Source organism: Urocitellus parryii, chromosome 9 (genome assembly GCF_045843805.1).
Source record: "Urocitellus parryii isolate mUroPar1 chromosome 9, mUroPar1.hap1, whole genome shotgun sequence".
NCBI lineage: Eukaryota > Metazoa > Chordata > Mammalia > Rodentia > Sciuridae > Urocitellus > Urocitellus parryii.
In genome coordinates, this window is record NC_135539.1 from 30,407,291 (window position 1) to 30,479,379 (window position 72,089).

Sequence of the window (72,089 nt, forward strand, 5' to 3'; positions counted from 1 at the left end):
GAATATGGATTTCAGGACAGGGAGTAGCTCAAGCAGTGTGCCTAAGATCAATAGGAACTTCTTAAGGGTTTATAGCAATTTCAATTTCATCATCTATTTTGATCTTCCAAACAATTAAGGCAAACAGGAACCTGATTAAGCCACCAACTCCAGGATTCTGGTGGATAAAAGGCTGGACAGTGACTCACAGATAAAGAAGCATAAGGCTGATAGCCAGGAGGACCTGGGTCTCTACAGAAGAATTCAGGGTCAGGTTCTTCATCACTTTCTTTCATCTGTTTTGAATTATGTATTTTTCTTTCAGCTATGTGGGCTGCCCTTTGCAGAACTGTGCCTGCAGAGTGTCCCTTCTGTGACAAGCTATGATTCAGTGAGGCCAGCTTTTGTGCTGGGGAAGAAGGTTGCACCAGGGACAAAGCCAGTGGAAAGGCAACTTTTGCATCTCCTGGAATTGGAGGGGTCAGGTGTCCTATTTGCAGTTGGCAAAGAATCATACACTCTCCTACTTTGACCTTTGTTTGAAAACAGGGACTTAAACAGGCTTCCTTGGGTAAAGACAAATGACTCTGAGGCCTGCAGCTGTACAATGAGTAACTAAAAGCAGGATAAAGCTTAGCATTCTACCTTCATTCAGTATCCTTTACTAACTTAACATTTGTGACTGCTCAGCTCTGCACATAGACACGTTAATAATTTAAGGAGTGCTCATATAAAACCTAGCAATAGATTACAAATTTATCTAATCTATCTTATCCTCCTTGAAGACTGAGGAAATTTTGAAGGGACATTCAACTATCAGCTTTTATAAAAACATTCTTTTTAGTTGTAGATGAACAAAACACCTTTGTTTAATTTATTTATTTTAATGTAGTGCTGAGAGTCAGGCCCATTGCCTCACACATACCAGTCAAGTTATCTACCATTGAGCCACAACTCCAGCCCCTCAAGTGTCAGCTTTTACAGTATCCTGTTTCAGAACCCCAGGGTGGTTCCCGGAAGTCTTCAGTCATTATTCATTTCCTTCCAGGAAAGGCAGAGCATTTAGACAGATAAACACACAAATTTATTCCCTCAACAGGAGCAATCATCTCATGGGACCTACCCTGCCCCTTTTAGGATTCCAGATCTGGTAGATAAACATCTGGAAGAATAAATAAAATGTATTCCTTTCAAGTGATAAGGACTTCTCAGGAGCTACTTTACAGTGCTAGAAGTGAGATAGTAATCCTCAGACCTCAGTTTGGACAAGACTGCTCAACAATGCATACCTCTTCCCCACTGTCCCAATTCTGCTTCTATTTAAACCTTTGGGTCATGATAGCACCCGGAAGACATGACTTAAAACCTGATACCCCTGGTCTTTCTGGTGTGGCTGCACTGACTAAAGTTCTTTTCTTGATTTTTGCAATTACTTTTTGGATTTTTGGTGTGTGTGTGGGGGTGTGGTGAGTGGCCAGATCTGGATTTTGTACCTGGCATGGGACTCCTGTAATTCTTTCAATTATTATGTTGTGGTAAATCAATAAATCACTGCATAATCAATAATGCCAAAAGTTATGTGATATTATGAGAAACTCAAGTGTAGTCACAGGCGTTAGTCTCCTGCTGCTGTCTTTTTGTTTTTGTTGTTGTTGTTTAAGTGGACACAATATTATTATTTTATTTTTCTGTGATGCTGAGGATCAAACCCAATGTCTCACACGTGGTAGATGAGCATTCTACCTCTGAGCAAACCCAGTCCCATAGCTGCTGTATGTACAAATCATAAGACCTTTGTCAACACAAGCTCCATCCATATATCTTTGCCCACACAGGTTCCTCTGCCTAGAATACTTTTGTGCCTCATAAAAGACTCCTGCTGAGCCTCCAAAAGCCAGCTCTTATAGCACCTATTTTGGTAGAGTCTTTCCTTACTAATCTCAAAGAGTAGGACAACTTATTCCTTGGCTGTAATGTAGAGAATCAGATGTGACTGCGTTACTATTAGTGTCCTTGATGGAGTTTGCCTGCAAACAGGATACTCTGTCGAGATATAGAAAGGCAACAGCGGACATGCTTGCAAACGAGGTGTCTGCTGTCCTTGGGAGGGCTTGCTCGCAAACGAGGGGCCCCTTCAAGGTTTAGATAAAGTAACAGCTGACATGCTTGAAAACGAGATGTTTACTGTCCCTGGGAGAGTCTGCTCGCAAACAAGAGGCTTCTTCAAGGTTTAGATAGGTAACAACAGACATGCTTGAAAGCAAGGTGTCTACTGACCTTGGGAGAACTTGCCTGCAAACGGGATGTTTTGCCAAATGGGCTAGGAGGGCGCTGAGAAAAATTTTTTATCTGTTCTAAACAAAGAGCAGAGCTCAGCATACTCCAGGCAGAAAGTAGATTAGCCATGAGAAGCGGGTCACTTCTGATTAGAAAGTAAAACTTCTATGCGCTATGTTTAATTAGCTGAAAGACCTGATTTATTGATGTTGGAAGGCTGCCTTCTTTGTTCACAATACTATAAAAAGAATGCTTATACACAATAAAGGACTTTTTTTCTGCTGCTGCTTTGCTTGCTCTGCTTCTTCTTTTTCTTTGTTTTCCCATGCTGACCTGCAAGTGAATTACTGCAACACTGTAATCCTCAAGATTCTGTAGGCTGAGGCAGGAGGATCATGAGTTCAAAACCAGGCTCAGAAACTCAGTAAGACCCTGAGCATCCTAGCTAAAACTTGTATCAAAAGATATATATCATATAACATGTATAATACATAATATATAATATATATATATGGAAGGATAGTAGAAAGAATTGGTCATTACCCTATGTGCATATATGGTTACATGACTGGTATATGTCTACATCATGTACAAGCAGAAGAATAAGAAGTTTTACTCTATTTTTGTATAATGTGTCAAAATGCATTCTACTGTCATGTATAAATAATTAGAACAAATAGTAAAGTATTGGAGATGTGGCTCTGGATTCAATCCCCAGTACTTGAATAAATAAATAATAAAATATATGGATAAGGGCTGCACCATTAGGAGTTGAAGATGGACTACAACTATGTTTCTTGCTTTCCAGAATCAACAAGGGAGATAAAATGGGAGTATTAAATCTAAGCTAGAGATATAGTAATAACTACACCTCAGTAAATTGTCACAAATTTTTTACTTCAAAAATGGCAGAAGGACACTATGAATATACTTTTCCAGTAATGGGAAAATTCACAGTGGGTTAACTTTATCTACCTTACTATTTAATTTGAATTGCTGAAAAAGCTCCATGTATTCACTGATTGTGATGATCAAAAGATTTAGTTTTGACTCTCACTGATTCAGTACTATATATACCCTTAAATGGGCATAGAGGCTTCAGATAAACTTCTACAAGGACATGTTTATTGACTTTCTCATTATAAAACTTATCACAGCATATTTCAAAGAACACATCATATATCAATGTCACTACAAAAGCCACCACAACCACCCTCATTTTTATTAAAAATTGTTGACAAATTTGCTGATAATTGTTGATTCTCTGATCAGAGCTCAGGAGGAGCTGCCAGGACTAACTGTCGGTGAGAGGAGAGAGCCCATTAGACCCAGAAAAGGTGAGTCTTCACGTCTGGCACTGAGGTGCTCACCTCCTTACCATCAGAAAATAGATAATACTCTGGACAGACCCTGAGAAAGCTTAGGAAAGGTCCAGCATCTCTTATCATTCATCAATTGAGGAATATAGAGTCTATCTTCATTTTGAGTTTTCTTCACAAAATAAATTTTTGTTCTCTGATGTTCTGTGTCCCAGGCTCTAAGGACAACAATGCACAAATCCTTAGGGAATTTCAGGCTCCACTTATTATCCCATCTCTGCACACAGCCTTCAGAATAATGGGCTTTTCAGATTGAAGAATTACTTGATCAGCTAATTTCAGGGGAATCTGAAACATTTCGACAAGCACATGGAGAAGCACTGAATGAAACACCAAGAACCAAAGCAGCAAAGTTGAGAAGATATATTAAGCACAGTGATGCTTCACAAACATAAAACTACTTTTAGTATCATGTACTTTGAATTCATCCTACTCATTCTCTAAGGTGGGTCATGATTAAATAGTAAAATTATTCACTTATCTGAAAAATTATTTCATAACATTTATCCTATACAAGGCCTGAGATGGGGAGGTTCTGTAAGTTCTGGTGAGGAGAGCTTCTCTCAAACATCAGAACCCTGTGGTCACCACACCTCACGACTGTGCACAGGGTCTCTCCAGGAGACTTAAAGCTGAATTTACACTGTGCTCAAGTTCACAGTCCACACATACACATGGCACACTAATCTGCATTGAGTCCATACATTTTTTACACTTTGTTCTTCATAAAGCCATAGATTTAGAGCCCCCACAGTGAAGAACTCTAAAATCTCAAAGATGGTGAAGAAGAGATTCACTGGACTATACATCTACGAATTAAATGATGAATGAGCATATATTTTTCTGTGACTAGGCCCCTCTGTTTGGAAAAACATCTTCAAATAAACATTATTTATATGAAAATCTACTGACCTGTGTTTCCTTACAAGGTTGGAAGGAGAAGTTCTGCATTACTTTGACAAGAGCAAGTTTCATGTTCATGAGAGCAAACCTCATACCAATGCAGTTTCGGGGTCCATTTCCAAAGGGCATGTACACATAAGGATCGATGCTGTCCTTGTTCTGCTTACTGAACCTGGTCAACAAAGATGACAAGTCAACAAAACATTAAAACTACAACAGTTACTTATTTCAGTTTGTGCCTTAGACATCCCCAAGCAATGGTGTAAAAGATTATTTCTGGGCTGGTTATTGAAATACAGCTGTGGTTTTGCTATAAGAATTGTTAAGGTATCGAGTTTTTCCATGTTTCTCCCCCTTAGCCTATAGGAGTTATTCCACCTTTCTCCCCCTTAGTCTATAGGATCTTTCAGTCTTTTTGAGATGAGATAAATTTTGTTTCAAAGGAAATCATGATAAGTTGAGACAGTAAAGGAAACAACACACATAAAAAATATAAGGAGTATTAGAGTGAATACATAAAATGAAATGAGATAGTGGTTATGTCAGTTATGGGACATGCTATGAAATTTGAAAACACAGACACACACACACTCACACACACACACACACACATACACAGAGTTATGGTGCCATATCTGAGGAGAATTAGTTTTAGCATCAGAATAAACAAGATCCTGGGTGTTGAAGTCTCTTACTAAATAATGAGAAAATACTGGTATAACCTAGGCACATCCTGAAATATATTTTAAATCATCTCTGGATTGCTTATATTAACTAATAATATGTAAATAGTATATAAATACTTACTGTATTAGACTGTTTAGGGGAAACTGATAAGAAAAAAACGTTTATTTAGTTAGTTGAAATTATAGATCCAAAAACCATACGTACAGGCTGAGCACAGTGGCACACGGCTGTAATCCCAGCGACTTGGGAGGAGGAGATAGTAGGATCCCAAGTTCAAAGGCAACTTCAGCAATTTAGTGAGGCACTAAGCAACTCAGTGAGACCCTGTCTCTAATAAAATACAAAATAGGTCTATGAATGTGGCTCAGTGGTCCACCGCCCCTGAGTTCAATTCCTGATACCTCCCCAAAAAAAACCACATACATGCAAGAGGTTGAATGCAAAAATTATCAAGTGCTAGCAAAAATCATATAAAATGTGATACAATCTAGTTTTGCAAAAATATCTATATATGCATAATAAAGTTTATGAGAACATGGTCATATTATTAATTCATAATTATTTAGAGAATTTAACAAACTAAAAAGTTTATTCTCAGCATAAGAAATAATTTGTGAGGTGAATAAGGAGCCTATAGCTTGGGAGAAAAATTTTACCCCTCACACATTAGATAGAACACCACTCTCTAGAGTATATAAAGAACTCAAAAGCAAAGCACCACAAAACCAAATAACCCAATCAATAAATGGGCCAAGGACCTGAACAGACACTTCTCAGATGAGGACATACAATCAATCAACAAATATATGAAAAAATGCTCATCATCTCTAGCAATTCAAGAAATGTAAATCAAAACTACTCTAAGATATCATCTCACTCCAGTTAGAATGGCAGCTATTATTAGGACAACAATAAGTGTTGGTGAGAATGTAGGGAAAAAAAGTACACTCATACATTGCTGGTGGGACTGTAAATTGGAGCAGCCAATATGGAAAGGAGTGTGGAGATTCCTTGGAAATCTGGGAATGCAACTACCATTTGACCCAGCTATCCCTCTCCTTGGTTTATAGCCAAAAGACTTAAAAAACAGCATGCTACAGGAACACAGCCACATTAGTGTTTATAGCAGCACAATTCACAATAGATAAACTGTGGAGCCAACCTTAGATGCCCTTCATTAGATGAATGGGTTTTAAAAATGTGGCATATATACACAATGGAATTTTACTCATCATTAAAACAGAATAAAATCATGGCATTTGCAGGTAAATGGATGGCATTGGAGAAGATGAAGTTAGCTAATTCGAAAAAAAACCCAAATGCTGAATGTTTCTCTAATATAAGGAGGCTGACTCATAGTGGGGTAGGGAGAGGGAGCATGGGAGGAATAGATGAACTCTAGATAGGACAGAGGGGTGGAAGGGAAAGGGAGGGGGCAGGGGGTTAGCAAGGATGATGGAATGTAATGAATATCATTATCCAAAGTACATGTATGAAGACAAGAATTGGTGTCAACATACATTATATACAGAGACATGAGAAATTGTGTTGCATATGTGTAATAAGAATTATAATGCATTCTGTTGTCATTTTTTAAATTAATTTAAAAAACTTTAAAAAGAATTTAGGATAGTGAATGGACATAGCATTCGTTTTGTTCCTTGTCATAAATTCATATCATTTTGCAAGAAAATGTTATATTTATAACAGGAAAACTGCTTAAAATACAAAGACATATATGAAAATGATTACATAGGGAGAACCAACATGGTGGCAGGCATGGAGAGATCAAGTCTCTGACCTCTTCAGCTGTCAATGCTGAGCTGACATGGATCTGGGGCAAACAGTCTGGGCCTCTCAGAACACACACTGAGCCCGGATTGGCTGAATTTAAGCTCCCATTCGCCTGCTTCCCGCAGATAAACAGCTGTGACTCAGCACTAATCCATCAAGCTGAAACAACTGGTCAGCCCTTCTAATCCTATGGAGATAAATGCCAACCGAACCTTCATAGGTAGTGGCCACAGGATTGAAACGGGGCTTGGGAGAGACAGTAAGGACCCACCCGTTGCATTGGTCACCCGGCAAAGGGAAACAAACTGTCGCCATTTGCAAGAGATACCACCATGGCAGAGAACTGACGTCATCAGACTGCGGTGGAGGAGATAACTTCATTGAAACCTGTGGCTACAGGTGTGTAATCCCCTAGCCTTCCCTCTCCACACATTGGGGAAAACTTAAGGGCCCCTCCCAGCTCTCCCATGAGTGCCATAGCCAGACCCAGGGAATCAGAAGTGGCTCGGGACCCACGGTGCGGAACCCCAGGCTACTGCTCCCACCAGTGCTGACAACTGAGTTCTCTTGCACCAGCTACTGGGGGCATGGCTACCGGAGGGCAAGTAAAATTCGCTGAGGATTCTCAGCCCCAAGCTCTAAAAACTTAGGGTCTGAGGGAATGGCAAACAGAAAGAGTGTGCCAAGTCGTTCATGAAAACAGGGCTCCCAGGAGCAGCAGACCTGGCGTGTTGCCAGTATTGTGGTGAGCGTCACCAGTGAGGGGGGCCTGGCTAGAGGAAAAGTGGGGAAGTGACTAGACACAAGAGGAGGCCGTAGGCACTCAGGATTGGAGACTCGCCCAGTCTGAGAGGAGGGGCTTCTGCACAGTGATTGGTTCCCGCGTATTGACAGGAGAAGCTTGGCCTGGTGGGCAGAGCTCCACCTACTGGAAGAGAAGTTAATCAAACTCTAAGACTGCATTTATTAGTTTTTTTTCCTCTTTTTTTGATTTTTTTTCATTTTCATTTTTCTTTCTTGTTGATTTTTAAATTTTTTGAAAATTTTTTTTTAATTTTTTTCTTCTAAATTTAATTTTAATTTTTTATTATTGTTTTTTAAAAAATTTTTTATTTCCTATTTTTTTCTTCTTTTGTCTTTTCATTTCTTTTCAATTTTCTTATTCCCCATTCCTTGAATTCTACCTGCTTACTCTCATTCTCTTTAGTGACTTCTTCCCTTCCCTTCTAATACCTTTCCTCCCAAGCATCAAATAAATTTATAGGAGTAAACAGTAACTCAGCAGTAAAATAGAACAAGAAGTAACATGAGCAACATGAAAAAGCAAGAAAGAAAAGGAGTACAAAAAATGCAGGACAGCCTAAATATTCAGGAGGACCTAGAGTCATCAGAAAAATGGTCATATAAAGAACTCAAGGAACACCTTAGACAGATGGAATGGAACCTTAAAGAGGATATGAGACTGCAAATTCAAACAGTGAAAGAACACATTGAAAACGAATTACATAAACAGATCAAAGAAGAAGTTAAGCATCTTTATCAGGAGATAGAGATTATAAAAAAATCAAACAATAATTCTAGAAATGAAAGAAACTATAAACCAAATTAAAAACTCAAATGAGAGTATCACTAACAGAGTGGAGCAAGTAGAAGCCAGAACGTCAGATAATGAAGACAAAATATATCATCTTGAAAAGAGTCTAGCCAACTCAGATAGGCTGGTTAAAAATCATGAGAGAAACATCCAAGAGATATGGGATAACATAAAAAAAACAAACTTAAGAGTCATCGGGATAAAGGAAGGTATAGAGATTCAAACCAAGGGAATGAGTAACCTGCTGAATGAAATAATTACAGAAAACTTTCCAGAAATAAAAAAGGAAATGGATATGCAAATTGTAGATGCATACAGGACACCGAGCATACAAAATCACAGTAGACCAACGCCAAGACACATTGTTATGAAGATATCCAATATACAGAACAAAGAGAAAATATTAAAAGCTACAAGAGAAAGAGGGCAGATTACATTCAGGGGTAAATCAATAAGGTTAACAACGGAGTTTTCATCACAGACGCTGAAAGCAAGAAGGTCATAGAACAATGTATTTCAAACACTGAAAGACAATGGATGCCAACCAAGAATTCTGTATCCAGCAAAATTAAGCTTCAGGTATGACAACGAAATAAAAATCTTTCATGATAAACAAAAGTTAAAAGAATTTGCAGCCAGTAAACCAGCATTGCAAAGCATCTTGAGCAAAACACTACATGAGGAAGAAATGAAAAACAATAATCAAAACCATCAGGGGGAAGTGTCTCTGTAAAGACAGAGGGCGGGGGGGAAGCTAATCATGGAGAAACAAACTAAATTAAAAAAAAGGATAAATAATCAAACATGGCTGGAAGTACAAACCATATGTCAATAGTAACTCTAAATGTTAATGGCTTAAACTCTCCAATAAAGTGACATAGGCGGTATCATGGATTAAAAAAGCAAATCCAACAATATGCTGCCTTCAGGAGACACATCTGATTGGAAAAGACATACACAGGCTGAAGGTGAAAGGATGGGAAAAAATATACCACTCACACGGTCCTTGTAAGCAAGCAGGGTTGGCCATCCTCATATCGAATAAAATCGACTTCAAGACTAAGTTAATCAAAAGGGATAAGGAAGGACGTTATATACTGTTAAAAGGAACCATTCACCAACAAGACATAACAATTATCAATATTTATGCTCCAAATAATGGTGCTGTGACATTCATAAAACAAATTCTCCTCAAGTTCAAGAATCAAATAGACCACAACACAATAATTATAGGTGACTTCAGCACACCTCTCTCACCATTGGACAGATCCTCCAAACAAAAGTTGAGTAAAGAAAATATAGAACTCAATACCACAATCAATAACCTAGACTTAACTATCATATATAGAATATATCAACCATCATCAAATGGATATACTTTTTTCTCAGCAGCATATGGATCCTTCTCAAAAATAGACCATATATTATGCCATAGGGCAACCCTCAGTAAATATAAAGGGGTGGAGATAATACCATGCATTTTATCTGATCATAATGGAATGAAACTGGAAATCAATGATAAAAGAAGAAAGGAAAAATCATACATCACATGGAAAATGAACAATATGTTACTGAATGATCAGTGGGTTACAGAAGACATAAAGGAGGAAATCAAAAAATTCTTAGAGATAAACGAAAATACAGACACAACGTATTGGAATCTATGGGACACAATGAAAGCAGTTTCAAGAGGGAAATTCATCGCCTGGAGGTCATTCCTCAAAAAAAGAAAAAACCAACAAACAAATGAGCTGACACATCATCTCAAAGCCCAAGAAAAGGAAGAGCAAAACAACAGCAAATGTAGCAGAAGGCAAGAAATAATTAAAATCAGAGTGGAAATCAATGAAATTGAAACAAAAGAAACTATTGAAAAAATTAACAAAACTAAAAGTTGGTTCTTCAAAAAAATAAATAAGATTGACAGACCCTTAGCCATGCTAACAAAGAGAAGAAGAGAGAGAACTCAAATTACTAACATACGGGATGCAAAAGGCAATATCACAACAGATGCTACAGAAATACAGAAGACAATTAGAAATTATTTTGAAAACCTATATTCCAATAAAATAGAAGATAGTGAAGACATCGATAAATTTCTTAAGTCATGTGACTTGCCCAGACTGAGTCAGGAGGACACATACGATTTGAACAGACCAATATCAATGGATGAAATTGAAGAAGCAATCAAAAGACTACCAACCAAGAAGAGCCCAGGACTGGATGGGTATACAGCGGAGTTTTACAAAACCTTTAAAGAAGAATTAATACCAATACTTTTCAAGTTATTTCAGGAAATAGAAAAAGAGGGAGCTCTTCCAAATTCATTCTATGAGGCCAACATCACCCTCATTCTGAAACCAGACAAAGACACCTCAAAGAAAGAAAACTACAGACCAATATCTCTAATGAACCTATACGCAAAAATCCTCAATAAAATTCTGGCGAATCGAATCCAATAACACATCAAAAAAATTGTGCACCATGATCAAGTAGGATTCATCCCTGGGATGCAAGGATGGTTCAATATACGGAAATCAATAAATGTTATTCACCACATCAATAGACTTAAAGGTAAGAACTATATGATCATCTTGATAGATGCAGAAAAAGCATTCGACAAAGTACAGTATCCCTTTATGTTCAAAACATTAGAAAAACTAGGGATAACAGGAACTTACCTCAACATTGTAAAAGCTATCTATGCTAAGCCTCAGGCTAGCTTCATTCTGAATGGAGAAAAATTGAAGGCATTCCCTCTAAAATCTGGAACAAGACAGGGATGCCCTCTATCACCACTTCTATTCAATATAGTTCTCGAAACACTGGCCAGAGCAATTAGACAGACAAAAGAAATTAAAGGCATAAAAATAGGAAAAGAAGAACTTAAATTATCACTATTTTCAGAAGACATGATTCTATACCTAGAAGACCCAAAAGGGTCTACAAAAAAACTACTAGAACTAATAAATGAATTCAGCAAAGTGGCAGGATATAAAATCAACATGCATAAATCAATGGCATTTCTGTATATCAGTGACAAAACTTCTGAAACGGAAATGAGGAAAAACACTCCATTCACAATATCCTCAAAAAAAAAAATAAATACTTGGGAATCAACCTAACAAAAGAGGTGAAAGATTTATACAATAAAAACTACAGAACCCTAAAGAGAGGAGTAGAAGAAGATCTTAGAAGATGGAAAAATATTCCCTGTTCATGGATAGGCAGAACTAACATTATCAAAATGGCGATATTACCAAAAGTTCTCTATAGTTTTAATGCAATGCCAATCAAAATCCCAATGGCATTTCTTGTAGAAATAGACAAAGTAATCAGGAAATTCATATGGAAAAATAAAAGACCCAGAATAGCAAAAGCAATTCTAAGCAGGAAGTGTGAATCAGGCGGTATAGCGATACCAGATTTCAAACTATATTACAGAGCAATAGTGACAAAAACAGCATGGTACTGGTACCAAAACAGGCGGGTGGACCAATGGTATAGAATAGAGGACACAGAGACTAATCCACAAAGTTACAAGTATCTTATATTTGATAAAGGGGCTAAAAGCATGCAATGGAGGAAGAACAGCATCTTCAACAAATGGTGCTGGGAAAACTGGAAATCCATATGCAACAAAATGAAACTGAATCCCTTTCTCTCGCCATGCCTAAAAGTTAACTCAAAATGGATCAAGGAGCTTGATATCAAATGGGAGACTCTGCGTCTGATTGAAGAAAAAGTTGGCTCCAATCTACATATTGTGGGGTCGGGCTCCAAATTCCTTAATAGGACACCCATGGCACTAGAGTTAACAACAAGATTCAACAAATGGGACTTACTTAAACTAAACAGTTTTTTTCTCAGCAAGAAAAACAATAAGAGAGGTAAATAGGGAGCCTACATCATGGGAACAAATTTTTACCCCTCACACTTCAGATAGAGCCCTAATATCCAGAGTATACAAAGAACTCAAAAAATTAGACAATAAGATAACAAATCACTCAATCAACAAATGGGCCAAAGACCTGAACAGACACTTCTCAGAGGAGGATATACAATCAATCAAGAAGTACATGAAAAAATGCTCACCATCTCTAGCAGTCAGAGAAATGCAAATCAAAACCACTCTAAGATACCATCTCTAGTATCTCACTCCAGTAAGATTTGCAGCCACTATGAAGTCAAACAACAAGTGCTGGTGAGGATGTGGAGAAAAGGGTACACTTGTACATTGTTGGTGGGACTGCAAATTGTTGCAGCCAATTTGGAAAGCTGTATGTAGATTCCTGGGAAAGCTGGGAATGGAACCACCATTTGACCCAGCTATTGCCCTTCTCAGACTATTCCCTGAAGACCTTAAAAGAGCATACTACAGGGATACTGCCACATCGATGTTCATAGCAGCACAATTCACAATAGCTAGACTGTGGAAACAACCCAGATGCCCTTCAATAGATGAATGGATAAAAAAGTGTGGCATTTATACACCATGGAGTATTATGCAGCATTAAAAAATGACAAAATCATGGAATTTCAGGGAAATGTATGGCACTAGAGCAGATTATGCTTAGTGAAGCTAGCGAATCCCTAAAAAACAAATACCAAATGTCTTCTTTGATATAATGAGAGCAACTTTGAACAGAGCAGGGAGGAAGAGCAGGAAGAAAAGATTAACATTAAACAGAGACATGAGATGGGAGGGAAAGGGAGAGAAAAGGGAAATTGCATGGAAATGAAGGGAGACCCTCATTGCTATACAAAATTACATATAAGAGATTGTGAGGGGAATGGGAAAATAAACAAGAAGAGAAATGAGTTACAGTAGATGGGGTAAAGAGAGAAGATGGGAGGGAAGGGGAGGGGGGATAGTAGGGGATAGGAAATGTAGCAGAATACAACAGTTACTAATAGGGCATTATGTAAATTTGTGGATGTGTAACCGACATGATTCTGCAATCTGCATTTGGGGTAAAACGTGGGAGTTCATAACCCACTTCAATCTAATGTATGAAATATAATATGTCAAGAGCTTTGTAATGTTGTGAACAACCAATAAAAAAATGATTACATAGCTACCTGTATGTCATCTGTGATAAGAAATACAAGGACATGCTTGGACAACCCTAGCCCAGAGCAGTTCCCTTTCCCAGAGGCCCTGTACCTTTCAGGGCGGAACTCCTCAGGCTCTGGCCAGTGCAGTGGGTCTCGATGAAGAACAAAGCTTGGTATCATCACCACTGTCCCCTTCCTAATGGGCACTCCATTGATTTCAATATCTTTCTTACAGACCCTCTCAAGTCTGCCAGCAATTGGGTACAACCTGAGAGTTTCATTCACCACCATGTCCAGGTACTCCATCTGTAACACGGTATCATAGGTAGCAGGTGCCTGAAGAGAAAAAATAAGATTTTTTGGAAATGCATGTTTGGAACTAAATTTAAACTCAATCTACATAGTTTTATTAAAGTGTTACACTGTCCCAAGAATAAAAGGATGGTGAAGGAGAATAGTGCTTACAATTGACTAAGCATTATAATAACAATCATGTCCATTTGACAACCATATACATACGAGATCTTTGGGACAATCCCAAGTTCAGTGTATAATATCCTCAGAATCATCATGTACTACTTTTTCTCATACTTTTTTTCAAGTAACTAATAGAATATGACAATTACACTCAGGCAAAATAATGTAAAAGTCACTGTTACCTTTCTCTAGAAAAGTCACATGCCTATTTCAGGGAAACAGAACATAGAAAAGAGAAAATAACCCATTATACATCTGTTTTTTCTTGAATAATCCTGCTTTGAATATATATATATATATATATATATATATATATATATATATATTTTTTTTTTTTTTTTTAGAGATAACACTACATCATGTAAAAAATGAATGTTGGGAGAAACTGGTAACTTCCACCCTAATACCACCAAAAGAAGGCTAAGATTCGATGGCACCATGTCACACAATTTCAGTTTCAGAGGACATTCTAAGGAGAACAGAAAACCACTCTCAGCCCCACCCTCTGTTTCTGGACCATTCTCCTGATTGTTCTCCAGGGCTTCATTGTGAGCTCTGAAGAAGAGGCTTTGTGCCCACTTCACTGCCAAACCAGCCATGCCAGCCCCAGAAACCATGTGTCTTCAGATATGATAGACTCCCTGTTTAGGAAGAGGTGTGAGGACAGCAGGCACAACACGTGGATAATGCCTGATGTGACATTGGAGAGGACACAAGGTAGAAGTAAAGTGTTTGCCTTGGGAGCCAGAAAACCTGACTCATCCCTTGGCTGCTTCTCTCTAATACATGACTAGAGTGTGAAGATGTGTGGAGCAGAGCATAGTAAGCCTGCCCACCAAGCCAAGGATCACTCAGCAGACAGCCAGGCAGGAGCTCTTGCCATAGTTCATCAGATCCAATGATCTGGACACTTGAGTGACACATGCTTACACTTGCTAGGTATCATCATGGTAACTGGTAATGGATATTACTGAAATTACACTCTTCAAAATTCCTTGTAGTTTTGAGAAATTACACTCTTTTCAAAATTCCTTGTATTTTCCCCTCAATACTGTGTTTTACCTTTCATTTCTCTCTTCAAAACCTTTCCAAAAGAGCTGGTGAAAAGAATCAGTGACTATATTTTGGATAAAGCCTCCTAGGAAGTGATGAGGAGGCAGTCTTGTTGAGGCTCCACCTCTCTCCTCCCTCTCCAGGTACCATCTTCTCACCTTATTGGGCAAAGCCGCATCAATCTCCTGCTGCAGTTTGGTCTGGGCATCAGGATGGGTGGCCAGTTCATACAAAATGAAGGAAAGAGCACTGCTAGTGGCCTCATAGCCAGCAAAAATGAAGATAATTGATTGAGCCACAAGCTCCAGATCAGACAGGACTAACGGAAGAGGAAACACAATTTAGATAAATCCAGCAAATCACAACATCAGGGTTTAGATGAAGAGAAATCCCATTAAAACCCACCGATCACTAGGCAGGACCGTGGAAAAGCAATTCAGGGTCATTCTCAGAGTGGTTTTCACTCTCATGTCTATCCAATAGGGGAAACAAAGGAAAACTTTTTTAAATCCAGTTTTCTTGAGGTCTACACCACTCTTGGACTTAGCTACTAACTGTGCCATTCTCAGCACCACCAAAGATAGGTAATTTCAAGAGATACAATTTCTATCTAAGATACACAGTATGATCAATATGAACTTTTAGGTACCTGGGCCCTGAAATAAACATGGTCTCTGTGCCAAACATGCAATTCAAGATAAAAAAGTATACATAAAACAAGTGTTTGAATGGTCTACAGAGTTCAGATTTACTGATTATGATTTTCTATGATGATGTCATGAGAGCATTTAATTATCAAATCTTTTATCCCAGTGAGTATGGACCCCATGAAATAGGACTATAAAGTCAAGGTTTAGGCCAGGTGCAGCGGCACACACCAGTAATCCCTGCAGGAGGCTGAGGCAAGAGGATCATGAGTTCAAACCAACCTCAGCAACAGCAGGGCACTGTGCAACTCAGTGAAACCCTGTCTCTAAATAAAATACAAAGTGGTTGAGTGCCCCTGAGTTCAATTCCTGGTAACCCTCTCTACTACACCAAATAAAAGTCAAGATTTGGAGCTCAAATGTTGGCATTCATAGCTACCAGCCACCTGTGGGGGTTTAGATTTTAATTAATTAAAAATCAATATACTTCAGTGGCACTAGCCACATGTCAAGTGCTAAGTAGGCACATGTGTTTGGTGGCTATTTTATTGAAGAGTTAAACTATAGACTGTTTCCTTTATCTTAGAAACCTGAATAGAACTGGGTAGATACATTCAGGATAGATGGATGAATGGATGGATGGATGGATAGACAAATAGATAGATAGATAGTTAGATATATAGATAGATATATAGAGAGATAGATGATAGATAGATATATGATATGTAAATGTGAACATAAAAATATGTACACTGGGTCTGGGGTTGTAGCTCAGTGGTAGAACACTCACCTAGCACATGCGAGGCACTGGGTTTGGTCCTCAGCACCACATAAAAATAAAATAAAAGCATTGTGTGCACCTACAACTAAAAAATAAAAATATCTTTTTAAAAAATATGTATACTGTCAGGCTGTAGTAAGTCAAATGTTCATCTTTAGAATTAATTGCTCAACATTCAGGAGTTTTTTCAGATGGTTGTCAAGGCACTAGGTACCTCAAATTAGAACTGCAATGGGAGTATTTGTGTATTACAGAAATAAGCAATAAACTAGGAAAAATTTTTTGAAGGAGAGAGAAAAATAGTTTATATTACTGGATGTGAGTAGATACAGAAATATTTCTTTCCTCTGTTCCATGTAGAAGTATTTCAATTTAATAATGTTGTCTACTGAGAGTATCTAAAAGCAAAAATTCACAAGATGATCACAGATTTTGATTTCTAAATTCAATTAATTGGAAAAACAAGAAAACAAACCTGTCAGGGGAAACAGAGCAGAAACCTAGAATATCTTAAATTAGAAAGCAAGAAAATACTTAGAAAATAAATGAAAAGAGCACCGAATACACTGTGTGCTACTATAATGTGGATACATGTCATAGAATGTACAAGACCAAGAGCAAACCCTAAGGAAATCTGTGGACTGTGAATGATAGAAGTGTGTCAACACAGGTTCCTGAACTGTAATAAATATAACTCTCTGGTGGTGGATATTAGGAGTGAAGCAGTGTATTCAAGACTACATGAAGAACCTCTGTGTTTTCAGCTCAATATTGCTATGGCCAGAATAAACAGAAGCTACTTTTAAAACAATCATTTAAAAGGTGACAATAATAATAGAAGACTCAGGAGCCTACATGAAAGGGATTCCAGTGGACAAATATTGGAGAATTGAGCATCAAAATAAAAACAGTAAGAAAATATGTTGAATGAAAATACCATGCTGGTAAAAGAAATACTTGTTTAAATCAGCTTCAACATTGAACATGGCTCTAGGTGTGCTTCTCTAGAAAGTTCCTCAGGCTACTGTATATGATATCCAAGCATGCACTTTATGCAACTTGGTAGAAATACTCTTCTTCCTGGAAAATCTCCTGCACATTTCCAGAACAATTCTTCCCTCTGAGTTTCCCCATCAGTAGACGAGATAGCAACCTTGTTTACCTTTATGAGACTCCACATCTTTGGAATTCTGAGAATTTATCAAAAGCTGAAGAAAATCCACCCGATGCTAGAAACAGAGAGATTTCAAAGATAGAAGATCAATTATGAAGTCAGAAAAAAATTAAGTGTGCAGAACTTATCTTCCCTTCTGAGGCTATGACTTCTTCAAGTACAAAAGTCCAGCTGGAGTTTTCTAAGTCATCTTTGAAGAAAAGCATCCATCTATAAACTTTGGACAGTAGGACGTTTCCCTGAGTGAAAACAGGCTATGGTGTCCAATAGCTACTGGCCTTTGCTCTCCCTGCTTGTGAGCTCCTGTGGATTCTGAACACAGCCTCCTGGCCAGAGAGTGGCTGGCTTTGTCTCCTGTTACATTTATTTGCTCAGGGAGAAGTCCTGGACTGCACTACTCTTCACCAAAGACATCACAAATTAATCTCCTGCCATTTTTAGAGTTCACCATCAGATTTTGAGCAAGCTTCTTGAAAGATCCCACCATGCTTGAAGCTATGAACTTTGTACTGACACCTGGAGGGCCCATCCTGGTCCCTGGCCTGCACACATCCTTGTGCTGGGCTTTGTACATGAGGCAAAACCTTCACCTAAAGAACCCCATGCCTGCTCCATGAGGGGCCAAACAGTGCCAGCTAGCCTGAGGATGCCTTCTGTGGAGAGTTTGTAAAGTGAGAGGTTTGGAAATGCAATGATTCTTGACCATATAAATCTGATAAAATTAAAGCACCAGGAAAAAAAATTATGTTGAAATTGTATCTTTTGAGGAGAAGAAATATGATAAAACTTTTTTCCTCTATTTAAAAAAATTATTTCAAAGAGCAAACCCTAAGGTTTATAAAAAAATTAAGTTCTACATATGAACAAGGTACCCTATTACTTTGATATATGTATATGCTGTTTGATGTTTATGTCAGTTTAGACACATCTTTAACTGCATTTATCATTTCCTGATGATGAATATTTTCAAAATAGATTTGGCTCAATTAATAAGAACAATTTTAACATAGTGTTGCAATAAACATGGGAGTGCAGATTTCATTTCCTGTGATTATACACTTAGTAGTGAGATTGCTGGATTATACCGTGGGTCTGTATTTGATTTCTGAAGGCCCTCCAGACAGTTTTCCATAAAGGCTATCCTAATTTACAGATCTATTCAACAATGTACAAGAACTCCTTTTTAGAGCATTTGGGACTTTTCCTATCAGCAATATTTATGCCTTGACAGAATAATTACCATGCCCATTATTTAATTGTAAATGATTTCTCTCTGGTTCATTATTTTTTCAGTATTTGGAATATATAATTTTATTTATTTAAGTCTTTTTTATTAGTTCTTTTTAGTTATATGAAAGTAGAGTCCATTTTGACATAATTATAAAAGCATGGAATATATCTTACTCTAATTCAGTTCCCTCTCTGATTCATTCTTGTTTCTCAATTACCAGATGCTAAATTCTTTATTCTCCCCAAATGGAAAGCTTCTACTACTCTCAACCAAGAGTTCTTCTTCATCTACCTTTTAAGAATATACAAAGAAGTATGGAAGTCATACACCCATAGGCAAATAAATTATCAAAAATGAACCTCTGTGACCACAACCAGAATTTTACCTGTTGTTTCTCTTGAAGGCGACTTTCTTTCATTCTGTTTATAGCTTTCTTTAAAAAATTTGTGACATCCTTTGGAAACAGAGAGATATTCATTGCCTCATAAACTGGAGTAAGGAATGGAAAGATTGCTGCAGGGAAAAGAAAAAACAAAGGACACTTCAGTGAAAAATGTAAAATTTACCTGAAGCAATTACATCTTTTCTACCAATCAGAAAAGTGGAAGTCACAAGGGTTCCTAAAGAGGAACTGTTCCTGCTGGGACCACCGATTGGGCTCCAGTACACTGGCTGAGCAAGAGGATGTCATATATAGGGCCAGCACCATACCACTGAAATCAGTGGCCCCTTCTATCTCTGTGGAGTGACCAAAGGAGCAAGATGGAAACCCTGACCCCTTTCCCCTTCGTGTACTGGAATAGCGTGTCTTTGGATAAAACTAGGCTTTAGACTGATGCTGCAGTTAATCATGCTCTTCAAGAAAGAGCAGTCAGGATGGGACCAACAGAGCATGTGTTTCTCAAGCACCATGGGAGGAATCCAGAAGGCATTATTAAAAAGAAAATTATGAAACTCAAATATGGGCAAATTGATCAATATTCACCTAAATAAACACTGGATGAAAGAATAAATATAAAGTGAAATAGATAGTGTTGAAAGGAAAAAAGGAGGCATAATATGTAAAATTTGTGTAATGGAGAAAAAGCCATCACTGTACAGAGGGAAATTATTATCTATTACATAAAACAAAGATCAGAAATGAATGATCAAACTTTACACAATAAATCATAAAAAAAGGAAGAGCAAATTAAACTTAAAGGAAACAGAAGAAAAAAATATTAAGGATCAAAGTGGAAACTAAGCAAATAAAAAATAAAATAAATAGAAGTAATTAATGAAAACAAATACAATTCTTTCAATAAAACCAACAAAATTGGCAAACTAATAGCTACACTGACCAAGAAATAAAAAGGCTACAATTAGTAGCATTCAAAATAAAAACTGGGGAAATACTGAAATTATAAATATAGAAAGAAATATAAAGATATTGTAACAATCAGATTATCAGAATAATTATATAAATTACATAAATGAAATAGACAAATTCATAAAGAGACACAAACAACAGAAACTGACACAAAAAGTAATATAAAATATATATTGACATACATCATGTGATGAGACTAAGTTAGAAATTAAGAACTTTTCTACAAAGTGAAGCTCAGGTCCAGATGTTTCATGGACAATTCTACCAAAGACTAAAAGAACTAATACCAATTCTTTACCTCTTTCCAAACATTCATAGAAATATCTATTGTTTTCTAAATATAGAATACAGTGAACACTGTATTAGATCCTAAAATGCCAGTGTTAACCTAATTCTAAGAATTAACACAAAGATAACACAGGAGAACTACAAAATGATATATCTTATAATTATGGATGCAAAATCTCAACAGAATATTGGCAAAATAATTTGTTGTTCTAGCCTCTTCCTCCCTCCCTCCCTCTCTCTCCCCTTCCAACTTATCTATCTCCCCAAAGTCTCTTTTCTCCTGCTACTATCCAACATCTTTTGATTCCTCCTTTATGTTTCCTAAGATCTAATAACTCTATATCCTCATCTCCTACCTCCTTAACATCTCATCCTAAACCTGCCCCCACTTCTCTCTTTGTCCATCATTATAAACTGTAGGTCCTTTTGCAACCTACTGTTTATATTGTTAATAATAATCAAACTCACCATTTCTGTCTATTTTGACAAAACAGGAAACATCTCAATGAAAGCTATTTGGTTTAATTAAGCCTGCATATTGTTTTCATTGGTATATGTTAATATTGATCTCCTCCTGAAAAGAGAGGTCATGGAATTCTGCAGGGACACTATAAATCTATTGGTAAAAACTGTAATACCTTGGATCTACACTGCTAAAGGGAAAGACAAACAATATGAAAAATACAAGGGAATAAAGTGCCCCAAACAAACCAAGATACATTACTAGAACCAATGGCCAGCACAGCAGAAGAGATGTCCAAGAGGAGTTCAGGATGTATGTAATTAAAATGTTCTGTGAATTAAAGAAAGCAAACATAGGCAACAAAAGGTCAATTAAATAAAGAGCTACACGGTCAAATACAGGAAGCAAAAGATTACTTCAATAAGGAGATAGAGATTCTACCAAAAAAGGAAAAGAAATCTTTGAAATGAAGGAAACAATAAACCAAATTAAAATACTCAATAGAAATTATCACCAACAGACTGGATCACTTGAAAGATAGGACCTCAGACAATGAAGACAAAATATACAAAATTGAAAGTAAAGTTGACCACACAGTGAAGATGGTAAGAAACCATGAGCAGAACATTCATGAATTATGGGATAACACGAAAAGGCCAAATGTAAGAATTATTGGGAGAGAAGAAGATATAGAGTTCCAAAACATAGGAATGAATAATTTATCCATGAAATAATATCAGTAACTTTTCCAAACCTGAATAATAAATTGGAAAATCAAATACAAAAGGCTTATAGGATACCAAGTGTACAAAATCATGACAGATCTACACTAAGGCAATAACAATAAAAATGCCTAACATACAGAATAAAGAAAGAAATTTAAAAGCCACAAGACAAAGGAATCAGATTACATATAGGAGGAAATCAATTGGGATCTCTCAGATTTCTAAACCCAGAGCTTCATCAACAAGAAATAACAATTATAAATACTTATGCCCCAAACAATTAATTACGGGATAACATGAAAAGGCCAAATGTAAAGGCCATCTACATTCATCAAACTCTTCTTAATTTCAAGAGTCAAATAGACCACAACACAATAATACTGGGTGACTTTAACACACCTCATTCACCACTGGATATATCTCCCAAACAAAAGCTAAACCAAGAAAATATAGAACTCAATAATACAATCAATAACTTAGACTTAAGAGATATAGAGAATATTTCATCCATCAATGAGTGAATACACTTTCTTCTTTGACAGTACATGGATCCTTCTCTAAAATAGACCATATATTATGCCACAAAGAAACTCTTGGCAAATACAAACAAATACTACCGTGAATGCCATCAGATTATAATGGAAAGAAATTAGAAATTAATGATAAAATGAAAAAGAAGCTACTCCAACACTTGGAGACTAAATAATATGCTACTGAATGAGCAAGGGATAGCAGAAAACATCAGAGAGGAGATTTAAAAATTCTTAGAGGTAAATGAGAATACTGATACAACATATTGAAATCTCTGGGATTCATTGCATGGAGTTCATTCCTTAAAAGAAGAAAAAATCAATAAATAAAGGACCTAACATTACATCTCAAAGCCCCCCCCAAAAAAAAAGAACAATCAACATCAAAAGTAGTACAAGACAGAAAATAATTAAAATCAGAGCTGAAATCAATGAAACTGAAACAAAAGAAACAATTGAAAAAAATGACAAATCAAAAAGTTGGTTCTTTGAAAAAAATAAATAAAATTCATAAACCTTAGTCACACAAATAAAGAGAGAGAAAACTTAAATTACTAACATCTGTGATAATAAAAGAAATATTATGATGGACACATCTAAGATACATAAGATAATTAGAAACTATTTTGAAAATTTGTACTCCAATTAAATAGAAAATATCAAAGACATTGACAAATTTCTGGAGTCATGACCTACCCAAACTCAATAGAGGTAATATACACAAGTTAAACAGATCAATTACCAGCAAGGAAACAGAAGACACCATGTAAAGCCTACATACAAAGAAGAGACCCAGCCAGACAGATTCTAACAAGACCTTCAAAGAAGACCTAATACTAATACTCTTCAAATTATTTCATGAAATAGCAAAAGAGGGAATACTTCCAAACTCATTCTATGAGGCCAGTACACCCTGATTTCAAAACCAGCCAAAGACACATCAACAAAAGAAAATTTCAGACCAATATCTTTAATGAACATACATGCAAAAAGTCTCAATTATGTTCTGGCAAATCCATACTACCAAAAGTGTTTTACAGATTTAATGCAACCCTATTAAAATCCCAATGGCATTCTTCACAGAAATAGAAAAGGCAATCATAAAGTTTATTTGGAAAAATAAGAGACCCAGAATAGCTAGCAATCCTTAACAAGAAAGTGAAGCAGGAAGCATCACTATACCAGACCTTAAACAATACTACAGAGCAATAGTAACAAAAACAGCATAATAGCTGCACCAAAATAGACTTGTAGACTAATGGTACAGAATAGAGGACACAGAGACAAGCCCACATTAATATGGTTATATTATACTATACAAAGGTGCCAAAAACATTCACTGGAGAAAAGAGCCTATTCAATAAATGGTGCTGGCAACACTGGAAATCCATATTGGCACCAAAACAGACATGTAGACCAATGGTACGGACAGAAGATACAGAGACAAACCTACACAAATACAGTTATCTCATACTAGGCAAAGGTGGCAAAAACATTCACTGGAAAAAAGCCTCTTCAACAAATGATTCTGCAAAAACTAGAAATCCATATGTAGCAAAATGAAATTAAGTCTCTCTCACCATGCACAAAATTTAACTCACAGTGAATCAAGGACCTAGAAATTAGGCTAGGGATCCTGAACCTAATAGAAGAAAAAGTAGGCTCAAGCTTTCCTTAAGACTCCTAAAGTGTAAGAAATAAAAACAAGAAACAATAAATGGAATGGATTCAAACTAAATAGCTTCTTATCAACAACAACAACAACAACAACAACAAAAACAATCAATAAGGTGAAGATAGAGCCTAACGAATAGGAGCAAATTTTTACAACATGCACATCATATAGAGCACTAATCTCCAGGATATATAAGGAACTCAAAAAAACTTAACACCAAAAACCCCACAATAACAACAAATAACCCTATCCATAAATGGGCTAAGGAATTGAACAGACATTTCTCAGAAGAAGATTTACAACTGATGAACAAATATATGAAAAAATATTCAACATCTCTAGTAATTACAGAAATGCAAATCAAAACTATTCTAGGATTTCATCTCACTCCAATAAGAATGGCAGTTATGAAGAAAACAAGCAAAAATATATGTTGGTGAGAATGTGGGGGGAAAGACACTTATATTGCTGGTGGGACTGCAAATTGGTGCAACAACTTTGGAAAGCAATATGGAGATTCCTCAGACAAGTTGGAATGGAACCACCATTTGACCCAGCATCTCTCTTCTTGGTTTATACCCAAAGGACTTAAAATCAGCATACTACATTGATGCAGCCACATCAATGTTTATAGCAACTCAATTCACAATAGCTAAACTGTAGAACCAACCTAGATGCCCATCAACAGATGAATGGATAAAGAAAATATGGTACATATACACAATGGAATATTATTCAGCATTAAAAGAGAATAAAATCATGGAATTTTCAGATAAATGGATGAAGTTGAGAATATCATGCTAAGTGAAGTAAGCCAATACCAAAATACAAAAAGCCAAATGTTTTCTCTAATAAGTGGATGCTGATTCATAATAGGTGGGACAGTCATCAGAGAAATGAAAGAACTTTGGATAGGGCAAGGGAAATGGAGGGGGGATGGGTGTAGGAGTGATGGTGGAATGAGATGAATATCATTGCCCTAGGAAAATATATGATGACACAAATGTTGTGAATCTACTTCATGAAAAGTTCATAAGTGAAAAGTTGTGCTCCATTTGTGTATTATTTAGTGAAACGCATTCTGATGTCATATATAATTCATTAGAACAAATAAATAAACAATTTCTTTTAAAAAAGAAATGAAGGGCTGGGACTGTACGTAGTTCAAGCAGCAGTGCACTCGCCTGGCATGCGCAGGGCGCTGTGTTTGATCCTCAGCACCACATAAAATAAAGATGTTATGTCCATCGAAAATTAAAAAAAATACATATTAAAAATTCTCTCTCTCTCTTTCCCTCTCTCTAAAAAAAGAAATGAAGTACTCACACATGCTTAGGATGGAAGAATTTGAAAATACAATGATAAATGAAAGAAGTCAGACATGCAAAGCCACATATTGTAGGATTCATTAATAGAAAACTCACAGTATCATCAAATCTATAGTCAGAAAATAGATTCATGGTTGCTTAGAGTTGGAAAATTGAGAGTTGATAATGAAATGGTAGCCTGCTTCTGAGTTGACAAATGGTCACTAGTGATGGTTGCATATATCTTTGTACTGAAACCCATTTAGTTGTATAAATTAAGTGTATAAATTAAAAGACATGTTAATTACATAACAATAATGATCTTATTTAAATGGAGAGAAGGAACTAATAGCATGGTAGGCCACATACTTATTGAGAGGGGCAAAGGGTCAAAGAAATCAAATTTTAAGAACTTCTTGACTTTCTCCACAAAGGGATCTTGTGGGTTGTTCAGGGAATCGATGCTCACTCCAAATGATGTTGCAATGATCACATCCATGCTGTATGCCCCAAAGATGCTGAATAGAGAAAGACACGGAAAAGTAAAATCAGTGCCTTTTCCCAATCCTTCCACTACACATGCAGCAAGAAGTAGGAGTAAGTCCACATACTCAGACAAGACAAGCAGAGAGCCACACACACTCAGTTATCTGATGGACTATCAGATGAGTCCATGATCCCTTCAAACTTACTATGAGGCCTTTATGAGTTGCAAATGAAATGCTGACCTTGTGCCAAGAGTGATGGGGACAGTGAGTTGAGTTAGACTCACTTCTGAACTCAAGAAGTTCACCCACACAGGGATAAGTTCCATAATCAGACACACTACAGTAGCAGAAGTAGAATGAGGATGATGGATAGTTGTGTACAAACTGAGCTTCAGCAGGACAATCGTGGAGGTACTGACTCAAAAAAGGTGACCTTGACCTTGACAGTATTTTTTCTTCTAGTATATTCAAAGTCATAAATAGCAGGGAAATAAACCTTGGCAGATAGGAAGAGATCCTTTCTCCCCCAGCTGCCCTGTCTCCTCCTGGGAGCAGCTCCTTCTTGGATGAATAGTTGGAGTTGTGACTCCAAACTCTTGCTTTGTTTGCTCATTGCACTAGCTCAGCAGTTGGAATTCAGTTCTGTGTCAGGCAGTTGGAGGGGCTCCTGGTGGAGCTTGGAATGCCCGAGCTGCCCTGCTACTTACTCTTTCAAGTTGATCAACTTGCCCTTCTCTGATTCCAGTCTCATGTTTTTCACCAACACAGCTCCATACTGGTTAATGATGGGGAACATCTATGCACAAAACACAAGATTGTCCATAGTTAAGTGAGGAGACTCAGTCCCCAAGGCTATGGTTTTCCCAGGATGAAGAAGTATGAGACATTTATAATGAATCTTTCTATATATCTTCTAAAACATAAAGACAAAAGAACATTTTTAGGAAGTTCAAATTCAGAGGGCTATCCCTTGGAAAGGGACTACTATGTATCTCGCTTTCTACCCATCCCCAAATTTATTCTTCAAGTTTCCAGTGAAAAGCCCTCCTATTTTATTACCTCCTTGAGTTTTCCACTGGTGAAGGTCGGAGACAGAAGTGTTCTTATTCTCTTCCACTCTTCATCCTCAGACAAAGAGATGGCTTTTTTCATAAATCCCACTGGAACAAAATTCTAGAGTCCAAAGGAAAAGAGATTTTGTCCTATATAAATGAGGAGGTCTCCACAGTTGCAAAAGTTTGTAAAAACAAGCATCATTTACTTAAAAAAATGTTTAGTGACTGCCTACTAGGTAGCTAGCCCTATGTCAGTCACTCAATAGTATTTATTCCAAGTGCCTAACCTCCTGTGAGGTTGGAAGAGACACCCAGGGACCTCACACTGTTTTTGGACTTTATATTCCAACCTTTGTTTAGATGAAAAATTTTCACTCTGTTGAAAGCTTTTTCTAGGGGAATAGACATAAAGAAGACCTAAGAAAACCTAGTACAACCCCCAGGGCTGTGCAGAGCAGAAATCAGTTGGTTACAGATACCAGGTGTTCTTGGTCAACTGTATGTTACCTAAGAACAGTTCTGTCTTTATATGCATTTACAGCATAAGCATCTTGAAAAAGGGGTGGTTAGATATGATAATTTTAAAAATACAAATATTTGAAATTTAAAGGATTGGAATATAAGTGTAATACAGAAAAAAACAAGTTATTAATGGAAGTTCTTCCAATATTTTCTACAAGGGCAGAAGGAGAAAGGAAGATAATTCTTATTTTCACCTAGGTGCTAGCCCATCAAAGCAAAACCCTTGAAATTTACTTCTATGATCTAAAATATATTTTTTAATTAAAATGTATGCTTCCAGCTGGGCACAGTGGTGCATATCTGTAATCCCAGCAGCTCAGGAGTATAAGACAGGATGATCACAAATTGAAAGCCAGCCTCAGCAACAGTGAGGTGCTAAGCAATTCAGTGAGACTCTGTCTCTAAATAAAATACAGCATAGGACCAGGGATGTGGCTCAATGGTCAAATGCCTCTAAGTCCAATCCCCAGCACACCAACCCCAAAATGTGTTTCCAGAACTCATTCACTATAAAAATTTAGGAGATTAGGAACAGAGGGAAGCTTCTTCAACTTGATAAAGAGATTCTTTAAAAATCCACTTTCAGCTATCAATACACTTCCTGGTGGCAAACTGAATGCTTTCTCCCAAGCATCAGGAATAATTCAACAATATCTGCTCAGCCACATATAGAAAGACAAGTAAAAACATTAATCTGAGTGTAGATTAGTGATTTGGACATGTTGGGAAGTAAATAGAGGCTGGATTTGGGCAGAGTGGAATATATGTGTGTATTGAACATAGCAGCAAATCCTATTATTATGCACAAATGTCATACATTAATCAAAGTTTTAAAAAATATTTTTGTGATGCTGGGGATTGAACCCCAGAATTTGTGCCTGCAAGGTAAGCACTCTACCAAATGAGCTAAACCCAGCACCCAAAGTTTTTAAAAAGTGAAGATAGAGATTGTATGGGAATCCACACACTTACACACCAGCCTCATCTAAAATTAGGGTAAACTTTGGAAGATTAAAGTCTATATCCTTCAAAAGAAATGTTCACTCCTCTGGCTCTTATTCAACCTCACACTGGAACTCCCAGCTAATATCAGAGGAAAATAAAAACAAATAAGTGAAAGAAATACAGATAGGATTTTCCCTATTTATAGGTGCAATCTTTGTCCAATGTAGTTAGCACACAAGAAACCGGGCATATTTCTGAGGTTAATGAAGAATTTGTGAAAATACATTAAAAACACAATATAAATCTATCTACACAAATTGTAGGCATGTGATACATTTGCACAGAGCTGCACACTCATACATATAGGCACACAAAACAGGAAAAATGGAAATAAAAAGCCTAGATTGTATCAATTTCCTGTTAGTATAGACAAAGGAACTTTATAAATTTATAGTCATGTAAGAAATTATCATTGGGTAAAACAGATTATACATGCAACTGCCTGGTAAATTTTTTGGCAAAGAATGCCCTCTGAATTTATAAATATCTCAGAATAAAAATTGAGTTAATAATAAATGTTACTTTGGATTAGACAAAGGGAAACAAAGAAAAGGGTGAGGGGGTGGGAATAGGAAAGACTGTAGAATGAATCAGACATAACTTTCGTATGTTCATATATGAATACACAATCAGAGAAACTCCACATTATGTACAAACACAGGCTTGGGAAGTTGTACTTTATGTATGTATAATATGTCAAAATACATTCTAGTGTCATGTATAACTGAAAAGAATAAATTAAAAACTTTAAAATAACCAAATAAATGTTAAAATGTTGAAAAGTGAATGCATACCCGCCGGTTAGTGAAGGCAGAATAACATTCCTTGATGAGCACTGTTTTGATAGTGCTTGGCTCCATAATAACCAAAACCGGCTGTCGACCATCATATAGGCTGTGTTAGAAAAATAGGGCTGGTTAAATCTAACAGGCCAGATTCTGCAGCAGAAATCCAGACTTTGATCCTGATGTTACCTATTCTAACTGCCTAATCTACAGTACATAGAAAAAAAATCTTCTAAGAGATCATAATTAGAAATAGCATTGGAACACTTCTTAAATCTAGATGGTGAATACAATAGTATTGTCTACACTAATTTCCATAACTTATTTATTTATTTATTGTAATTGTAGGTGGACAGAATGCCCTTATTTGTTTATTTTTATGTGGTGCTGAGGATCAAACACAGTGCCTCACACATGATATAGGCAAGCGCCCTGCCACTGAGAGCCAGCCTCAGCCCGTAGTCTATATAACACTTTACATCACAAAATATTGGATTATTCAAAAGGCTATTAGGTTAGTGAAGAAAAAAATTAAGGTAGATAATTGACTTTCATAATTACTAAGTTTTTCAAGTGGTAGCTGAAATGGGGGCTTTGGAGATCCAGTGGGGCATGTTGTGTCCTTGGATCACATGGTATCTATGGGCATGTCAACTGAGCAGAACACTCTAGCCAGCCCTGTGGCTTTGGGGAGATTGACTAGAGAAGATGGAGAAGAGTCAATGTCTTCTACCACTATTTTTAGTGTAGAGCAAAATGATTACACCTCTTCTATGGCTCTCACCAAACTCCCGCCAGCTCTGAAGGGAATAGTTGCTACAATTAGCTAAGACCACCCTCCAATATAAACCCCATCAATCCACCAGGGAACTCTGTGGTGTAACTACATCCTATGTCTGGTCTTAACATAATGGATGAAGGAGAGAAAGAAATGCTTGGGTCTACTTCATTGAAAAGTCAATGCTGAAAACTTAAAAATGGCATATGAGCAACAATAATGATGACAAATAAAAAGAAGAAAGAAAGTAAAGGAAATTAAAAAAAAAGATGAGCAGAAATGGTTTCCCATCTACTTCCCAGTACCTCCCAGCCTTTTGTTCAAAAGCGTACATTAAATCTGAAATTTAAATAAGGGAATTTTGTCTTTAAATTAAAAGGAAATCAATGGAGGAAAGAGATGATGCCATAGATTTGTAAGCCCATGATTTTAAAAAAAAGTTCTCAAATAATACATTTTATTCAGCTAAAGGGGTCAAAAAGAAATAAAAATGGGGAAGATAGGACATTGGACACAAAGTAAGGATGGAGTCTCTTGGTCATCAAAAGCAAGAGAAAAGTGAAAACATGCAACATTCTCAACCTAAGTCAGACTGTAGACCCAGACTCCTGGTGACATGCAGGACCCTTGGCAGGACAAGCCTCCAAGGATTGTGCAGCACAGAGGGTTGCATCCCAAAAGCTCCGGGCTGAGGTTGTCCTCACGCATTGGGGCACCACATCATAACAAGTCTTCCAAAGAGAAATTTCCAAAATACGTACCCCCATGTTTTTCCATACTTTTTATAACATTTTGTCTCAAAATTAATCAAACCCTGGGAAGAAGAACAATATGAAATTCCATTATTATTATAAATGTACTGACATTGCATCAAATGACCCAAATCCCATGAAATCAGGCTTGATGTTCCTAACAGGTGGTTAGAGAGAAGCTCTTACTCAGAGGCTTCTGAGGAGAAAAGAGAAAATATGCAATGTTTGAAATGAAATATGTAAAGTCACTTGAATTTTCTCTAAGTATTATTTATACTCAACCAATTACCCTTGTCTATGAATATGACATACTTCTCTTCTGCAGTACTTCTTCTCCTTGTGTTGTCTCAGAAATACTGGGACCTTCTGAATGATCACCTCCATGAGCACATGAGGAAACCCAGGCTGAGGGAAAATGAGTGTTTCCCAGGGCTATGAATGATCTTTTATCTCCTCGTTGAGTATCATTTTAATTTATCTCATGTTTTCTCTAGAATTCTGGTAGAATTAGGGAGTAAAGGCACCAGGAACCTCTTCTAGCCTAGGAGATTTATGTTATCACAATCATCTTGTTGAGTAAGTAAGTGACATAGTGAGCAAATAAAAGTGGGCTTGCCTTTCTGTATTGGAGCTCAACTTGGAAAAGGGAAGTTGCTACCTCTCTGCACATAGGACACAGATAGGTAGACACTGGCTCTGAGTTTTCATCACAAAAACCAAGCAATCAATGTTCCTCTTGCTAAGTTTCATTTGTAATATTTTAACTGTGAAAATAAAGCATCCCAGAGGTTTGAGTGTGTCTTCCTAGAATCTGCACTGAGAAAAATGAAAACTCTGTGAGAATGCTCACAGTCTGCTGAACATAAAGTCCACAGCTTACAGTGTGGATGTGCCAGAGTCCTGAGCTCATCAACAGAAGTGAACCTGAGGTCAGGAGGAGTTGTAAACAGAGCCCCAGGGTAAAACTGTGCTTTGGATGGGGCCCTCACACAGTTTCTGAAGCTTAGAACTCTTAAAACTTCCCTCACAGAGTTGAATTTCTACTGATGTAACTAAGCAGATGTTTGCAACCATAAGAGGCTCAAATGACACTCACCTGGCGATAATTAAGAATAGTTCCCAAAAAAGGCAGAGGTGTTGGCCCTGGAATTCCCAGTTTCTTAAAATATCCATGTGAATAGGTCCCATATCTAAAAGTGGAAGAGAAATCCAGGTCAAGGGATTGTGACTGTGTGTGTATAGTGGCTCATGAGTCACTGATCAAGAATGGGAACAGTGAAGCCAGGCAGGTAACATGTAGGCCCTAAATAACAACAAAAACTCCAGTGCCCCTGATTACATCTGCTCATCATCTCCTCTCTCACATTCCCTGAGAGACTCCAAAAGTCATAATAATTAGCTCAAAGTAACTAATTCCATCATTAGGCTCCCAATGCTACAGTGAATATCTGATATAAGTCCCCAAACATGAACTTGAAAAGAGTAATTCAGCCTAGATTTCTTCCAGGTCACTTCACTCACTGGTGTCAGTTCAGGAAGATGACTTGATACCATTATGTTGGCCCCTCTAGTGGCCTCCAGTGGGGGCCGTCTCCACTCTTGGCCTTCTTCTCTGAACAGAGAGGAATATTCTTCCACTTTTTCGTAACTCATATCTGGATGCCTTTTATTGTATTCCTGGTCCACATTCTGTCTTACTCATCTGATGTAAGAGATTAAGAACACTGGTGTATGGGAAACTGTTGAGTTAGTATATTTAAATATACCTGGGCAGGTATATTTAAAGACATGTGCAATCTATGTCATGGATGTATGTATTAGATTAATATTTCTTCAAATGTTCAAAAAAGGTGAGGTAATTGGGCTGGGCATGTGGCTCTAGCGGCAGCGCGCTTGCCTGGCATGCGTGCGGCCCGGGTTCGATCCTCAGCACCACATACCAACAAAGATGTTGTGTCCGCCAAGAACTAAAAAATAAATATTAAAAATTCTCTCTCTCTCTCTCTCTCTCTCTCTCTCTCTCTCTCTCCTCTCTCACTCTCTCTTTTTTTAAAAAAAAAGGTGAGGTAATTTTTAAACAGGTTGGTTTTTACATATACAGAATCCAAGAGTCCTATTTTGACCTTCAAAAGAAACATGAGGAACTTACCTCAAAAAAATTGTACTATTGAAAGAATGAAATTAAAACATTTCCATTAATTTTAAAATGCCACTGGAGGGAAAATAGATGCAACAAAAGCCTGAATATTATCCTTTACTTCAATTGTTACACAACCAGGTTTATATTTTCTATTTTCACATCATTATGAATGCCTACTCTTGTAAAAGTGGATTTAAGATAGAAGTCAAAGGTCTCCTTGGGGCAATGTCTTCTACCCTTCGTCAGAAATAACTGCTCTCTTCACTTGCTCCAGGAAACCAGGAATCCCACTATTTTTAATATTTTTTTTTAGTTGTAGGCAGACACAATACCTTTATTTTACTTATTTATTTTTATGTGATGCTGAGGATCAAACCCTGTGCCTCACACATTCCAGAGGAGCTCTCTAACACTGAGTCACAATCTCAGACCAGAAATCCCACTATTTAAAGGAATTCTTCTAGTAGATGGTTTTATTCATGCTCCTGTACTGGAATATCACGGGAAAATGTTTAAAATACAAAATTGGCTTTTTAACTTCTGTCTCCTGAAGCTGCCATTAGGTTTCATATCAAGGAAGAAACAAATCTCTACACTGATGCTACCTTAAGGAATAAAAGTTCCAAATTTCTCCCAGGTCTTTGCTCAATACTTTCATCATTCTGCAGTAGTTGCATATTGCAAGGTGGAGGAATTGAGTTTTTGGAAGGAGGGCTATTTCAGGGAAAAGGAAGAGAACAGAGGGAAGAACTGAGTCTGAGCCTATGGTAGCACATGGGGTGCACTTGATGCATTTTACAAATGGTGCTGGGACATGGAGAGGAGGAGCAGGAACCACCTGTTCCACAGGAGACAAGCCTCCTACACATCTCTTTTAGTTCACATAGAACACAAAAGATAAACAATGACACAGAAACTTGTGAAGGCCCCTCTTTACCTCCAGAATTCTGAAAGTTTGCAGAGCATGCATCACTTTTCAGAAGGTGTCCAGTTGTTTGTAATCTGCATCTACTGAACTCTTCTGGTTGATTAATCTAAGTTCAAACTGAGACTCACTCCAAAGTTCATCCTCCAAATCAAATCATATCACTAAACCTCCTAGTCACAGAAATGAGAGGTTTGAAGAGGATAGAAACTGGGATAGTTACTCACAGATAGAGGAGCACCAGGCTGATTCCCAGGAGAACCCAGGTTTCCATGGAAAAGTTTGGGATCAGTTCCATCACTACTTTCCTTCCAAAATTTTCTCCTCTGAGTTTGACTTCCAGCTATGTGAGCTATCTTTTGACAGGGCAGAAGGTTCCAAGCTTTCCTTCTGTGAACAGCTGTGAGTCAATGAAGTCAGTCTGGCATATTTATATGCTGGGAAAGGAGGTGGAGCTAGATGTACAGCCAGTAGAAAAAAACACCTATGCCCCACCCCCTATTGCAGACTCTAGGTGCCCCCTCCACCTTGGCATTTGGCAGTGAGTCATGAGACATGCCCATTTTGATCTTTGAGTTCAGTTTAATAAAAATTATCAATCAAAATTCGATCAGAGTTACCATTACGCACAAAAGTTATTGCTTCTTATCAGAAACTCAAGTGAAACATTAGAATTAAATGTCCTCTAATCAGTTTTGTCTCCTTGGGTGTTCTCATTACAAAATCCTTGAATTCCACCCAAAAAGGTTATATCTAAATAACTACTCATGCACTTTCCTCTGCTTAGAATGCTCTCATGCTCATAGAAGACTTTTTTAAAAAATATTTTTTAGTTTTTAATGGACCTTGTTTCCCTCCTTTCTTTCTTTCCTTATTTATTTCTATGCAGTGCTGAGAATCAAATCTAGGGTCTCACACATGCTTGGCACTCTACCACTCAGCTCCAGCCCCAGCCCAGAAGACTCTTGATCATCCTTCAAAACCCAGCTCAATCAAAACTTCATCTGCTAAAGGCTTTCAACACCACCTCCTCACACGGAGCCACTTCCTCCCCTGTACAATTTCTAGTATCCCTGGAACACATTTCTCTTGTTATTGTTCTCTTTACTGTCCTACAACATTGTTGGATTACACCTTTGTTTCAATTTCCAAAATGTGAACTTCCCTGGAGCAGGGTCTGTGTAGTATCCACTATTATGCCCCTAGTCCCTAGCAGAGTTCTTTACAAAGAGCTGATATCCAGGATGTTTGGTCATTGAGTCAGGTGAGATTGCTGGGCCTCTGCAGGTTCTTTCCCTGTGAGTCTTTGGTGACCACTTCATCTCCCTGGTTTATACAGGAAGATGATTTGGCTTGTTTGGGCCACAGGCACCTTCCCAGAACATTCAAGATGTTGTGCCAGTACCCTGATGGCCAGAATTCCCCTAGAAAAAAATAGTGGGCATGGCCACAATGAAGCTGATGGATGCACTGAGTAATGTCAATCCAGAATACATCCTGTGAAGCCATTAAGAGATCCCTGCAGTAGCCAGCACATAGATTTTAGAGCAAAGAATAGCCTCTGTCTCTGAAAATAATGCATATCCATGATCAATGGGTTTGAAAGGACAGAAGAGGAGAACTGCATCCTGCATGGCCAGGTGAACTGCAAATCTCTACCCACCCATCTCATGGCAGATATCACCACAGAGAGCACATCAAGTACCAGAACTCCAAAAAGATGATCCCAGATTTTTCATTAGGCCAAGAAGTGTCTGAGAAGGTGGCTCTCTGCTTTTTGGTAAATGGGTGGTTGTGGATGGAGAGCAGACCGTGGGAGCTGGGAAGAGGAGGCTTGTAAGAACAATTGTCATTATGAGACTCTCAGCAGATTCCTGATGTGAGTGATGCCAGGTCTGAGTGTTTGTAAATCATATAAGCTCACTAACTTAACTCTGAGTCAAATTCTTTGTCTGATTTGCCTGAGAAACTGAGGATTAGGTAACAAAGTATCCAAGTTCTCAAAACATAACAGAATGAGAAGACATTCAAGCTGTGCTTGTGTGCTTCCTTCTCCCTTTCTTCTGACTCTGCGCCCGCCAACTGATACTCACCCTTCACCAACCCTTCCCACATCTCTGGCGTGCATTCAAACAAGGAGAGATTACAGTGTCATTTGAGAACTGTTGACAATTAATAATCTTGAAACAGACTGAATTCAGAGGCACCTCATCTGAAATTGGGAATGACTTCCTCATGCTGAGAGTAGAAGCTGGGGGCCATGGGGCTTCCACCTCTCACCCTGACAGGCACCAAAGAAGATGAAAGTGGGGATTTCCTTCCTCTGGGACTAACACAGACTAACTAAATCTGCATGTGTGTATTTCCTGCCTTTTTTTCCTCAGCTTTCTCTGTCTTCAGATTAACCAAATATACACACGTATATCGCCTGGCTTTTGTTTCTGTAAATTATAATTATGTCTGTGGGATAGGTAAGGAGAAGAAATCTAACTGCTTCCTCCCAGGTTGATCAAGTTCAATACTCATTTTACCATCTTTTGTCTATTTATTATGTGGGCAGACAGCCAAATCCAACCAGCTGGGATCAAGGCAGGTCCCAGGTTTAGGCTGTCAGTAACAATCTCACCATAACCCAAAATCTTTTATATACTTTTAGTATGTAAAACCTCTATGGAAATATATTATTTCATCTTTTTTCAAGACACATATTTGGCTAAGATGATGAAATAACCAAGGCTAATATGATTTTTGCCCTGTCCTGCTTAGCTCTGGTCCTGGTTGGATTGTTTGGCATTTGTACCACCAAGGACGGGTTAGTCATTCCTTGGGATGAAAAATGCATCCAGTGCTGGGGCCCAACCTATGCAAAGGTTCTTGTTCTGCAAAGGGCAATCAAAGAAGTCATGCTCTACCAGGCAGGGTGGCAAACATCTGCAGTGCTAGTTGTTCAAGAGGCTGAGGTTGGAGGATCACTTGAGCCTAAGAGTTCAAAGCCAGGAAACACAAGGAGAAGGGAGAAGTTATCACACACACACACACACACACACACACACACACACACACACACACAGAGAGAGAGAGAGAGAGAGAGAGAGAGAGAGAGAGACAGACAGACATATTCACATATTCCTCATGAACTTAATTCCATAGAGGGTAATATTTTCAAACACAAAATGATTTGCATACTAAATTTGTGCTGCACCAAGGCAGGAAAGCATTATGTGCCAGAAGAGAGCCCTCGTGACCTCTGGCCTCTCCTCCTCACACATATTTAGTAAAACACTTACCATATACCTTAAAAGGTCTGTTCTAAATATTAAGTAACTCACATGACTAATGCCCAGTTATTATTCTGGTTGCAGATAGAGACAAATAAGGACATAGCATAAATAAGGAAATAAGGCAATAAATAAGGGGAAAATCATATTAGCCTTGGTTATTTCATCGTCTTAGCCAAATACAGGTCTTGAAAAAAGATGAAATTATATAGTTCCATAGAGGTTTTACATACAAAAAGTATATAAAAGATTTTGGGTTATGGTGAGATTATTACTGACAGCCTAACCCTGGGACCTGCCTTGATCCTAGCTGGCTGGATTTGGCTGTATGTCCACCTAATAAATAGATAGAAGATGGTAAAATGCATATTGAACTTGATGCCATTTGATCAACCTGGGAGGAAGCAGTTAGATTGCTTCTCCTTACCTATCCCACAGACACAATAATAATTTACAGAAATAAAAGCCAGGTGATATACATGTGTATATTTGGTTGATCTCAAGGGGGAGCAATCTGGAAAAAAAGCAGGAAATACATATCTTAAAAGATCTGTTCTAAATATTTAAGTACTCAGATGACTAATTCCCAGTTATTATTCTGATTGCAGATAGAGATAAATGAGGACATAGTTTAAATAAGGACAGTCCAGCCACATAAAATGGATCATACAGGTATGAGAAACATACAGTCCTTATCAATGTGAATGGTTTATCTCCTTTCTTGTTCTCATTGACAACATGTAAAAGTTCCATCTAGATAACATTCAGGGAGGCATCAGGCTGTTATAAGTGTAAATGAACAGGTGATCCACCAACTCAGTGATGTAAGGATGACATCATTATGGCATTTCCATCCTTTCATAATGGTGGCCCAGGTGGTTCCTCCCATGGGAAGCCTATCTTGACTTGCACTGTCTGAGTGAATTTCTCTGGGTATAGAGAGGCAGAGTAGTGCTCTGGAACAATTTGTGTATGAGGTTCAAAATCCACAATTCATAATTGTGATTATGAAAAATATGCAGGCAAGATAACTTATCTAACTTAGCTAAGTGCACATTCTTCTCAGTTGGGCAAAACTTGATCTTGATAATTTGGGGAACCAGGTGGTATCTAAGCTTTGGTGGATGAATGATGGGGTCTCATGGTTGGGAGTGCCAAGGAACATATGGGTTCCAGAGACAGTTCCTCATGGCATTGGAGGAGGTGTGTGATGCACCTCAGTGTCACTGTGGATTGGCAGGGCTGCCTGTCTGCTGTGTTTAGGACATGTGCCAAATACCACCGACAAGCCAGTTAGAATCTTTGCCCTTATGAGTCTCAACCTTGATTTATGGTGAGGGATGCTAACCAAGTAAACACAAAAAATAATATTAAATTACAAATTGAGATAATTATTATGAAATAAAAGAAACCTTTGCTCAAGTTCCCATCAGTTTTTGACACAGGTGACCTCTATTGTCAGGTTTTTGTTGCTGTGTTAAGAGTTTAAGAATGAAACCAATATATGACCCAGCTATACCTTCCTCCATATTTGTCCAATAGAATCAGCACACTATAGCAGCACACACATATCTGTGTTTATGGCAGCATACTTCACAATAACAAAGTTTATAGAACCAACCTAGGTGTCCATCAACAGATTGCTGAATAAAGATAATGTGGTATATATATATATCCAATGGAGTTTTACTCAGCCATAAACACAAATGGAATTATGTCATTTGCAGGAAAAGTAATAGAAATGGAGAATGTTTTAGTTGCTTTTTTGCTTCTATGATTAAAGGACCCAACGAGCACAATTGTATGGTGAGAAAAAATTTATTTAAGGGCTCATGGTTTCAGAGGGCTTAGTCCATAGACAGCCAGCTCCATTCCTCAGGGTACAAGATGAGGCAGAATATCATGGCAGAAGAGTGTGGCAGAGGGAGCCAGCTCATATGATGATCAGAGCAGAGAGAGAGGTGTTCACTTGCCACATACAAATATATATGCCAAATCCATGCCCCCAATGTACCACACCACCTGGCTCCTGTTACCACTCAGCTAAACCCATCAGGAACTAATCCTCTGATTGGGTTAAGGCTATGCTATATCACACAATCATTTTTCCTCCAGACCTTCTTGCATTGCCTCACACCTGAACTTTTGGGGGACACCACACATCAAAACCATAACAGAGAGCATCATACTAAGTGAAATAAGCAAGATTCATAAAATCAAGGGTTATACATTTTTATTATCTGTGGAAGATAGAGAATGAAAAGGAAAACGTGAGAGAACAATAGAGTAGAGAATTGGAATCAGGGGAGGGAGAAGGTGGTGCAAAAAGAAGGGGTACATGAGAATGAAATAAACTAATGTATGCTATGTGTATACATTGTATGTATGGATATATCACAATGAAAGCCACTATCATGTATAATTATAGTGCACAATATAAAATTTAAAAACCACAAGAGAAAAAATAACTGAGAAATATTAACTAAAGAAGAAAAGATATATTTTGACTCACAGTTTAAGAGATTTCAGTCCATAATCACTTGGATCCATTGATTCTGAGCTGTGGTGAGGCAGATTGCCATGGCAGAAGTGCACCATGGTGCAAAGTCACTCCCCTCATGGTGACTGGGAAGCATAGGGAGGGCAAGGTAGGGGCCAGGTATTTGATAAACTCTTCCAGAATATACACCCAGTGACCTAACTCCAACTAGGCCCTAGGCCCTGTCCTCTCTACCACCTTCTGATAATGCCATAAAATTATGAATCCATCTATGGATCATTCACAGATGAGGTTAAGGAAGCTCATGATCAAATCACCTCCCCAAAAAGGCTGCATTAGAAACTGAGCCTTTAACACTTGAGCCTTTAGGAATATTCCAGATCAAAATCATGCCATGACTTTTACTTTACCCCTTAACTCTCTCCTACTTTGAAAGTTATGAAAGCAGAATCCACAGGACTTGAGGGGTGAGGTTGTAAGCACTTGGGTGTGCATAGCTCTGTTTCCTCATCTTTGGAAGAGGCTCAGTCAAGGTCCTTCAAGTCACAGGACCCCACAGGACTGCCAGCCTCTCTTTACTCTATAATTCTCTTGAACTTCCAAAAACACACCATCTCCTCATTATTCTCTTTATCTTGCATATCACTGAGAGTCCCCCAGGCCCTCCTGTCCAGCCAGGAACCAAGAGCTCCTGGGGGCAGGATCAAGCACAAAGATGGAATAGACAGGACCTTGGAGAAGACATCTGCTAAGGAGGTCCTAATTTTAAAATTCTAGACTGGTTTCTCAACTAGGACTACAGAGGAAAGGGCAACACACACACACACACACACACACACACACACACACGCCTACAAACACACAGATAACTTTTTTAGTATCAATTATTGAACCTAAGGGTGCTTAAACACAGAGCCACATCCCCAGCACTTTTTATTTTTTATTTTGAGACAGAGTCCCACTAGGTTGCTTACAGCCTTGCTAAGTTGCTTAAACCTTTAAACATGCAATCCTCCTACCTCAGCCTCCAGAGCCCCTGGGATTACAGATGTGCATCACTGTGCCCAGTACACTCATAGAATTTACCTCGAGTAATAATAGTGTTACAAAAAGCTCAGTCTTGTTCCTGATGCCAATTCAATAACAAGGATGATTTTGAGACAAAGGAGGAAGCTTTATTGCTCTACTAGGAAAGAAGCACAGGGGACTCCTATCCCAGAGGCTATGATTCTGCCCATCAGAGAAAACAGAAGGATTTTATTTATTTTTTTGTGGTTATAGATAAACATAATGACGTTATTTTGTTTGTTTATTTTTATGTGGTGGTAAAGATTGAACTCAGTGCCTCATACATGCTAGACAAGTGCTCTGTCACTGAGTTATAGCCCCAGTCCAAGAACAGAGGGTAATTAAAGAAGTGATCCACCCCAGATTTTCCCTGTGAGAGGTTCAATTCACCTGTTAATGGAAGACAGTCATTCTTCTGGTACCACTTTTGAAGTCTGAATTACTTGTTTTCTGTGGTGGGTATGTGCTTGCTTAAAGAAAGATCACTCCACCTAGGATGGGTAAAAGATAGTTTCCCACCCCCAGGTTATAGAGGGAGAGAGGGAGGAGAGAAAAATAAAATCACGTCCATTTTAAAGTAATCCTTAGTGGCAGAGAATCCAAAAGCTGTATTCAAAGCATGAGGTGGATCACTGTTACAATAGGTGAAATTTTTGTCTAAAAAAATTTACCTCTGACAACCATAAAAGACAGGCACCATTAAGAATGCACAGAAAGCAAATGAAGTTCCAGTAATATCAACTGATCCTTGCAAGAACATATAGGTAATTACATACAGAGTCACAATTCAAATTTAAATAGTCTAGTTTTAGAATTTCTGGCCGTAATCTTTTAACACCAGCTCAGACTTGCCCAATGCCACTCAGAATTAGTGGATGATTGGCACTTCAGCACATGTCTTCTGAATGGGTTATGAACTGACTCTTCCCATACACAGGGTCAGCGTGAAGAACTACCGTAAGTTCACTGATGAGGGATAGAGTGAGGGAGAGGGTTGTCCTTTCTGACCCCCTTGCCCCAGGGGGTAAGCACTTCTATTGATTTTCTGTCAAAAAAAATGGAACCAAACCTAATGGCTTTGGACTTTGGTGTTGGAAAACTGATAAGCACAAGGCAGAGATGAAATGGTGAAGAAAAGTTTATTACTTGCAGCAAGTATGGAGAGCATCCTGGATATGGACAAATCCCAAGGCTATGTCCCCCCTAACAAAAAGAAAGGGTCTTTTATTGGTGAAGTGAATGTCTGTTCATATTGTAAGACTCCTCATCACAGAGCTGGGCACAGTCCTGCACAGGCTCAGTGACATACCTGCCTATTCATGCATCACATTTCAAGATGTTGTGGAAGGAAGCTTTATAAGGAGATTATAATGAGAAAAGTTTACTTTACTTCACCTGAAAGAGAAGCTGAACTGCTTTGGCTAGTTTGGCAGGTTCTTTGTGGTTTTCTACTTTAGAGCCTCATGCAGAACAATGTAGAAAGCTTATTAACAATTACTTAAAGAGCAGTAGCTTCTCCTGTCCCCACAAGCATAGGTAATTCCCTCTAAAAGTAACTGCCAAGCAGCCAACAGAAAAAAAAAGGGGAGAAGTTCATGGCTGCTCACCTTCTACTCCATCCAGTGTCTATCCTGAGAAGCTATCTGCTAACACCTCCACAGCACTTCACAGTTTACAAAGTGCTTTCACATCTCCCTTCATGGATCCTTATGGTGTTTCCATGAGCTGAACATGGTGTTGCCCCCTCTTCCATCAAAGAATCTTAAGCTTCTCCAGAGACCCTTACCATAACTGTTCTTATTAACAAAACATCAGAAAAAAAATTTCACCTATTGTAACAGTGATCCACCTCATGCTTTGAATACAGCTTTTGGATTCTCTGCCACTAAGGATTACTTTAAAATGGATGTGATTTTATTTTCCTCTCCTCCCTCTCTCCCTCTATAATCTGGGAGTGGGAAACTATCTTTACCCATCCTAGGTGGAGTGATCTGTCTTTAAGCATACACCCACCACAGGAAACAAGTAATTCAGACTTCAAAAATGGTATCAGAAGAATGAGTTTTAACAGGTGAATTGAACCTCTCACAGGGAAAATCTGGGATGAATCACTTCTTTAATTACCCTCTGAAATAAATGAATTTGGGAAAGAACTTCCTATTGTTTTGTGAGGACTAAATTGCTCTTTCTTGCAAAAGTTAGGATTGGCCAAAGACTTGATGGTGCTACTTCTGCTTTTGTGATAAAACTTGGAACATCTCTGATTAATCTAAAAAAAGGGACAAAAAGCACTTTTCATGTACACTGTCAACCTCTCCCCCATACAAAGTTCCAAGAATTTCCAGACTCAAGGTCCAGAGAATTTTTCAGGTGATAGCCCCTCTGGACCCTGTAGCCAATAAACCTGCTAACTGAAAATTCCTTGTGTGTTCAGCCTCTTTTTTCCTACATCAAGAGTAGAACTGGGATTATTTTAATGAGCACTTACACATGTGGAAACAGAGAAATGGGGGATAGACCTGCCAATGAACTAAAGCAGGAATCCAGGTCCTGGAACCAGACCTTGTGATTCCAAATTCTGCTGCTGTTATGCTTGTTTGCATATGAAGCAGCCTCCTGAATAACCTGGCAGGTTACCTCTCTCCCCAACTGGATAAATATTTCCTTATGAACCTCACAGAATACACCCAATGTAGTTACAAAATGTTACTGAGATGTTACAAAGAAACATCCATAAACATAAACCCACTATGAACTTGCATATTCCCTGAACTCCTGGTATCAGGAGAAAAACAGACATCACAAACAGTTATATTTCCCAACCAGAATCATTTAGGGTGCCAGGACAGCATAAAATAAAAGGTGATGAAATCAACAAGTCAAAGAAAAACCAGAGTGTTGACCAATTTCATACGGAAATAAATAGGCAATATTTAAAGGAAAAGATGAGCATTAAGGTATGTGCCCTCAGTCCCCCTATAATGAATAAGGATAGATAATGGTCAGACAATGGCTCACATTATGGTCTTATTCAAAGGCAGACTCTCTACCAGGAGGCTAACCAGTAGAAATATTACTAGGCACCATCAAGGCCTATTTCAAATGGAAAAGACCATGAAGCTCACCTGTGAGAACACTCCAGTCAACTCCTTTTTCCCAGAGAGGTGGTGAGTGGAAATGGACGGTGGGAGTGAACCCTGATGGGAATTACAGGAAGGATTAAAACTCAAGCTAAAGATCACAACCAATAGCCTTGATATTTTTTCAATACCTTTTTTAACATAGATTTTGATTGATGCTTGTAACCCCTAAGCTAGCACACCGAAATGGGTTTTCCTGCTCTCTTGCCCCCTCCCACATCAGGAGTTCTATCTCTTCTCATTTAAATAAATCTTACACCATTTACTCTTCCCTTCCATCATTGTCCATGGATTTTATTCTTTAAATCTGTGAGAAAAGAACCCAGAAGAAAATTGGTGAAGTGGGGAATCAAATCTCATCTCAAAACTCTGGTTGCAATAATTCTGACAGTAACCTCCTAATCAGTTTTTTTCTGAACCCAGGAGTGAGATATCCAGGGAATTCTCTGCTCAGTCTGCAGTCTGAGTCTCCTGAAATATAGATCTTATAATGTTCCTTATTTGCGCAAATCCTTCCAACTGCTCCCCAAACCATGAGATAAAATTTAAATGCCTCAGAATCGTAGCACTAGACCCCTCTCCATCTGGCAATAGCTGGTTTATTCAGAGATATGTGATGTTTTAAGAAACTGGAACATTTTTCCAATTGCCACAGTTCCCAAAAGTGGCATGGCCTTGTCTCTTTAGTTTGCACAGATGGTTCTAGAGCCTGACATGGACCCAAACAGTTTTCTATCTATGGAATTCCTATTCTTCCTTCAGGAGTGAAGCAGGACATCATCTTTTCCAACCACCCACTTCCACTGTCTCAGCAGGCAGCTGATAGGGAGGGTCCCAATTCTGCTCACCCACAGGTCCTATAAAGCACCACTTAGTGACAGTCAACCCAGGATACATATTAATGTCAATGTATGTGGATTTCTGTATTTAAACAAATACAGAATTTAGGGACCACCAGGTTATAGCAAAGGAGAAGAAATTGCACACAAACATAAGTCCTAGGACACAGGGCCATGGGCAACCATCTAGAGGCTGTGAATACACAGGTGAAGCCAAGAGACACCACAGTGTCAATCAACCCAGAGACTTGAAAAAGAGGGCACTGTGACCAACTCATTCTAGGGGAAACAGCAACTAGATCCAAATTACAAACAAAACAAAACAGAACAGAACAACAAATTCAGGCTAATTGCCTGTCTCTGTCATGAGGCTCAGTGCAAAATTTTTAAACAAAATAACAAACCAAACCCAGTAGCAATGATCAAAAGATAATATACCATGATAAACTGGATTTAACCCTGGAACAACAGGGTGGTGTTCCAGAGAAAGAAACACAGAGGAAAAAAAAAAAAACAGCCCTTTGCATTGCTGATTCTGCTTTCTGGAATGTTCTTTCCCTGGCTGCTCATGGGACAGATGCTTAATATTTAATGTCCCAGCTTAAAATCCCTTGTACTCAGAAAGGCTTCACTAACACTTCCAGGCAACTAGATGCCCTATTACTTGCTCTCTCAACATCCTATTCATTTCCTTCCTGGCAATTAAGCAATGGGTAGATCCTGAGTTTGTGTTCCTGCCTGTTGGCTGTCTCTCAACCATAGCATGTGGCCCTCTTGAGGCAGGGATCTTTTATCTATTTTACCTTTGTATCTTCAACATGGACAAAGCACCTGACACACAGTAGAACTTTACAGATATGGGTTGATTGTAATTCTAAGGATCATATGCAAGATACTCCAGATGGTGTCAGTCTGTTTTCACAAAATCTATTACTTCCAAGAGGAATGCATATCCGGCACAGGCAGATTTCCTTCAAGAACAATGCCTACTTTTACTCCAGATGGGGGGACTGCTCGGGTGTCTGCAAGTTCTCTCTGCAAAATTTAGAATAATTTTCTTTTGATTCAGTACCATTTCCTTCTTTAGGAGGACAGCCTAACAGAAGTGAAATATTAGCAGTGTTCAAGGACAGAACCCCTGTGCCCACAGTCCATACCACACTCTTGTAGAACATCAGTCTAGTACCTCTCTGTAGGGAATGCATTTTCAGGAATAATTCAGCAAAGAAAAACACACAATGGCCAACATCGACTACACAACAGGAAGCATTTTATATGCTTTTTGTGTTTAATTTACTGAGTCTCCAAATAATTCTATGAGGTACATACTATTACCACCCTCATGTTCCAGATGAGGAAACCAAGGCCCAGAGGAGTAAAGAAACTGCTCCCATGTCACACAGCTGGTTCATGTTGGAACCTGATTCAAATTCATGATATCCAATGCCAGAGCAAGGATATGTAAAGATATCTATCATCTATGTAAAGATATCCCTTGTGACAATATTTGCAGTAGTAGAAATCTGCACACAGTCTCTTACTCCACTCATTTTCAATCTGTGGCTGTAGTCACTTGAAATTAACCTCCAAGATTTTTCTACCCTATCACTGCTTGTCCAGTCCCTGGTCAATTATCAACTCTCCTTAGGATTTCTCTCATTTCCAAGTTAAAATTAATCCTGCATTGTCTGATGCAGTAGGACCTTGTGATTGAGCTCTTGAAATGTGGTTGCTCCCCATTGATAGCTGCTATCCAATGTCATGTGAATTTACTAGAGTGAGAGACTCTGAGTGAAAAAATAGAAATAATGTATTAAAAATGTTTATAGTTACCATATATTGAAAATTATAGTGCTAAAGTTTGGATTTGGTTTTTACCCCAAGGGATCATGTCAGAAACTTGGTCCCTAGTGTGGTGATGTTATCAGCAGGTGAAACTTACCACTAGTTTGGCATAGCAGGAAATCATTCCTGGCCTGTCCCCATGGTCTGGCATCCTATCTCTTTCTGTCATTTTGAAGCCAGAATTAGACAGGCAGATAGGCAAGGGTCAGATCCAATGAATGGAGAAAATGAAATGTTAATTACTTCAGAATGCTTTCTCCACCCTATCAAGGTAGCTTCTCACCTTTTGGCCATCCTACCAAGCATCTCTTGGGCCTAGTCACATACAGAGGAAAGAGAAAGAGATAAGGGGAAGAAAGCAGAAGAACAAAGGAAGTCTATGACATATTTTTTTTTTAAAGTCAGAACATCTCACTCCTTGGAATACCAAGATACCAGCTATCATTCCCTTGGAGAAGTCTATGTTATACCTTTTTAAGTAAACCCTGCTTTATATGCTTGCCTGGACATGCTTCTCTAATGTTATACTTCAACATGTGGGGAAGCAGGACTTGTCACTGGTAACCAATGGTTTCAATTTCTCCCTCTTTCAAATGCTTCTACCATGATGAGACCTGATGGATGGAAGCCAGAAGAACTCTCACAAGAGCCAAAGCCATGCTGATGGAACTTTCAGCCATAAAAACTGAGCTAATTTGAATAATTTTTCTTATCAAAATTATTTTAAGATTTCATCTCACTTCCAGTCAGAATGGCAATTATCAAGAATACAAGCAACAATAAATGTTGGTGAGGATGTGGGGGGAAAAGGTACACTCATACATTCCTGGTGGAAATGCACATTGGTGCAACCAATATGGAAAGCAGTATGGAGATTCCTCTGAAAGCTTGGAATGGAACCACCATTTGACCTAGCTATCCCACTCCTCAGTTTATACTCAAAGGACTTTAAATCAGCATACTACAGTGACACAGCCACATCAATGTTTGTAGTATCTGAATTTTTAGTGGCCAAACTATGGAACTAATCTAGGTGTCCTTCAACAGATGAATGGATAAAGAAATTGTGAGTAAGAGATCCAAGATAGCAGGCTGGAGGGAGTCTGCATTCCTTGTCACTCCATGACCTAGGATTCAAGCAGTGGGAATACTGTTTCTCTGTGAGTTATTAAAGGACCCCTGACAGCTCTCCCATGTAGGAATCCTGGCTGCCATGTCCACACAGGTCCTCTGACTTCAATGTCTGTGCAGGACCCCCAGCATCAGTGCCTGTGCAGGATGCCCAGCTGCCACTTCCATGTGGGCCCCCATCTTCCAGCATGGGGATCCCCTGTCACCTCCATCTTGAGGCACTGCAACTGTTGCCATAGCCACTTGCACCTGGGGACAACTGACAGGGTCTAAAGATAGCTACCAGCAAAAACACTGCATGCTACTGAGCAGCATTTCTGAGCATGCTGCCCCAGGCCACCGCCTGGCCCTACTTGACACCCCATCTCTGAAAGCAGCTGCTTCTATCTCGAAACACTTTTGTTGTCATCTTTAGTTGGGGCAACTCCCAGATTGGGACACTGGCTGAGGCCTAGAAGCAATATCAAGGTACCTTTAGTTCCACAACTCCCCCTTCACCCCCACAACCACTAACCTGGCACATGTAGGTACATGACCGGTCAGTAGCTCACAAAGCCTGGTCCTGATCTGCCCAATACAAAACAGATCTCCATGACAGATGCACAGGCCCCAGAGTGCAACCCACAAGAATTCCAGAGATGGCCAGTGTTTCAAAAACTATGTTGAATAGAAGTGGTGAAAGAGGACATCCCTGTCTTGTTCTAGTTTTTAGAGGGAATGCCTTTAATTTTTCTCCATTTGGGATGATGTTGGCCTAAGGCTTAACATAGATAGTCTTTATGATATTGAAATATGTTCTTGTTACCCCTCGTTTTTCTAGTGTTTTGAACATGAAGCGATGCTGTATTTTCTCAAATGCTTTTTCTGCACATATTGAGAAGATCATATGATTTTAATCCTTGAGTCTATTGATGTGATGATTACATTTATTTATTTCCATATGTTGAATGAACCTTGCGTCCCTGGGATGAATCCCACTTGATCATGGTGCATGATCTTTTTGACATGTTTTTGTATTCAATTTGCCAGTATTTTATTGAGAATTTTTGCATCTATGTTCATTAGAGATATTGGTGTCTTTGCCTGGTTTTGGGATCAGGGTGATATTGGCTTCAGAGAATGAGCTTGGAAGTGCTGCAAGGACAGTCTTTCTAAAGATGGCGCTGGAGAAACTGGACAGACACAGGTCAACAAAATGAGACAACAAAACCAAACCTCATCTTGTTTAACAATGAATGTGACCTAGATCATAGATTCAAATGCAAAACATAAAAGTACAACTTTTAGAAGAGAAAAAAGAAAAACAGAAATCAGAAGTAAAGAATTTTCAGATATTATGCCTAAACGACAAAGAAATATTAATATATTAGTCACCTCCAAATAAAACCATATTTGCTTTTATGAAGACCCTGTTAAGAGGAAAAGACAAGATACACATAAGGACTCTAAAAGACTAGTAAGACAGAGCCTTGGGAAACACTTTGTCTGGACTAAGATGATAGTTACATGAATCTATCCACAGTAGCAAATTTGCAGACATACATAGGCACACATGCATGAGGCATGCAAAAAAAAAAAAAATCTCGTGAAATCTAAATGTGTTCTCTGAATTGTATCAATGACAATTTCTCATTACTATAATAAGAGGACTAGACTACATTCATAGATAAGCAATATGCTCATAAAATATAACTGCTAGAATGCAGGAGAATAGTATATGAAACCTCCCTGTATATATTTTTTAGCAATTCTCTATGAAAGTATAATCATTTTAAGACAGAAATTTAATAAAAAAATCTCATTTTAAAAAATGAATGCTTACAGCTGATTTATGAAAACAAACCATCACTGTTTTGATCTTCTCTGGAACTGCAATAACCAACACAGACTGTGGATCATCAAACAACCTGTAATGGGAAAGAAGAGCTGATTAAAACTAAAAAGCCAGATTCTGCAGTTAGAGCGACCCCCAGGAATCCAGACTGATGTTCCATAACCCATATCCCTAACTCTATAATGCACAGTGACACTAGATACAAAGTCAAATTAGGGTGTGATACACAGCGAGATTCTGGCCACAGAAACCACTCTGATTTTCATAAAATGAAGGTCATATAACTGAAGTAGGAAAGAGATATTTGAAGGCAAAAAAATTCTTCATAAGGAGAGGCTGGTCAGATAAGTCTAAATGGTGCATATGTATTTTTCTCTTCCATTTGTAACAATTTTGTATTTTAAAATATTTCATTATCAGTGGAGTTTTAAGTTTGCATTTCTCTAATTGCTAGAGATGTTGAACATTTTTTCATACATTCATCGATCATTTGTATTTCTTCTTTTGAGAAAATCTGTTGAGTTCCTTTGCCAAGTTTGGATTGAGTTATTTATTTTTTTTGGTGTTATTATTGAGTTCTTTGTATATCCTGGAAATTAACACCATGAATGAGATACAGGTGGCAAAGATTTTCTCCTCTTCTGTACATTCTTGGTTCATGTTCTTGATTGGCCTTTTGCTGTGAAAGAGTATTGGATTAGTGAAAATTTGAAGGCAAGTAATTATTAAGTCCTTACAAGGGCTTCAGATACTGAGTTTGTATCAGTGGAGATTCAGCCCTGTGTGCTGTTTCCCTTTGACCACATGCCCTTTATGGTCCATGCCAGTTAGGCAGGATGCTGTGGCCCACCCTGCAGTTCCTGAGGACTTGATGAGAGAAGATGAAGAGGTAGGAAGAGGCAAAGGCTTCTCCCAGTTGCTTATAGCACACAAGAGCTACAATTATACCTCTGGAGCTGCTTTCATCAAAGAGCATTAAGGAAACAGCTGCTAAAATTAGCTGTATTTACTCTAACAGATCCTGAAGTACATAAGCTCATGGGGAACACAGTGATTTAAATGTACTGGACATCCATTCTTCATAGTCAATAGAATGATGTTGGCAAACAAATCCCTGTATACACTTCTGCTGAAAACACTTGACAATTAAAAACAAATTAACCACCCCAAGATTTTACACTTGTAGATAAAGTTAAAATAGAGGACAAATCATTTCCCAATCTGTTTATCTCTGCCTCTCATCTTTTCTTTCAAATGCACATGATAAACCCAAAATTTATATAAAGGTGTTTGACTTTCAATCAAAGTGACTATCTTGAAAGGAGATAAAGCCATGCATAGTGCATATATTATAAGGGTTTGAAGTAAGGTCTCCTATGCATTATTAAATGTTTTGTAAGGAAGAAAAATTGGAAAAGGGAGGATTGACTGGGCTCTAGATAAAAGGTGCGACCAGGAGTTTCTGGGTCTTCATAGACTGAGAAAAGTCAGGAGTGTGGCATTCTTGGCTTTGAGTCCTGACACCAGGTGACATATGGGACCCTTGGCAGGAGTAGGAGCCTCCAAAAGCTTTATGATAATTAGTCACAAGTAATACATCTGGACTTGCATTGTCCTCATGCAGTGGGGTGTGAACGTCTAGTGTGTTCGGGTCCCTGGGTAAGGGTCACGAAATCACCGGGACACAGGGGATGCAGAGCCAAGGCAGCAATTGCAACTGCATGCTGAGGTTTATTTGCATGTTTCTTTTATATTCTTCTTCTAACAAAGCAAGCAATTCTTCAGTAACATTTCATCTACATTGCCCAAACATCATGTCTCAGTGGGTACACAGAGCTAAATTCAGATTGTTCCTGTTCATTTGATAAGTACCCTCCCAAAGTTCTTTGTAGACATTATCTAATCCCTGAATGTACTGTTCCCAGGTCCAGTATGCAGGAAGCTTCTTCCTCTAGGCCAAACCATGCAGAAGCTTGTGTCTTGTGATAAGGGGAAGAGGACTTTTCCTCCTCCTAGCTGCGGCATGCCTTCAGCTGACCTAAATCACAGCCACAGCTTCTTGCAAAGTGTCAGGCTGAGGGAGCTAAACTCTGCACACTTAAACCCCAACAGTGGGGTGCCTCATGCTAACAAGTCTATGTAAGGAAACTTTCCAGAATACTCACTCCCACATTTTCCCATATTTTCATGACATTGGGTTTATATTTCCAAAAATCCTGGGAAGAGGGAAAAAAGAAATTATATTGTTATTTTTAACATATTGAATTCTGATTCTAGTTAGTTCCAATCCCTTGGCATCAGACTTATTGTCTGTCCAATGCTAGAAGCTGGAGAGAAGCTCCTATTCTAAAACATCTGAAGGCAAAGGAGAGAAAATATAGGGGATATTTGAAAAGGGAGTTTAGAGTGTATCTTGAATTTTCTTGAAGTATTGCACATATTGAAGGAATATATATATATATATATATATATAGAGAGAGAGAGAGAGAGAGAGAGAGAGAGAAGGTCTTGTCATATTTCCTATGTCGCTCAGGCTGTCCTTGAATTTGTTATTCTCCTGCCTCATCCTTGAGAGTAGTTGGGACTGCAGGTGTTTGCCACTATTTGGATAGTTGTCTTTGAGTATGAATATGAAGCAACTCTGGGTTTCTGTAGCGTTATTGTGTGAGTTTTTTGCTTCTGTAATCCTGCCAACATTTGAAGTTTTTCCTCCACATGAATATGAGAAAACTAAAACTGAGGGAAAGTGAATATCCCAGGGATATTCACAATGACACTTCACTTGTTTTTTTTCCCAGATTTCTTTCATTTATTTTATGAATCTCCTAGAATACTGGTAAAATTAGGAAGTTAAAGCACCAGTGAATTTAATTTTACAAAGTTTATGTGATTGTTTTAGTTCATCTTTTCATGCTATGACCAAAAGACCTGAAAAGAACAATGTAGAGAAGGTAAAATTTATTTGGCTCACTGTTTCAGAGGTCTCATTTTGAAGATGTTTGATTCTTTTGTTTTGGTCAAACGTGTGGCAGATCAACATGGCAGAAGAGTATGATGGAAGAAAGCAGCTCAGGGCACAGCACCAGGAATCAGACTGAGAACCCCACTCACCAAGGACAAAATATAAGCTGCAAAGGCAGGGCCTAGTGACCCACCTCCTCCAGCCACACCCTACCTGCTTACAGTTATAACAGTTAATGCACTGATCACATTAAGGCTCTCATAAGCCAATCACTTCATTTCTGAGTTTTCTTGCATTCTCTCATACATGAGCTTTTGGGGACACCTCATATTTAAAACATAACAGTTGTCCTCAAACATGTTGTCGAGTGAGAAAAATGAGTGATGAATGACAAAATGGAGTCACCTTCAAGTTTCCTAGCTCAGTGTAGAAAAGAAGGGGAAATGGCACCAATACACACAGTAGTCAGCAAATTAAATACTTGCTCTAAGTTTTTGCTTTCACATTTAAAAATAAATCTTCCTATTGCTAAGTTTCAGAGGTGATATTTTCATGCTGCAAAGGGAGTCTCCAATAATATGGATCCTAGCTCCTGTCTAGTAAGTAGTTGACTGGGGAAGTATGAAAAGGAAATGATTGCTTTTACAGAGAAAACAGCAGTATAGAATTCTCAGGTGGACATTAGGTCTAGAATTATAGGATTAGAATCTAATTTTAAAAAGTCTCAGATTTTTGGGAGAGGAAATCTGAGCATAGAGAAGCTTTTCTTCTCATCTTCTGAAATATATAGTAGATCAACAAATATATGAAAAAAATATTCAACATCTTTCATAATCAGAGAAATGCAAATCAAAACTACTCAAGATTTCATCACATGACAGTCAATATGGCAGTCATCAAGAATACAGACAACAATAAATGTTGGCAAGGATGTAGGGAAAAATGCACAGTCATACATTGCTGGTGGGACTGCAAATTTGTGCAACCAATCAAGAAATCAGTATGGAGATTCCTTAGAAAACTTGGAATGGAACCACCACTGGATTCAGATAACCTACTCCTCAACCTCTACCCAAAGGACTTAAAATCCGCATACTATAGTAATGCAGCCACATCAGTGTTCATAATAGCTCAATTCACAATAGCTAAATTTTGGAAGCAACCTAGATGCCTTTAAATAGATGAATGGATACAGAAACTGTGGTATTTATACAAATGAAATATTACTTAGCCTTAAAAGAATAAAATCATGGCATTTGCAGGCAATTGGATGGAGTTAGAGAATATCATGCTAAGTAAAGTAAGCCAATGCCCCAAATCCAAAGGTTGAATGTTCTCTCTGATAAGTGGTTGCTGATCCAAGACAGGGAGGGGGGAGACATGGGAAAAACTGAAGAACTTTGATTGGGCAAAGGATAGACAGGGTGGGCAGGGTGTGGGAGGGCAGGAAAGATGGTGGAAAGAGATGGACATCAATACCCTAGATACCCTAGATACAACAATCACCTTGTAGTAGTGCAGAAAGTTCCAAAGGGATGCAGAGGTGCTGGCCCAGAAATTCTCATCTTCTTAAATAGCCCATGTGAAGATGTTCTGTATCTATAAAGTGAAGGAGAAACCCAGATAACCATGACTGTCATTCTATAGATAAGGGACTGGCCAGTCTCTGACTCAGAAACTGGACCAGGCAGAGAGGGAGGTAACATGTAGATGACACATAATAATGAAAACCCTATCAGCACATTCTCTTCTTTCCAATTCCAGTTAGAGAACACCCCCTCCCGACCCCAAAAGCACAATAATTAGCTAAAAATATTTAGTCTTCATGGCCCAAATTCTTGAGTTCGTACTTGCTAAACATTCCCATAAGTGAGTGCTCCTGAGAGGTCCAGGCTGGTGTTCTGCCAGGGCATTTCATTTGCTATGACACTTCCTTAATGTAGAGATTTCTAGACTAGGTAAAAAAAAGGTGGGGGTCTGATGTTTTGACATTATTTGATGGTGAGATTTTGGGTAACCAAGTCCATTCAATTTTAGGGAATCCACTGAGAGAATATGGTGACATTTTTTTCCTTGCAATTTGTTCACAAAACTTTTATGCTTTTTCTTCTCTCTGCCATGTCCCTGGTTCAGCATCCAGCACTACTTTAAATCTGACTTCACATGGGCACTTGGAAGCAGTCATAGTATTCTTATTTCTATTGAATGAAAAATGTGTCTTTTTTTAAAAAAATGAGACTTCCATTGGCCTAACACAAATATGAGATCCATTGAGTGACTCCCAAGTCTGTTGTCAGACAATCAGGTTGACTTGAGCCATAAAGAAGGCTGATTTCCCTTACATCCTTTAAGTGCTACTTTGAGGAATGAATGACTGAAAAATCATCTCCAGACTATTCCTCTTCTTGTGGAGTGTGTTCCTCCAACTGGTGATGGTCAAATGGCAGCACAGAGCCAGACATGCTCATGTTCACCAAAGTGGTCAATCACAAAGAAATTTGTTTATTGTCTCAATACATAAACTCTTTTTGTAAGAAAATCCACAAAGGCTGGTGCCCCCTTGGGCTGAATAGTCAGCAACTAAGATGTGTCATGTTGACCAGCCCCCATTCCTGAGTATTCTGGATCCTAAAGCTCCTGCCCTACCCCAGCATTACTCAAAGATGAGAGACCAGGGGAAGAAGAAAAGGTGAAGAAGAGATTTCTGCCAGATGTTTTAATCATGAAACATCTAGCATGAGAGCTATTCCTTTTACATTTGTTTTGCAGAACACAGAAAACCCAGAGGATAAAGGCAAAACCCAAGTAAACTGGTTGTCCCCGAAATTCCCAAAGCTCGAAAGGGTGAAGTTTACACTGTACATGGTAATAACTTATTCATTAGCTGTATATGTTTATTTCTGGTTCATTAGACTAGGTGCAAACTCAGAGCAAATCAGATCATCCCCAGGAACAAACCTCACCACCAAACCCTCTACCCACAGGAATATGGATTTAGAGGTGGGGAGGAGCTCAAGAAGTCTGCCTAAGATGAAGAGGAACTTCTTAAGTGTTCATAGCAATTTCAATTGCATCATTTCTTTGATCTTCCAAACATAAGGGAAACAGGAACCTGATTAGGCCTCCAACTCCCGGGTTCCAGAGGAGAGGAGGCTAGACAGCAATTAAGAGTGAAATTCAGACAGAAGTCAGATATAACCTGTGTGGACTTCTGTCTGAATTTCACTCTTAAGTGCTGCTAGCCTCCTCTCCTCTGGAGTTGGGGGCCTAATAAGGTTGGTGCTCCTAATGGTGCTCCTTATAATGGTGCTTCCATTCTCTATGGAAGAATTTCAGATCAGATCCATCACCACTTTCCTTCAACACTTCTGTCTTCTGAATTTTCCTTTCAGCTCTGGGGGATACTGTTTGGAGAACTGTGCCTGCAGAGCATCCCTTCTGTGCCAAGTGGTGTAAAGCCAGTTTATGTGCTGGGAAATGAGGTGAGACAAGAGCTACAGCCAGAAGATAGGCCACTCTCTCCATTTCCTGAAATTGGAGGGTGAGGTGTCCTCTTTGCAGTTGGCAAAGAATCATGCACTGTCTTACAGTGTCCTTTTATAATAGGAACTTCAAAAAGCTACCTTTGGTAAATGCAGTGACTCTGAGGTCCACTGCTTAATGGGTAACTAAAAGCAGAATAAAGCTTGGTGTTCTGCCTTTATTTGGTATCATTTACTAACTTAATATTTTTGACTGCTCAGCTCTGCAGATAGGCATGTTAATCATTTAAGGGGTGCTCATCTAAAAACTGGAAATACCACATTTATTAACCCAAATTTACCTAATATATTTGATACCCCCTTGAAAACTGAGGCAAGATGGAGGGAACATTTAATCATCAGCTTTTACAGTACCTTGTTTCAGAGACCTGGTGTGGTGCCTATAAGTTTTCAGTCATTGTTCAATTCCTTCCAGAAATGACAGAGCATTATAGACAGATCACCATGAGGAGATTGTTCCCTCAACAGGAGCAATCATTTAATGGGACCTACACTGCCCCTTCTTGCATTCCAGGTCTGGTAGATGAACATACTGTGCAGTAAGTTAAATTTACCCACTTCAAGTGATAAGGACTTCTCAGAGTGCGAGAACTGAGATAATGATCAATCAGACTACAGTTTGGCCAAGACTACTTAAAAATGCGTACCTCTTCCCCACTTCCCCAATTCTTCTTCTATTTAAACCTTCAGGTCATGTCAGCATGCTGAATATATGCCTAAAACATGTATCCCATTGTGGCTGGTATTAAAGTTCTTTTCTTGCTTTTCACAATTAGCATTTGAGTTTGTTTTTTGGAGTGAGTGGCCAGACCTGGCTTTTGTACCTGGCCTGGAACTCCTGTAATACTTTTAGTTCATATATTGTGGGAAATCAATGAATCATTGTGTAATTGGTAATGTCATAGGTTATTTGATATCATGAAAAACCAAAGCGAAGCCACTAGCATTAAATCTTCTTATGTGTCTCTGCAACATAGCTGCTGTTGTTAAAAACAGACTTTCATCAAAACATTCTTAAATCTTTGCCCACACAGTTTCATCTGCCTAGTATGATTTTGTGCCTCATAAAACATTCCTGCTCAGCCTCCAAAACACATCTCTATAGCGCTTATTTGGTAGAGTCTTTCCTTATTTATCTCAAACAGTAGGACAATTTATATTTTGCCTGTAATACCCAAGACTCTGGAGGCTGAGGCAGGAGGATTGCAAGTTCAAAACCAGCCTCAGAAACTCAGTGAGGTCCTAAGAAACTTAGATCGACCTTTTCTCAAAATGAAACATAGAAAGGGAAGAATAATAGAATGAATCACACATTATTACTCTATGCAAATGATTACACAACCCTCATATCTCTACATAGTGTACAACCAATAGATTCATTCTACTATCCTTCTTGTCTCCTATCCCCTCTCCTCCCTTCACTCCCTTCTGTGTAATCCAAAGTAATTCTATTCTTCCCTAACCCCCAACCTTTATTGTGAATTAGCATCTGCATATCAGAGAAAACATTCGGCCTTTGGTCTTTCTGGGATTGGCTTAGCACAATATTTTCCAGCTCCCTTCATATACTAAAAAATTTCACAATTTCATTCCTTTAGGCTGAGTAATATTCTGTTGTGTATATAAAACACATTTTCTTTATCCATTCACCTGTTGAAGGGCACCAAATTTGGTTCACTGTTCATCTATAAATCTCTGCTCTAAGTACTTGGTTACATAGAAACTCAGCCCCAGATATTTTGATGATTTGAGAGAGGCACACATAAACAGGCAATTGCAGGATGCCAAATAAAGTAATCGTAGTGGAATTAGAAACAGCATCCTATCAATCCTGAATGGTGGAGCTTCTTTCTTGCCACGGGATGGTCCGTCCCCTTGTTCTTTGTCAGCACATGTGACATCTCTTTGAGAAGCCTGTTCTGACATCCAGGGGCAAGTAAATTGCTCATGGTGGAATAGTCCCCACATTTCTCCAGTTCATGCAGGAACAAAGAGATCCTATGATCAGGATGAATAAAAGTGGAATAAACTGGTTTATGCTTTACATTCAAAACACAAAGGTCATAATCTTAAATATGCAAAAAGTAAAAAGAAAGAAATGAATAAAAGAAAAGAGAAATATTATCTGTGTACCTCAGTTCTCACATGCCCTTTTTTAAAAGTAGGGACTATCTTCATCTTGTCAGTTTTGAGGGGCAGGTATCTAAGCTTTGTGGCTGGGAGAGGGAATGGCCAAATCTTCTGACATTTTTGTTTGGGTTGGTGAGGACAGGTTCAGATCTAGGGACATTCCCTCTTGGCACTGGAGGAAGTATATACCTCACCCCAGTATCACTGAAGGGTGACTGGTCTGGCATGCCTGCTGTGTTTAGGATCTGAACCATGCATTATACATAAGCCAGGCAGAACTTTGGCCTTCATGAAGTTTAACCTTTCCTGGGGGAAAGAGACACTAAACAGCAACAACAAAAATTCCACTCATACAGATTTTGAATTACAGATTGGGATAAATTCTGTGAAGTAAAAGAATCCTTTACTGAATCTTTGCAGCAGGATTTGACACATTCATCCTTTCTTTTCTTCAAATCACTCATTCTTTGAAAAATTTAAAAACAACAGGATCAATGGGACTGGAGGCATGGAAAGTGTAAGGCATTGGGTGTGCCTGGACCTCTTTCCTCATGTGGGAGAAGTTGACCTAAGAGGTCCAAAAGCCTTGTTATCTCAATCACAAGACCCACTCAGCACTGCCTGCCTATCTCAGGTTTGGCATGAAACACACCCCTTCCTCATTATTCTAATTATCTTGTATATTATAGTCCCCAAATTTCTCCAATTCATGCAGAAACCAAGAGATCCTATGATCAGGATGCATAAAAGGTGGAATTAACTGGAACTGAAAGATGACACACCTGCCTCAGATGTCCTGAGCTGTAAAAATCTAGAGAGGTCTGTCAATTGGGAGTGCAAAAAAAAAAAAAAGGCACCACACACAGAAATCAATAACTCAGGAAAGAATAGCTAGAATTAATTTACTTATCTATATTTTTTATTTGGTCTTTTTTGATATACATGACAGTAGAGTGTGTTTTGACATTACACATACATGGAGTAAAACTTATTTTAATAAGAATAACATTCTTGTGGTTGTACATGATGTGGAGTTTCATTGGTCTTGTATTCATATATGAACATAGGAAGATGACATTCAATTAATTCCATTGTCTTTCCTAGTGTATGTTTTTCTTTGTTTTAAGAACTTCTTCTTCATTATCTGGCACAATCCATCCAACAACTTTATGAGATTTGTGTGGTTATAGTCTTTATTTTATGAATGAGTAAACTAAGTATCACAAAGTTTAACTCACCCACCCATGTTTACCTAGATATTACTACCAGAGCCACTGTTCTAATTTAAATCATCTAACTCTAGAGCCCAGGGTCTTAATCTTGCAACATGGGATCAGCCTCACCTACTGCAACATATGTTGAGATAAGGGACTGGAATGTGGCCCAGATCTTCTGAAAGTGTTGTGCCCAGAGCTATGTCGCCTACAAAGGCACAAGTTGAAGATACCATTTTAACTCCATGGGGGATATCCTGTCTCCCCTCCTCACTCTGGAAGAGGAAACCTTCTGAAGATTTTGAGGTTAAGAGTAAGAAGATTTCATCATGGCTGCTCACATCCTGCTCCATCCCTGAGCCTTTCTTCTTTTGAAAATAACCAATAAGGGAACAGAGTACCTCATAGTTTAGAAAGCTCATTTACATGTCTCTTAATGATAGATCCTATTTCTACTCTGTGAGACAACTAGAGTTGGGTTGTTTTAATTCCCCTGTTATAGCCATGAAACCAACACTGATTAAGAAAATTGCTGAGGCAATTTAATCCTGAAGTGGGGCCCTGGAGCCAGAACTTGTGATTCCAAATTCTGCTGAAGGTGTAAGGGCTTCTCTCAAAAACCTGGTTGATGTGTCAGCCTCACATGGGTTAAATATTTCTTTTCACACCTCCCAGAATTCTCCCAACATAGTTATGAAATGGTGCAGAACTGCTTGTGAACACAAATCCACAGACAACCTTTAGTTTATTACTAAATGTGAATTCACTGAATTTCTGGAGTCAGCAGACAGTCAGAGGTAGAAAGAGTTCATTCATTTTATAATCTGAATCATTTTGATAGTCAGGAAAGCAGGAAGTAAATGAGGACAAAGCCAATAAATCAAAGAGAACTCAGAATTCATGAAAGAGAAAATGAGTAAGGAGAAGATGAGCATCATGGGGTCATGTTGAAAAGCACTGCAAAACCTGCACACTCTCCCCTCCACATGGGACAGTGAATTTATAACTTGCTTGATGGGACTGCAGGCTGGTCTTATCCAGGGAATGCCCTGTTCAGCACCAGGCAGAGCCTTGTAAAATGGGCCTTTTAATATTTATTTATTGATTTTGGTACTCAGACTTTTTACTTTCTTCTTTGAATCCGGGTCTTGCTAAGTAGGTTATGATCTCACTAAGTTGCTAAGGCTGCCTTTAGACTTGTGATCCTCCTGCCTCAGCCTCCTGAGTCACTTGGATTACAGGAGTGTACCACGATCCCCAGCTGACATTTCTCTTGTACTAAAATCCCTCCAAATGCTACTAACACCTACAGGATAAAACTGAATTGCCTTCAGCAACACCTGATTCTTCTTTACTAAGACATGCTGGCCTCTTCAGTCTTGTCTCACTCTATACCTCCATAAGATGTTTTAAGGGATTGTTATCATTTATCACATCCCAAGCTCCCTAAATGTGACATGTTCTTGTTTTCTTTTCTCTATACAGGATAGTCTTCTCCTGGAGTGACCCAACCTGTTTTTCATTAAGTGAATTCCTAACCAACTTTCAGGAGTCACACAGGGCATCATGTACCCCAACTAACCCCTTCCACTGACTCACCAGAGAGGTGGTGAAGAGCTCCACTTCTGCTCTCTCATAATTCCTATAAAGAATCACCCAGTGGCTGTAAACACAGGATTCCCATTAAAATAGATGTGCATAATCATACAACATGGAATATAATTTGCTCCACTCCAGACCATAGTAATTTCTCTGTCCCTCCTATTCTCATTCCCTCTGTTACCCTTTCTCTATTCTACTAGTCTTATTTCTACTTTTTGAAAATTAGTGCTTTATTTTTATAATGAGATTACAATAAATCACTGAGTCAAACTCAATATAGGAATTGGAACTTTTATTCACCACTGTCTGCACTACTTGACCCACTCCAGGGGTTGGAACACATCATTTATAGTTAAAAACCACAAGTAAAGCATGTCCTACATTAAACATAAATGGCTGTTACTATGATTCAAAACCATACACATAAATCATAAGCTCTAAAATCATAAGCAGAGGGGGAAATGAATCAAAACAAACCTAAATGAGTACAACTGAAAGAATAGTTACTAATATCTAGACAGTCATTCTATGTGGTTAGGGTACATTGCCAAGAAAAATGGGAACCAAAAAGAGAATAATTTTACATTGTATAAGAAGAAGAGAAACATTTGCATTTCTAAGCAGGGTGTGCTAAGCAGGATCAGGATGGCAGTGGCAGGGTTTTCTCCTGGCAAAAGAATTTCTTATATGAAATGGAGTCTCAGAGTAAAATGGTTTGTCTGGTTAAGGCACCTATATCCTGGCCCATAACTTTTCCCCCTTTTGAATGAGGTAGGGGGTTGTAATGGCCATTTTATATATATAAATGAATATCTATAATATTTTATATATCAATGAATATATATAAATGAATATATATTGTGAATCATATATATATATATATAACAATGAATATATATATTTTATATATAAATGAATATATATATTTTGAATCATATATATATATATATATATGTATATATATATAAAATTGATTCACAAAATATGTTGTTTTATTAATTCTGGACTTAGAACACAGTCTGAGTAAGAGAAAAAAACATAAGTAACTTTTCATTTCTTTTTTTTTGTTTTATATTTAGAGGGTGGTTGAGGTCTCTTAGTCTGTCCAATCTTTTGCAGGAGATATTATTTTTGTCTTGACTCAGGTGAGATAAATCCACCCTGTGAGTTCATTTACCTTCATGGTCATTGGGGTAGTCAGGATGAGTGAATAAGTTCCCATCCAACTAGATGTTAATACTTTGTAAAACCATTTGACATAGACAAAGTCATAGTCTTTGTTTTACTTAATAATGAAATTAACAAGACTAAAAATATGCTTAGTTTGTGTAATAGCTATCTTGAAGTTTGGCTATCTTATACATTATATTCCTCTTTGAGATCAAAGTAATCTTTAAAAAAATGTATCACTCTTCTAAACATAACTTTATTTGAGCTGAAGTTCAGCTCATTTTGGAGCCATTTTAACATGTAGTAGGTGGAAGGCAGAGTTTTGTCTCAGGTAAGGTGGGACTTGACAAATTTTAGGTAATGTGTTTTAGGTTTGAGATTGATTTTGCCTTTTTAAATGTCATTTTATAAAGTTGGCATATATTATTTCCTGAGTCTATATGAATATTAGTTAACACAATATAACATTGCATTTAAAACCTGGATCAGAGAAAGGCTAAGGGGGCTGTTAACTTTTTGTGGGTAGGTGGCAAAATGTTTTCATGTTTTACAAGTTTACCTTAAACAGATAAGGCTCTCATTATTTTTAAAAGTGCATTGACATTTCAATTGTAATGTGAAGAGTAACACAAAATTTTATATATAACTTATTGACAACAGATTACTTTATCTGGTTGTAAAACATTAAATGACATTAATAAATATCAACCCAATTTGTTATTCCTATACATATTTGAGACTTTTGTAACAGATAATTTTAGTTTGGAGAACATCAACATGGCAAAGTGCTCTCTTAAGCTTTACATTTTACTATTTTTAACTTTTACAGTACAGTTTAGTATCCAGAGTACAGTACAAAAATCATACGTCTGCATGGGTTTACAAAAATCAAAGGATATCCTTAAATTGCTTATACATTTAGAAAACAGTGTTAACAATCAGAAACTGCCTTCGTGAAAGTAAAGAGATATAAGAGAGATCTCCTGGGACAACATGTGGAAGAAGTAGAACATACCAACCTGGCCCCACACATGAAGGAGGTGGACCAGAGAGATCTCAGCCCCAGAGCAGAGGAAGAGCAGACTGACCACAGCCAAACACACAGAGGAGGAGGAAACTGACCCCATCCCAATGTGGGTAGGAGGAGGAGACTGACCTCAGCCAGACACATGGAGGAGGAAAAGGAGATTGACCACAGCTGTGTGTGCGGAAGAGGAGACCAACCATGCACATGTGGAGGAAAAGACCAAACCACATCTACCAATGCAGGGCTCTTCTGGCTCAATTCCATCTAGAGACAACATCCAGGACCTGGAAGACCATCACCAAGGTTCTGTCCTGGTTACACCAGAGGTATCCTTGCTAGCCTACTTCGCTTCATACCCCTTTCACTCTCCCTAGGACCTAATATCTCTATATTCTCACCTTCTACCTCACAAATCCCACATCCTATAGCCTCCGTTTTGTTCATCATTCAAAACTGTATACCCTTATGCAAACATACTATTTTTAATGTGGACACTAATTGAATAAATTATTTATGTTTATTGTGACAAGACTGTAATTGTCTAAGTAGGAATTATGTAGTTTAAGGCTGCATATTGTTTGCTTTTGATGCTGTAAATATTAATATACCCCTTAACGTTGAGGTATTGGTAACCTGCAGGGACATTACAAGATTATAGAGTAGAAACTGTAATACCTCAGATCTATACTGCTATAGAGGAAGACCCATAAACAATATTAAAAAAAACAAGGGAAGAAAGTGACCCCAAACAAACCAAGATGGTACAATAATAGAATACATTGACAGCTCAGTAGAAGAAATGTCAGAGAAGGACTTCAAAACATACACAATTAAAGTGATTTTCAAGGCACAGAATAATGTAAGACAGCAAATACAGGAGACAATACATCACTCCAATAATGAGATAAGAGACAAAATACAGGTAGCAAAAAATTACTTCAAGAAACACATAGAGATTATGGGAAAAAAACCCACAATCTTCAAAATGAAGGAATCAATAAACCAAATTATAAATTCATTAGAAAGCATCACCAACAGACTATACCACTTGGAAAACAGAACCTCAGGTGATGAAGACAAAATATATAATCTTGAAGATAGATTTGACTCTGCAGAGAACATAGTCAGAAACCATAAATAGAACATCCAAGATTTATGAGATAACATGAAAAGACAAAATTTAAGAATTATAAGAATAGATGAAGATGCAGAGATACAAACCAAAGGAATGTAGCAATAATTTAATGATATAATATTAGAAAATTTACCAAACCTAAAGAATGGAATGGAAGATTAAATATGAGAGGCTTACAGGACCCCTGATGTACAAAATTACAGCAGACCCACACCAAGATACATTAGAATGAGAATGACTAACATAGAGAATAAAGGTAAAATCTTAAAGGCTGTGAGAAAAAAATCAAATTACATATGGGGGAAACCAATTTTGATCTCAACTGCTTTCTCAACCCAGACCCTCAAAGGTAGGAGTTCCTGGAATAAAATATTTCAAGATGTAAAAGAAAATGGATGCCAACCAAGAATTTTACTTCCATCGGAATTAAGTTTCAGGTTTAAAGATGAAATTAAAACCTTCCATGATCACAAACAATGAAAGGATTCACAACTAGAAAGCCTGAGCTACAGAGCATTCTCAACAAAATATTTCATGAGAATGAAGTTAAAAAAAGTGGAAACCAGCAAAGGGAGAAACTACACTAAAGTAATATTCAACCAAAGGAGAAACTAAATCAAATTAAAAACCAGAAGCAAAATGACAAGGAATACAAATCATATCTCAATAATAACCTTGAATGTTAATGGCCTAAACTTGTCAATCAAAAGACGTAGACTGGCAGATTGGATTAAAAAGCAAGACCCAACAATATGCTCACCTCCTCCAGGGTCATGCTTTCCTCTTACCTCATGAGCTCTCTCCTCGAGTTCTCATAGAGTTAGGAATCTGAAGACACCAGTGGTCTGCTTAGACCAACAGACTTATGTATATCCCAGGCATAGTGTGGAGTAGAAAGTGAGTAAGTGAGCAAATATCAGAAAACTTGCCTCCTGAGTTCCCACTCAGCATGGAGAGATGGAGAACTGCCACCTCTACACAAGGACAAGGCAAGTTCAACACTTGCTCTGAGTTTTCACTTCTGAAAGTTAAGAATAAATCTTTCCATTGTTAAAATGCAAAAGTAGGTCACTGAAATGTGGATTTTGGGATACATCTACTGAAAAGTTCATTTGGGATAAATGGAGAGGAAATTATTGCTTTTTCAGAGAGAAAATGCATGGAGTCCTTCATTGGAACAAACAAAATCCTCTTAATGTGCCAGAGATTTGGGCTGTGCACCTGAGGCAAACACTAGGCTCCAAAGAAATGAGGTTAGAGCCCCAGGGAAATCCTGGCTATACTCTGTGGAGCCCACACACAGTTTCTGAAACCCCAGCACTTCTTCCCAAGGAGCAGCATCTAAATGGAATTAAATGGATCTTTGCAACCAGGAGAAGCAAAACCGGAACTCAAGCAAGACTTACCTTGAAGCAAGTCAGAATAGTTCCCCCAAACAACAGAGGTTTTGGTCCCAGAATCTCCAGCTCCTTTAAAAGTCCACATTAGGAGGTCCCATAGCTATACTGGAAAAGAGAAAGCCAGGTCACAGGAATTGTGAAAGTATGTGGGGCTTGCCTGTCACAGACTCAGAAACCAGAGCAGTCAAGCCAGGGAGGTGACATGTAGGTGATATAATGACAGCAAAATCCCCAAAGCAATAATTGCATTCACTCACCCTCTCCCCTTCCACCTCCAGTGAGGGACCTCCTAAAACTCATGATTAACTAAAAGAACTTGAATTCTTTATGCTCCCATCCTAAAATGAATAGTTGATAAGCATCCCCAAACTACAGTGTTCCTGAGAGCTTCAGATTGAAATTCTGCCAGGGCATTTGATTTGCCTATGTCGATTGGTGAAATTGATTATTCCATGAAATTATGATTCTCATTCATGGAATAATAAATGCAGTAGAAATAGAAAGATTTTTTTCTTTTCCTTGAATGATAAGATTTTGCTTAAGTGCATCTTCTCAACATCACAAAGTCATGATGCACCTGTGGTAATATCGTTCTTACAATTTGTTCTGAGGGTTTTATAATTTTCCTTTTCTCTGAAGCATGCACCTATTTTAGGATCTGGCAGTTAGATCTGTCTTCCCAGAAAGATCTGGGAGTGCTCACAGTGCTCTTATTTATATAGAATGACAACTGGGTCCAAGGCTTCCCATGACATCAGAGAAATCTGAACACCTTCAGAGATACCCAAATTGCTGTCGTCAGACACTCCATATGATTTGATATGTAGGGAAGGCTGATTTTCCACATTTCACCTGAGTGGCACTGGGCACAAAAATGGGTTACCAAGGAACCAAAGTTGAGGCCATTCCTCTCCTCATGAAATCTACAACCAGTGATGATTGCATGGTCAGCACAGTGCCAGCCATGCTCACACTTATAAAGAGGGTCAGTTACAAAGCCATTCATTTGCTGCCTCTGTCTGTCAACTACCTCTGTATGAAACCCATTAGGGCTGATGCTCCCTAGGGAAGGCCTGCCTGCAACTCATCTTTGATATGTCATGTCCTGAAACCCACAGCTGTGGGTTCTGGATCCTGCAAACCTCTTTACTCCAATGTGGCTGACATGGGGCAAACTTAAGAAAGAAGAGAGAAAGAGGAAAGAGGCTGCCAGCAACCACTGAAGCCTGTAGCTGTTATTCCCAGAAGGTTGGTCCCAGAGTGACAAATGGGGAAGGTATGAAAAGTTCTATGTGTATGAAAGGAATGTTCCCCAAGAGATCTTTCAGTTACAATAGAGGTGCCCTTTGAAGTTCAAGTTTCTTCCTGTTCATAGCAAGAGATGCACTGTGCAATATCAAAAGAGAAACTGTGATGTGTTCCAGATGGTTGAATTAACATTTTCTTCTCCAGAGATGAGTCTTTAAAGCAGACAGTGTGTCAAATATTCTGTAAAAATCCAGTAACATTTGTAAAATATCATAAAATTCATTTCAGGAAAAACTTGTGTTTAAAGGGTCCACAGGCATTCCTCAGCAAGGCCAGCTGGGCTCTGGGATTCCTCCTCTGTATTTCCAACAGCTGTCTCTGCTCTAAAAGTTCAACACTTAGAGGTAAATGGTTCTGCACATTGCATGATGTAGAAATTGAGTTATAGGAGGGGATGGAGGTTCCAGAGGAAGATCACAGAAAAGAGGAAAGGTGGAGTGTGACCCTCCCACTAGTAGGGGGTGCACTGTGGAGGTTTTTGCAAATGATGCTGGAGAGTATGAGGGAGGAGAACAGGAATCCCTGATATCCACAAGAAAGCCATACATATCCTCCAGCAGACATATTGGAGAAGGTAAAGATAATAAAACAAATCTCCAAATTACCCAGATGCCTCCAGAATTCCCAAAGTGAATAGAGAAAGGGGCGAGGTTCCTACTGCACATGGCGGTCAGTTTTTTAAAATTTTTTATTTTGTATAATTTCCCTCCATTGTATTCTGGATCATTGGTCTGGGTCTAAAATTCAGTTAATCAGATCATCCCAGGAAATAATTTTGTCAATAACCCCTGTAGACACAGGAATAGGAAGTTGGGGGAAGGGGTAGTAACTCAAGCAGATATTAAGCATCTAGTTAAGATTAATAGAAACTTATGCATTTCTAGCATTATCTGTTTTGACCTTCCAAACACTTCAAAAAAATAAGGCCCTGAAAACCACCTCAATTCCAGGGTTACAGAGGAGAAGGGCCTGGACAGCTACTCACAGAGAAACACCAGGCTGATTGTGAAGAGAATCCAGATCTCCATGGAGAAGTTGGGGATCAGGTCTATCACAGCTTTCCATGGACAATTCTCTACACTGAGTTTTCCTGTCAGCTGAAGATGAAAACCTTTAGGGATTTCATCAAGTGATGAAATAGAAGATGCCATCAGAAGCTTACCAACCAAGAAAAGCTCAGGACCAGATGGATACACAGCCAAGTTCTACAAGACCTTTAAAGAAGAACTAATACCAATACTCTTCAATTTATTTCAGGAAATAGGAAAAAAATTAAATGTTTTAGACAAAAATTTCACCTATTTTATCAGTTATCCACTTCATGCTTTGAATATAGTCTTTGGCTGCTTCGCCACTGAGGCTTATTTTAATATGGACAGGATTTTATTTTCCTCTTCTTCCTCTCTCTCTTCATAACCTGGGGGTTGGGAACAAGATTATCTTTTCCCATCCTAGGCTGAGTTATCCATCTGTCTTTGAGCATACACCCACCACAGGAACAAAGTAAGTCAGACTTCAGGACTGGTGCCATAAGAATGGTTATCTCCCAAATTAACAGGTGAATCGAACCTCTCACAGGGAACACCTGGAATGGATTATATCTTTAAAAACCATCAGTTCTTGGGTTGAGTCAGAGCACTTGCCTAGCATATATGAGACATTGCATTTAGTTCTTGGCACCACATAAAAATTAATAAATAAAATAAAGACATTCTGTCCATCTACCAATACAAAAAAAAAAAAAAAGATCAAACAGACAAACAAAAAAGGAACCCTCTGTTCTCCCTGATGGGCAGAATCACAGCCTCTGGGAAAGGAGTCCCCTGTGCTTCTCCTTCCTCAATAGAACAATAAAACTTTCTCTTTTTCTCAAAACTGTCCTTTTTATTGAATTGACATCAGGGACAAGACTGAGCTTTCAGTAACACTATTGTTGCTTGAGGTACATTATGTGTGTGTGTGTTGGGTACAGTGATGCACATCTGTAATCCCAGGGGATCTGGAGGAGGATCATGTATTTGAGAGTTTGAAGGCAGATTCAGCAAGGCTGTTAGCAACACAGTGAGACCCTGTCTCAAAATAAAAAAAAATACAGTGTGCTGGGGATGTGGCTGGATGTTTAAGCAACCTTAGGTTCAATTACTGCTACTGAAAAACCCCCAAATTAGTGTGTGTGTGTGTGTGTGTGTGTGTGTGTGTGTGTGTTTGTGGGCAAATATGTGTTTGTGTGCATGTGTATGATGTCCTTTACTCTGTACTCCTAGTTGAGAAACCACTTTAGAATTCTAAAGCTAGGACCTCCTTGGCAGATGTCTTCGTCAAGGTCCAGTCTATTCCACTGTCTTTGTGCTTCATCCTGTCCTCAGGAGTTCTTCATTTCTGGCTGAACTGGAGGGCCTGGGGGTCTCTCATGATATGCAAGATAAAGAGAATAATGTGGAGGTGGCATTTTTTTAAATACAAGAGAATCATAGAGGTAGAGAGAGAGGCAGGTGATCCTTGAGGTCCTGTGATTTGAAGGATATTTACTGAGCCCCTTTTACAGTCAGATGAGGAATTAGAGCTAAGCATACCCAAGTTCTCACACAACCAACCCCACAAGTCCTTTGGATTCTGCTTTCATAACTTACTAAGTTGAGAGAGTTAAGGGGTAAAGAAAAAATCATGATATGGTTTGACTCTGGAATGTTCCCAAAGGCTCAAGGGTTAACAGCTTGGTACCCAGTGCAGCAATGTGCGGAGGTGGAGATTTTGGGGAGGTGATTTGATCATGAGCTTCCCTAATCTCATCTGTGAATGATCCATAGATGGATTCACATTTGTATGGCATTATCAGAAGGTGGTAGAGAGGACAGAGCCTAGGGCCTAGTTGGAGTTAGGTCACCAGGTGCAGATCCTAGAAGAGCTTATCAAATCCCTAGCCCCTACCTTGCCCTCCTCATGCTTCCCAATCACCATGAGGGGAGGAACTTTGCTCCATGGTGCACTTCTGTCATGGCAATCTGCCTCACCACAGCCCAGAATCAATGGATCCAATTGATTATCAGCTGAAATCTCTTAAACTGTGAGTCCAAATATATCTTTTCTTTTTTATTTAACATGTTTCAGTAATTTTTTCTCTTATGGTTTTAACATTTTTATTTGTACATTATGATTAGATAGATGAGTGATTTTCATTGTGATATATTCATATATGCACACAGCATACACTGTCTATTTCATTCTCAGATCCCTCCCTTTGCTCCCTCTTTTCCCTCCACTGATTCCATTTCTCTACTGGTCCCTTTTCTGTTTACCTGAGTTCCCTTTCTTTCATTTATATCTCTCTAGCTTGTACATATGATAAAAAAACAAAGAACCCTTGACTTTCTGAATCTGGCTTACATTACTTAGTATGATGTTCTCTGTTATGATTTGGGTGTGTAGTGTTCCCCAAAGGTTGAGGTGTGAGACAATGCATGCAGGTATAGAGGAGAAATGATTGGGTTATATAGCATAGTCTTAACCTAATCAGTGAATTAGTCCCTGATTGAATTAACTGAATGGGAACTGTAGGCAGGTGGAGTGGGACTGGAGGAAGTGATTCATTGGGGGCATGGCTTTTGGGTATATATTTGTATCTGGCAAGTAAAGACCTCTCTCTCTCTCTCTCTCTCTCTCTCTCTCTCTCTCTCTCTCTCTCTCTTCTGATTATCATGTGAGCTGGTTCCCTCTGCCACAATTTTACACCATGATGTTCTGCCTCACCTTGGGCCCCCATGGATTGGAGCTGGCCTTCTATGAAGTAAGACATCTAAAATGATGAGCCTTTAGATAAACTTTTCCTCCTAATACAATTGTGCTAGCTGGGTCCTTTAGTCACAGAAGAAAAAAAGCTGCCAAATCATTTTCTGTTTCTATTAATTTTCTTGCAAATGGCATAACTCTATTTGTGTTTATGGCTGAGTAAATCTCCGTTGAGTACATATACCATATTTTCTTTATCCAGTTGATGGACACCTAGATTGCTTTTATAACTTAGTTATTGTGAAGTATGCTACCAAAAACATGGATATGCATAGTATGCTGATTAATTCTGTTGGATAAATATGGGGGATTGTGAACGTCTAGTGCGTTTGGGTCCCTGGGTAAAGGTCACGAAATAATCGGGACACAGGGGATGCAGAGCCAAGGCAGCAATTGCAACTGCATGCTGAGATTTATTTGCAAGTTCCTTTTATATTCTTCTTCTAACAAAGCAAGCAATTCTTCAGTAACACTTCATCCACATAGCCCAAATATCATGTCTCAGCAGGTACACAGAGCTAAATTCAGATTGTTCCTGTTCATTTGATAACTACCCTCCCAAAGTTCTTTGTAAACATTATCTAATCCCTGAATGTACTGTTCCCAGGTCCAGTATGCAGGAAGCTTCTTCCTCTAGGCCAAACCATGCAGAAGCTTGTGTCTTGAGATAAGGGGAAGAGAACATTTTCTCCTCCTAGCTGAGGTTTACCTTCAGCTGAGCTAAATCACAGCCACAGTTTCTTGCAAAGTGTCAGGCTGAGGGAGCTAAACTCTGCACACTTAAACCCCAACAATTTTTTCTTTTTTCTTTTGTTTTTCTAAAACAGCTTTCCACAACGTTAATATAGAGTTTTGAGATGGTCTTATACACATGCAATATGTAATTACAAACAGGATAATAACTAAGCATAACACTATTCCCATTCCTCCAGCGTATGGGTAAGACTTTGAGCAATTTCTTTGGGATCTAATCCCTCTGTTTTAAAAACAATTCAGCTATTTGTGCAGCATCATCATGTTGAAACCCTTTTCCAAAAATTTCAAATATATCCTTATGTAAAGAATCAATCACTAATCGAGCTGTTTCATTACCATCGAGATAATTTTGTATGGTACTCCATTTGTGTATGTTTTGATTATATTGTATATTAGTTATACAAAAAGAAGTTGAATTCCAGTCACATTTTAATCTAATTTCCTGTTCTAACGTAAGTATCTTTTTTCCTAACCAATTAACTGTCTGTTTTAAAATATCTATTTGAGTTTGAAGTTTAGAATCCATTTGAGCTTGGGATAGCCATAACTCATGTGAATCTTTATGCCATTCCTCAACAAAA

The 72,089-nt window shown here is 38.4% G+C and overlaps 1 protein-coding gene across 1 annotated transcript; it reads right to left on the bottom strand.

Annotated features, from left to right (window-relative positions):
- Positions 1-3,827: 3,827 nt before the first annotated feature.
- LOC144256855 (cytochrome P450 3A9-like) lies at positions 3,828-34,139 on the bottom strand. The gene is made up of 13 exons (XM_077802506.1): positions 34,069-34,139; positions 31,873-31,966; positions 30,786-30,838; positions 29,256-29,355; positions 26,939-27,052; positions 26,587-26,675; positions 25,761-25,909; positions 19,420-19,547; positions 17,792-17,858; positions 15,360-15,520; positions 13,781-14,007; positions 4,548-4,710; positions 3,828-3,923 (listed from the first exon to the last, which is right to left on the bottom strand). The coding sequence occupies exons 1-13, from the start codon at positions 34,137-34,139 to the stop codon at positions 3,828-3,830; spliced, it is 1,512 nt and encodes a 503-aa protein (XP_077658632.1).
- Between the last annotated feature and the right edge of the window lie 37,950 nt (positions 34,140-72,089).

Coding starts and splice junctions, on each gene's coding strand:
- LOC144256855 (XM_077802506.1), bottom strand. CDS start 34,139: ATGGAACTGATCCCAAACTTTTCCATGGAAACCTGGGTTCTCCTGGGA. Junction 31,967..34,068: donor AGCCTGGTGCTCCTCTATCT/GTGAGTAACTAT, acceptor TTCCACTTTTAG/ATATGGGACCTATTCACATG. Junction 26,676..26,938: donor CCAGTGGAAAACTCAAGGAG/GTAATAAAATAG, acceptor TTTTGTGCATAG/ATGTTCCCCATCATTAACCA.